This window comes from Vicia villosa, linkage group LG2 (assembly GCF_029867415.1).
Source record: "Vicia villosa cultivar HV-30 ecotype Madison, WI linkage group LG2, Vvil1.0, whole genome shotgun sequence".
NCBI classification, from domain to species: Eukaryota; Viridiplantae; Streptophyta; class Magnoliopsida; order Fabales; family Fabaceae; genus Vicia; species Vicia villosa.
Window position 1 is genome coordinate 165592350 of NC_081181.1, and position 72089 is coordinate 165664438.

The 72089-nt window shown below is 30.7% G+C and overlaps 3 protein-coding genes across 7 annotated transcripts; 1 reads left to right on the top strand and 2 right to left on the bottom strand.

Annotated features, from left to right (window-relative positions):
• Positions 1–9065: 9065 nt before the first annotated feature.
• On the bottom strand, positions 9066–11109 carry LOC131647329 (transcription factor PRE5). Its single transcript, XM_058917231.1, has 2 exons — positions 10759–11109; positions 9066–9477 (listed from the first exon to the last, which is right to left on the bottom strand). The coding sequence occupies exons 1-2, from the start codon at positions 10879–10881 to the stop codon at positions 9322–9324; spliced, it is 279 nt and encodes a 92-aa protein (XP_058773214.1). The 5' UTR covers positions 10882–11109; the 3' UTR covers positions 9066–9321.
• A 20871-nt stretch (positions 11110–31980) lies between these two features.
• On the bottom strand, positions 31981–37674 carry LOC131652839 (protein NLP1-like). Of its 5 annotated transcripts, none has more exons than XR_009298845.1 (14): positions 37312–37674; positions 37138–37223; positions 36714–36794; positions 36530–36612; positions 36348–36423; positions 36038–36156; positions 35892–35936; positions 35603–35722; positions 35407–35487; positions 35194–35305; positions 33740–34012; positions 33491–33653; positions 32980–33376; positions 31991–32867 (listed from the first exon to the last, which is right to left on the bottom strand). XR_009298845.1 is itself a non-coding variant. In XM_058922817.1 (2 exons), the coding sequence occupies exon 2, from the start codon at positions 32841–32843 to the stop codon at positions 32412–32414; it is 432 nt and encodes a 143-aa protein (XP_058778800.1). In that variant the 5' UTR covers positions 32844–32867; positions 33006–33484; the 3' UTR covers positions 31981–32411. The 5 variants fall into 5 exon arrangements, 1 of the variants encoding a protein (XP_058778800.1); XR_009298844.1 differs by having other exon boundaries at positions 31993–32867; positions 33006–33316; XR_009298843.1 differs by having other exon boundaries at positions 31994–32867; positions 33006–33376.
• Positions 37675–63503: 25829 nt separating this feature from the next.
• Positions 63504–64121, top strand: LOC131650562 (uncharacterized). The gene has a single exon (XM_058920267.1). The coding sequence runs from the start codon at positions 63504–63506 to the stop codon at positions 64119–64121; it is 618 nt and encodes a 205-aa protein (XP_058776250.1).
• The last annotated feature ends 7968 nt before the right edge of the window (positions 64122–72089 follow it).

The window sequence follows — 72089 nt, forward strand, 5'->3', positions numbered from 1 at the left end:
GTGTATTATTATTATTATTATTATTATTATTATTATTATTATTATTATTATTATTATTATTATTATTATTATTATTATTATTATAGTTTATTAATATAATTATATAATAATAATAGTAGTAAAGTGTATTATTATTTATTACCAGTAAGAAATCCGTGCTATCACACAGGTCCCGTTTGGATTCACATCCTACCAAATCATTATTTGTAAAGTTTGAATTCATTCTTCATTTGGTTAACATTGACATAGTTACAAATATATGCTAATAATATGTACCTGTCTGGATTCACATCCTACCAAACCATCATTTGTAAAGTTTGAATTCATTCTTCAATTGGTTAACATTAACATAGTAACAAATATATGCTAATAATATGCACCAACCATTAAATATTGATTCATATTTACAATAATATTTAAAACAGCAAGAAAAATATTTAAAAGATGGACATTAAAATGAATGGCTGATATCTCATAGATATATTTACATCTACCCGTGAATCCAGATCAGTTAACAAAACTCAGTTGAAACCAAATGAGTTAATTGTAAAACTACAAAAAATTTCCAAATCTAAAATTTATAACTGCTTTTCGTCAAATATCAGTTTTAAATCCTTCTTATTATATCATATTTACAATTTTAACCAACCAACAATATATACAGTTCCCCGTCAAATTTCAGTTCTAAATGAATATCTACACTCCATGGTATGTTACACACACTTTTGTTTTCAAAATATAATAAAGGCTTAAATGCACTTTTGGTCCCTGTAAGTTAGCGAGTTTTTGATTTTCGTCCTTGTAAGTTATTTTTTTTAGTTTGAGTCCCTATATTTCAGTTTCGCGTTCGTTTTAGTCCCTAAAATCAAAATTCGTAGGAAATTTTGCAAGAAAATCCGCAGGAAACCTGCAGATTTTCCTACGGATTTTGACTTTAGGGACTAAACCTCAAGCACAAAGTAAGATATAGGGACTCAAACAAAAAAAAAACTTACAGGGACGAAAATCAAAAACTCGCTAACTTACAGGGATCAAAAGTGCATTTAAGCCTATAATAAAAATATAAATAACGAAAACAAAATTGTTCGACCAAATATTGTTTTTAAAAAAAGACATATTTTTAAATCAATAGACTACTATCAATATCATATGCGTACTATATCAGTACCCGTGTGTTTGCAAAAATTGAATTTTGAAATTTAGTTTTAATTTCAAAATTTTATAATTTAAAATTATCTATTTATTTTTCTTTTATTATAAATTAAATTATATTTTAAAGTTATAAATAATTAATAATAATGATCTTTTAAAATTAACTTTTATTTTCAATTTACACTTACCATGGAAATGGAATAGAATAGACTTAATTCCAATTTCCAACCAATAAAATTTTGCTTCTATATGTACATTCCCTGCCATAATAAAACCAATATTATAAACCAAGATAATATAGTACGTATTATGTTGTATATCCAATATGCATTTCATAACTTAGTAGATTTATAAACTTATGTATTGACATCTATGACCTATCAAGTAGACGTTGATGGCTAATACTTTTATTGTTTGGTTAAGATCAGCATTGTATATACATCTATGAACTTATGTATTCACATGTATGACCTTTATTCCTTGTCTTCCAGTAATAGATAAAATCGTTTCGCCATGCGAGCACAAATGATGAATTGGTTCCTCCATGATAAATCACTTAGTGCAATTTATTTATACTTAAGATGCAAGCTTCCTCATATAAGAAAAGAATCCAACAGTATGAAAGATAAATAATCTTTTGTTATGATTGGAAAAACCAAATAGAACAACTACCTAAAATATTTATGGCATAGGCAAAACATGAAAATGTGATATAACCATATCATTTAACTGACATACTAAATGAAATACCAATTCAGATGAAAGAAACTAATGCATAGATAACAACACAAATCCATCGGTAGTGTACATATAAGAAAAGGTACCAAATTAAAGTGCCATTTGAGTCTGCAAAGTTATGACGTACCATGTCGCAGCAGAAGCTGTAGTTGCTGGTTGAAGAAGTTTTTTTCTCTACATTCAGAATCTCACCTTTTGAAAAGAACAAAGAAAATATAAGCAATCAAATTATGTGTAGCAAAATACTAAGTGAAAATTGTCAAATGATACATAAAACTACTATTCTAGAAAGGAACATTAATTTCAAATAATTGAAGAGAATCAATCATATATACCTGATTTGCTCTCTCTCAACCTTTTATTCTACTACAATTTAATATCTTCAATTTGATTCCCTCTACTTCTACTGGCATGCTCAGTTTCTATCACCTAAACTATATCTAAACTATATTTCTCATTCTTAAAATCACTAAAATATAGCTGCTAAAATTTAAAAAAGAAAATTAAAGAGAAATGATTATTCTGTAAAGATAATATTTTTAGGAATGGCCTATGCATATCAATATCAAATGGCGAAACATGTAGAGGTAACAACAAACTAAGAGAAAACTATAAGGGAATGTTTTTGCAATGACATAACATAACTGAGAGACAGATGTTGTCTAATCCCACTTGATTCACAACAACCATGAACTGTTGATGTAGCTCAATAGACCAATCAACTCACAACTTCTTCATCGTGGAACAATCATCTCTCTCATTTGCTTCGTCTTCCTCAATAGACCAAATAATGAAGAACAATCATGTAGTCCTGTTTCAGCAGAAAAAGTTTCAATTAACCACAAACATTAAAAATATTTTTCTTCGATCATATTAAGCCATGTAAACTAGCAAAATTATATTACTGCAACTACATATCTAAATAACGATATAGTCGTGCCATACTGCCACTGTATTCTTTGATTGTCAAAGAACGATATACCAACACTTTTTGCATCCTCAACAACCTGTCAAATATAAATTAATAAAAGTAACATCAATTCATGTTGAACCACAATATATACATAAATCATGGGGAAAGAGAAGTAGCATCAAATTCATCACCTAACAGTAACACCAAATAGAAAAGTAACATAATTTGTTTTCAATTGCTTTGTCTTTTGATATAAGTCTACACAAATCTCTCATGTCAATATACCCAAATTTCAATAAAATCATCACAGAATACCAACTACAGTTTAGAATATTATGGGCATATAAAACTTGGAGTGAGAATAAGACCTATGTTCTATTACTAGCAATAGTCGATGACGCTTTTCCTCCGAAATATCTTCAATCTTTTTCCTGAACATACAAATTAAAATTAAGTGAGAGAAAAATCAATTTATTCAGATTTAAGATCTTTCATTGAAACAATGGCAACATGACTAAACCTATCAAGAAGAAACGAAAAACAATTTTCTACCACAAAGCATAAAAAAAGAAAAACCTTATCACAACAACTAATAAAAAGATAACAACAACTGAAGCATACCTGTTGAGCCCCAAAATTTTCCCTCTTAATTTATTTCCTACTGGTTTAAGCTTTGCATTTATGTGCATATCACGATAGGATATTAACATAGATCATGCATCATTAACCAAATAACATGGCACTGGGATCAAGGAGTTCGAAAGCCTAGGGCTTCATATTGAGTTTGAGGTGTGCATGATAATTAAAGTTTGATTCTTCTGATGCTTCCAGCAGTGAAGCATGGGATCAAGGTTTATTTCCCTATGGTTGACCAAAGGTGATGTTTCACCTATTGTGTTTGAGCTTGAGAAAGTTTTCAATTAAGGATCATCGAATCTTTTGCGGGAGAAGCTTTTGCTTTAACCAATTTAGTGATATAATCAACATAAACTAGAATTTAAACATTAGAGTTGGACAGGGGATATGGACTGATGAAGTCAATTCTCGAATACTCTAAATGTTCAATTTCTATTATACCTTTAAGTGGCATCTCATCTCGCTTTGAAATGTTACATGTTTTTTGGCACTCTTTGTATTCTTGCACATATAACTTACAATCTTTGAAGAGTGTCGGCCACCAGAGATACCCTTAACAAGTTTGATTCCCTTTGGTTGTGTCTATTTTATGCTTAATACCAAAGATACCCTTAACAAGTTTGATTTTAAAGCACAAAAGTGTATGGTGTTAGGATACTCTGAACGCTCAAAAGACTATAGAGTGCATAACACCGAGACACGAATTATCGAAGAGTCAATTCATGTTAAGTTTGACGATAAGCTTAAACCTGAAAAGTCAAAGCTAGTGAAAAAATTTGCAGATTTGAAAATCACATACTTAGATTTTGAAGACAAATATTCTAAGGTTAAACATTATGGACATACTCCACCAGAAGCTCTTAACACCCTAGCACCTATAAAGAAACAAAGGCAAAAATCCACACATTCCGAGGAATTGATTCTGGGTGACAAAGTTGAACCTATCAGAACCAGATATTCATTTAGACAAGATGAAGAAACTCTTTTGGTTCTAGTGTCTATCATAGAACCAACATCCATAAATGAAGATTTACTAGACTCTGAATGGATTCTGGATATCCAAGAATAATTGAATCAATTCTCCACAAATGATGTATGGGATCTGATACCTAGACCAAAAGTAAAGCATGTAATTGAACCAAGTGGGTGTTCATAAACAAGCTAAATGAGTAAGGAGAAGTGGTAAGAAACAAAGCCAGATTGGTTCCAAAAGGCTATAGTTAACAAGAAAGAATTAACTATAGAGAAACCTTGCACCAGTAGCCAGGTCATAATCTATTCATCTCCTAATTTTATTTGCAATTAATCATAACATCATTTTAAATCAAATGGATGTTAAGAGTGCATTTTTGAATTGTTACATAATAGAAGAAGTTTATATTCATCAACCTCCTAGTTTTGAAAATCATAAAAACCCATATTTTGTTTATAAACCAAAAAAATCATTGTATGGTCTGAAACAGGCTCCTAGAGCATGGTATGAAAGATCAAGCAATTTTATTTTGAAAAATAATTTTACAAGAGGGATGGTTGATACAACCTTTTTCTATAAGTCATTAAAAAAATAATATCGTAGTTTTGCAAATTTAATCTGATGATATTATTTTTGGTTCTACTAATGCCACTCTTTGCATGGAATTCTTTAAGTGTATGAAGAAATAATTTGCAATGAGTCTGATTGGAGAATTAAAGTTCTTTTTGGGAATTCAAATCAATCAAAGTACAGAAGGAACATACATTCATCAGAGCAATTACACTAGATAACTTCTGAAGATGTTTGACATATCCGAGTGCAAGATAACTTAGACTCCAATGCATCTAACATGTATTCTTGAGAAGGATGAAGCAGGTAAAAAGGTAGAGCAAAAACTAAACAGATGTATGATTAGTTTTCTTCTATATTTGACTGCTTCCAGGCCTGATATTCTATTCAGTGTTTGCTTATGTGCTAGATTCCAATCCAATCTTTGAGAATTTCACTTAACAATTGTTAACCGAATCCTTATATATGCTGAAAGGTACTACTAACTTTGACTTGATGTATAGAAAATCAAAAGAACACAAGTTAGCAGGATATTATGATGCGGGCTATGTTAGAGATAAACTTGAAAGAACACAAGTTAGAAGGATGAAGCAGGTAAAAAGGTAGAGCAAAAACTAAACAGATGTATGATTAGTTTTCTTCTATATTTGACTGCTTCCAGGCCTGATATTCTATTCAGTGTTTGCTTATGTGCTAGATTCCAATCCAATCTTTGAGAATTTCACTTAACAATTGTTAACCGAATCCTTATATATGCTGAAAGGTACTACTAACTTTGACTTGATGTATAGAAAATCAAAAGAACACAAGTTAGCAGGATATTATGATGCGGGCTATGTTAGAGATAAACTTGAAAGAGAATACACCAGTGGAAGTTGTCTGTTTCTTGGTAAAAGTCTAATTTCATGGTCTAGTAAGAGACAATCTACAATAGCTCTTTCAACAGTAGAAGCTAAAAATATTGCAACCTCTGCTAATAGCATGCAAATACTCTAGATAAAAAGTAAGTTAGAAGACTACCAGATTAAGGAAGGCAACATTCCTATCTTGTGTGATAACACCTATGCTATTTGCTTATCTAAGAATCCTATTTTACACTCAAGAGAAAATCATATTGAAATTAAACATCATTTCATAAGGGACTATGCTCAGAAGGGAATTTAAAATTTATAGATACAAACCATCAATGGGATGATATCTTCACAAAACCCCTTGTTGAGACAGATTTATATTTATTTTGAAAATCTCAAAATGAAAATCTGTCTAGAATGAAAATTGGTATTGCCTTTGAATATGTAAAATGAGACTCTAGATTATTTACTCTGACACACTTAGCCTTCTCGAATTAGATGGTTATCTGAATTAGAGTGTTTCAAAATCTGGATCTTGTGAGGAACCTCTGGCTATTAGATTTATAAGGAAAATCAAAAGTCAAACAAAATTTTTTTAGACTATGAAGTATGACAGTTGTCATGTATGCATCTATTAAAATGTTTGAAGCGGCTTTTGGGGAGATCTATATCTTGGGAATAGATGAAATCATTATCTTTTTGATCTCCTAATTCATTAATTTCTTAGCGTGTAATTGTTATTTCTTGTGGGGGTTTTTCAAAAAGTTTGTCTCAACCTCATTTGTTCTTTCTCTGAACCAAGTCAAGTCCTAAATCTTTTTGAAAGACTCTTACTCTTCCTTTCTTTTCCTTTTTGAACTCTTCAACTTTTCCACCATTTCTCACATTCACGTATATCCTTCGAGCCTCACCTCTTTCGTTACTTATCTAATGTCCTTGTAATTTTTTTTATCATCAATAAAAATATTTTTCTTTTTATCTTCTATTTCAATCTTTGTGGTTTTTGTTTATTCATTTTTATTGATGATAAAGGGGGAGTAAAATGAATGATTTTGATATATATGTTTCTCTAAATAGGAATCAAACATGTGATAATTCTTATGGGAAAACTTTCTATTCAGGCAATATGATTGCAATATCTTTGCTTTGAGAGATATTTGTGCTAACTCTGATAATATCTAAGATATTATGGATTTATGTTAACCAGATAACCATGTTTTATTGCTCTTATTAAAATTTTTTGAAATGTCAAAATCTTCTAAGTCTTACTCTCGAGGGGAGCTTGAAAACCTCACTCTCAAGAAGTCATGAAAATTTTGATAATCTAATTCTCAGGGGAGGGCTTATAAACCTCACTCTGATGAAGCTGAAAATTTTTATTAGGTTTAAAACTCAGGGGGGCTTACAAGCCTAACTCTGATGTGTTAAACTATTTCTATGTATCAAAATAAAAATTGTTCATCAAAATACATGGATTTGTTATCATAAAAAAGGTGGAGATTGTTGGAACGAGTTTGGTTATGCAACTAATCCTAGAGTTTTGATGATACGAAAGTACACAATGTATAAAGAATAATTGTGTACTCTAATAACTTGTTAAGTGCGTATATTCTGATAAGCAGACTATAGACTCTGGGCTAGCAAGTTCTGGACTCTGGACCAGTGAAGTTATAGACTCTAAACAAGCAACTCTGATCTCCGAACATCAGACACACTATAAACCTTTGAAGAATACATAGATGTGTTTACAATGAAAATCTGCATGAATTATCAAGTCAACTCTTATGGAAGAATCATATCCAGAACGACTATGATATATTCAAGAATCTAAAGTCTCACATTCTAAAAAATTTGAAGATTGATTCTGAACTTTGATCAAGCTTGATCATATGTTATTCATCTATATAAAGAAGTCTTTGAAGCATGGAAAAATAACGATGTAAGAGAAATCAAGTGAGAAGCACTAAAAACAAAATTCTGAGAAACTATACAAAGAAGAAAACATTTGCTTGTAAAGCTCTATACTTTTTCATTCTTTGTCAGAAAAATTTGTTGCATTGAAACTGTGTGTATAAGCTTTCTTAGAAGCACTTGTTAAACACAAAATCTTGTAATCTTAACCTGTTGATTGATTTTCTTGGGAGACTCGGATACAGGATCCTTGAGAAGACATTGGTGATGGTCTTTGTGATTGTAATCAAAGTTTTTTATTAGTGAATTAAGTCCTTGTTGAGAAGGCAAAATCACCTTGGTAGGTGGACTGGACTAACCTAGTTGAAAGGTGAACCATAATAAAAATACTTGTGTTCCTTCATCATTGTTGTATTTGTGTTGTTTGTGTTTGGGTGCACGAAAAAGTTTTAATTTTGAAATCCAATTCAAACCCTCCATTTCTTATATTTCATTGAACCTTTAGATATTATCTATCTTTTCTATTTTTTTTCTACACAACTGGTATTTTTAGTAATGGATAAATTTGATAATTTGCATGAGAAAGTCTCAGATAAAAATAGCTATCCTAAATCCTATTTTAAAATTCAAGTTTAATTCAAACAAATTTTTTGAATCAACACTAATAATCGTATTAGATAAACATGGGGTCAATAGAATTTGTTAATCACAACGGTCTTTGAAGATGACAATTTTTTACGATTTCGATAAAAGTCATGCACTTGCAACTTGTAAATCTCTACGAAACCGGCTTGACTCAAATCATATAGAGAATTTCGTAATCTGCATACAGCATTTTCTTCCTTGCTAGGATTTGAAGAAGATAAATTCTTATAAACTTCTTCATTTAGGGTAATTTAGGTAAATCCATCTACCTCAATATTTTCCTCCAGCTTTTAATATAACAAAGGTTATTATGTGAGGTCTATTGAATTTTCTAGGTTGAAAGGGTTGATTGAGTATGATTGGAGTGATTTTAGGAAATGCTTTGATTGCATATAGTTAAATCATCTACAAAGGCAGAATCTAGAGCTTTGACTACTATTACATCTTAATTGTTTTGGCTCAAGTAACTTTTGAGAGCTTTTGACATTGTAGAATTAAAGTGTAACCTTTTAATCTATATAATTTTATTTTTAGAAACTTTATATATAACCAATGTAGAATTTGACATTTACTCAATAGAATGTTCTAGGATTATATATTAAAAATTTCATATAAACATGCATAGATTATAGCTATATTCAAAGAGTTGTTGGGATCACAGGGTTAGCAGGAGTAATTATATAACCTTAATTAATAGATTTAACAACAGATACATTTTGGCCATCTATAAACATGGCATATGGATATATATATAGCATTATAGCTATAATTCAAAGTCCTTAATTAAAATTACAAAAACTTGATATTCAAAATGCACACCTCAAACTACACTCTAGCTAGCCCACCAAATTAAAACAAACTACACTCTTATAAATATAATAATACATATATATTCTCCATTATAATTAAAATTAGAGAAAACTATATATTAATCATTGATTAATTAAGCTTCTGATAATATTAGCCTCTGGACTATCAGCATCAATTGTGACCAATAACTGAGACAATCTTTCACTCAAATCATCTACTTCTCTGTGTAGGTTTCTTATGTAGTTACATGTCTCTTGTAGGACCTTAGATGCTGATACCTGCAAAATAAAATTAGTTACTATGAGAGTCACTTTCTTTCTTCTATTTCTATATATGATGATGTCCTTTCTCACATGTTTTTATAAGGGTTTTAATATATTTTTTATTTATATTTTTCTTTCTTGGGTTCTGCATTACCTTTATTATAATTTTTTTGGAATTTTTAAAATATAAATATGGCGTACCAAAAAAGTTTCTCTTTGTTATTTTTCATTATTCATCATTGAAAGTAAAGATGCATGTACAAGTCGGTGTGATTGAGAACAGTTTGGTCCTATATCTTCCTAAGTTTGACCATGACTGGTCTGGTTGACCAGATTGTTAGATGTATAGTAGTATAATATTAAATTTTTACACCATGACTTATTTTTAATATAATTCAACCTCATCTTTGTGGCAATATAATATAAAATTTAAAACTCATAAAATTTACTAAAATTACAAAATTTTAGTTATAAATATTTTTCTTGCTTTTTTGTAATTATTAATTTATAAATATTAATAATTTGTTTATATTAATGCATGAATATAAATAAATACTACGTTACAGATTGAATTCTGAACATATTTTCTTGAATTTGAACACGTGAGTTAGGTGAAGAGAGTATTTTCACTAATAATTTATGAATGTGTTGATGTTTATAAACTAATAATTTATGAATGTGTTGATATTTATGAATGAGTTAAATTTTGTCAAAAAAATAATTTTTTAAATAAAAAATAAAAAACTATTAATTTATTGTAGTATATTTATTTAAATAAATTTTATTAATTTTAATTTTAAAAATAGTAGAGTAAAAAGCACCTTTATTATATATTTTCTAATAATTTTAAAAGTATGGGCAACCTTACCTTTAGCTGGCCCCGTCAAGAGAGTGCTGAGTATAAAACTTTTTAAGGAATATACTTTTTACAGGAGATTGAATATCTATAAGGACCTTGCAGTAAAAAAATTTGTTGTATACATTATACTTAATTATTTATATACCCTATTAATAATCCTACATTCAACAATGTCTATAAATGTGCCCTTTAAAATATGTTAAATTACAACACTCTTCTTTTTCGTAAAAAAAAATACATATTAATTGATAGTCATAAAAATATTTGATGTATTTGGCCAATATCCAAACCTAAAATTTTGTATTTCTCTATACTTAAAATGTGTGAATCTTATTTCAAAATTATTTGATAAATTAAAATCTTATTATATATGATAGTAAGAGTATGTATTATAATATAATGCGTTAAAAAAATAAATAAAAGAGGTAATGAAATACCTTGTCTGAACGCCTATGACGAATTTCAGGAACAAGTTGACGCAACTTAGAAACAAGTTCGATGATTTGGTCATCAGAAATTCTTGAAGAAGAGGATTGTTGTCTTGACCTTCTGCTAGACATAATACTATATAAGTGAGTAAATTTCTATTTATAATATAACCAATGAAGGAGAATATGTATAAACTAGAGTTAATTGGTTGGAAATTAAGAAACAGAAGGCAAATTATATAGTGGAGAAAAGGAGTTGAGTTAAAAAGGTGTAGGTATGAATTTGAAGAAATGGAGAAAGTGATAAGAGAGATATAAAGGGAGAGAAAGGGACCATAAATGAAGGAAGAGAGAGAGAATGAGAGGGATGTTGGATTTGAACAAAACAATTACATTGGAAAAATCAGTGGCGTAGGTTTGTTGCTAATTAAAATGGAGAGATATAAGCCTAAAATATTGGTCTAGCTTCTAAAATAATGTTGCTTATTATCTATGGCTTCTATACTACTCTAACTATTATTATAAAATAAGAACTTATTTAAAAAAAATTGATTTATAAATACTAACAATTTGTTTATATTAATAGACAAATAAATGTTGGTGTAATGTATTGAACCATAAATCAACGGCTTATATTTGTTAATTCAACCAACACATATCCGTTGAACTACCACATCCACTCTAAACCAATAGTTTAAATTTATGAAATAATAATCTGACCATTGGGTGTTCCACCTTCTAGTCTTTCTCGATTACAACATTCGTCTCCGTTGATTTCCGAAATTTTCAATAAACTTAATGCTATCATACCTGATAAGGCCTTAAGACTTAATAAACAACTTAGTTGTACTTTTAAGTCGAAAGAAGAAGCTGTAATTAATAGTTTGGTGGAGTTAGAAAATAGAGACAAAAAGTTGAAGTCCGCGAGGATTTATAGAAGGCGGGGTTAATGTTAGTTGGCTCTTTTAATATTCGTGGGTTGGGTAGATGGATAAAAAGGCTTAAGGTTAGCGGTTTATATCTTTCAATTCTTTGGAATTTGTGAAAATTCAAAAAAAATAAATTGTATGTTGTTTCTGCCTCTCTGGTCCATTATCAATAGGGTAATGAGTTTTGCGAATGGAGTTTCATTCACGTCGTTGGGAATAGTGGAAGCCTCCTTCTATATGGTGTAGTTTGAAGGAGTTCTCCTTGTTCTCATTTCATGGTTCGAGTTTTCTTGGGGTTTGTCATCGTTGGGGGAAATCATCGCTCTACTTATTTTGTGATGAATGTTTATTTTAATTGTGTTCTAGTGGAGAAGAGGGTTTAGTGGTCTGATTTAGTGTAGAAGAGATCGATTCATAGGGGTGATTTTATGGTGTGGTATCAGAGACTTTAATTTTGTATGCTCTAAAGAGGAAAGAATGGGAGGTTTGGGTCTCCCAAGTGGGGGGAAAGATATTGATAGTTATGGATTTGTTGGATCTTCCTCTTTTAGGAAGGAAATTTACTTGGTTCCAATCTAATAGGGGAATGACTAGTAGGTTGGATAAAATTCTAGTTTCTGAGGTTGGTGTGATCTTTGGGGCTAGATGACCCAATGGTCTCTCGAGAGAGATGTGTCTGATCATTGTCCCAATATTCTCTATTATGCTAATAATTTGTGGGGTCTAATAAAATCTTTCAGATTTAATAATCATTGGCTTAGTAATCCTAGTTTAAGTGTAGTAGTTGAGTTGAATTGGGCTTCCTCTATCTCTGTGGATTAGAAAACCTTTGTTCTTAAGGAAAAACTAAAGGCTCTGAAAGGTGATATGAAATTTTGAAATAGAGAGGTTGTAACACCCAAGGCCGAAGAGGGCAAGGAGCATTTAACATTCGAGGCCAAAAAGGACGAGGTATGGTCGTTGAATTTACATTGGAATGAGAGGGATCCCGACGCTGTGTATGGATGAAACTGCATGGTTGAAGGAAGGCTTATAAGGAATGATTGGTATTACATATACCAACAAGATACATCTTATTTTAGGTAGCCTAACATATATGAACTCCATAATGAAGGAGTCTTGACTTGAAGTAGTATTTGGATGGGTGAACTTCTGAGAAGTTTCATGGAAAGTGTGCGAGTAAGGACAAATCAAGCTGAAAGGACCCATGTTGGTTTGTGAGGTTAGTCGGTAATCCTAAAAGCAATTTGAGGCGTTACGAATAGTATCAGATCCAAACTTCTCCTAGTAAGATGTGGTTCGAGAACGAACCAAGTGGAAGCTGGAGGGCATGTAACACCCGAGACCGAAGAGGACAAGAAGCATTTAACTTTCGAGGACAAAGAGGGAGAGGAGTGGTCCTCAAATTCATATTGGAATGAGAGGGATCTCGATGTTGTGTAGGGATGAGACTGCATGGTTGAAGGAAGGTTTATAAGGATTGATTGGTACTACATATACCAACAAGATGTATCTTCTTTTAGGTAGCCTAACATATAAGAACTCTATAATTAAGGAGACTTTACTTGGAGTAGTATTTGGATGGGTGACCCTTTGAGAAGTTTCATGGAAAGTGTGTGAGTGAGGATAAAGCAAGTTAAAAGGGCCCATGTTGGTTTGTGAGGTTAGTCGGTAATCCTAAAAATAGTATGGGGAGTTACAAATGGTATCAGAGCCAAACATCTCCTAGTACGGTGTGGTTTAGGGGCAAACCAAGTGTAAGCTAGAGAGAATGTAACACCCGAGGCCAGAGGACGAGGAGCATGTAACACATGAGGCCGAAGAGGGCGAGGAGTGCTCCTCGAATTCACATCGGAATGAGAGGGATCCCGATGCTGTGTAGGGATGATCTGCATGGTTGAAGGAAGGCTTATAAGGATTTATTGATACTACATATACCAACAAGATATATCTCCGTTTTGGTAGCCTAATAGATAAGAACTCCATAGTTAGGTAGACTTGATTTGGAGTAGTAGTTGGATGGGTGATCTTCTAGGAAGTTTCCCAGAAAGCGTGTGAGTGAGGACAAAGCATAATAAAAGACCCATGTTAGTTTGGGGGAAATCGGTAATCCTTAAAGCAGTCCGGGGCATTACAAAGGTGTTTGGGAATTTGGACTTTCATGTAGAGAAGCTTAGAGATGATGTTAGTGTCTTGAACCTTATAGTCGATCAAGGATTACTTAGTCAAAAGGATATCTCGAAGAGGTCTAGAGATCTTTTTGGCTTGTGGGTCTTACTCTGGATTAAGAACTTTGTTTTTCCTTTAAGGTCTCATAATAGGTTGTCGAAGGAAAGGGATGCTAATTTTAGCTTCTTCCATGTTTGTGTTAAGAATATGAATATAAGGAATTTCATCTTAGCTCTCCAAGTTGGGGAGATTTGGGTAGAAGGTGTGAGTGAGGTTCTATAGGAAGTGTCTAGGTTCTTTACTGATCATTTCCAATAACCTCTTTTGGATATTGATCGCTTGGATGGTGTTCCTATTTAGTCTCTCTCTTTAGTTGAGTCTAATATGTTGTCCTCCCTTTTTCTTCAACTAGATATTGATCTTTTCGCCTCTCTTTGTGATGAGAATAAGTATTCGGATCCTGATGGGTTTAATTTTTCCTTTCTTATGAGGTTTTAGGATCTTCTGAAAAAGGATATGGGATTTTTTTTCATCGATTTTATTCTCATAATACTCTTCCCCCGGAGTTTCTCCTTTTATTTTGTGACTCTAGTTTTGAAAATGAAATCTCCATCCCGGTTAAAGGATTTCTGGCATATCTCTCTTATGATTTTTCTTTATAAGCTTGTTGCCAAAGTTATGTCTTCCAAATTGGCCAAGGTGATGAAGACCCTTATCTCTCCAAACCGATCTGATTTCACAAGGGGCATATGCTGATTGATGGGGGTTATAGTTGTTAATGAGGCTAAGGATCTTTCTAAGAGATCTAGGAAACATTATCTCATCTTTAAGGTTTATTTTTAAAAGGCTTATAATTCGATGAGTTGGAGTTTATTGGATTATATGATATCCAGATTTGAGTTTGATAAGAAGTGAGGCGCTTCGATGTGTGCTTATATTTTCTCTAGCAACTTGATAATTTTAGCTAGTGAGAGTCCGACCTTTGAGATCAGTATTAAGAGAGGGTTGAAGTGAGGTGATCCCTTGCTCCTTTCTTTTTTTTCTTGTAGCGGAAGGTCGTAGTGGGTTAATTTCTAGGGCTTTAGAATTGGATCTCTTTTCCAAATTCAAAGTTGGGTCCCCTGATTTAGTTGTCTCTCATCTTCAATATGCCGATGATACCCTTATTCTGACCGAAGCATCGATGAAGAACCTTTCGATGATCAAAGTTATCCTCAGGGGTTTTGAGCTAGCTTCAGGGCTTTGAGTTAACTTTTCCAAGAGTTACCCTATAGGTATTAATGTGGACCCTATTTTTTTGGAGACATCTAGTGATTTTCTCCATTTTAGGTTTGATATTCTCCCCTTCAAATATCTTGTCCTTCCTGTGGGTACAAATCCTCTATTAGAGTCCTTTTGGGAACCTCTAATTAGTTTTTTTTTTACTAGGTTGGTTTCCTGAAAGCATAAGTATGTTAGTTTTAGGGGGGAGGTTTGTCTTGCTAAACTCAGTGCTTAATTATATCTTAATTCTTTATCTTTCTTTCTTGAAAATACATATTAAGGCGTGGAAGAGAATTGTTTCTATTATGCGTAGGATCCTTTGGCGAGTTTTAAAGGTGAAGATAAAATTCCTTAAGCTAGTTGGCCGTATGTTTGCAAACCTAAGAGATTTGGTGGGTTGAAGATGTGTGATCTTCAACTGGTTAACTTAGGTTTGCTAGGTAAATAACGTTGGAAATTCTCTCAAAGACTACAAGGTTATGGAGGGATATCTTGTGTGCCAAATATGGTGTTCTTGTGAGTTTTTCCTTAAGAGGTGGTAGGTATGAGAATCTTCGTTTAGCCTCATCATGGTGGAAGAGGCTTTCTTATTATGGTCTATGTCTGGTCATTCTTCCAACTAGTTTGCGGATGGGATTATTTGGAGACTAGGTAATTAGCTAGATATTTCATTCTCAAAGGATCCTTGGGTGGCTAATATATATTCTCTCTCTCTCTCTCTCTCTCTATATATATATATATATATATATATATATATATATATATATATATATATATATATATATATATATATATATATATATATATATATATATATATATATTATTGATTATTTGGTATGTATAAAAATTTTAAAAACTTTTCTAAAAAAAGGGAAAAAAGAGGAGAGTAATATTTATTTTATTATGTTAACAAAGTATCCTTAATGTATAAAGATTTCAAATACGAGGTCCGGCCCTGCACAAGTGCAGGGTGTGCTTCAGCACTGGGCCTCAAATTTTAGAGGGCTCAATTTATTTTTATAATTAGATAAAAAATATTAAAAAATAAATAAAAATAATAAAAACATAAATTTTATATAAAAAAAATTATAATTTAAAATTTCTTGGTATTTTATTTAGTTAATATACAATTGTATTTTTTATGTATTATTTTTAATTATTAAAATTAATTTTATTCTTAAAAATAATTTAGGTCCATTTTCTTAAATTTAAACAGAGTCACTGAATTGATTGGGTCGGTCCCGTTAAATACAAAATATTATTATCAAAAACTAACATTTCAAATTCTATTTTGTTAATTACACTTTTTTTATAACTAGAAAAACTATTTTAGATCTTAAAATGTGCTCTAAAAACATTAATTAAAGTTTTACTTTACCAAACTTGACGGTAATCTAAATCTACATTAAAAAATTCTATAAGAAAAAAAATTAGAGAGGGAGAGAGATAATTTCTTCTTTTATGTATATGTTCCCAATTTAGGGTTGATTTGAAGTGTGATAAGAAGACTCTGTCATGTTTTTAAGATAACAAAGTGGTCCTTCATGTACATGTCTCTATTAACAACACCATGTGATCATTATAGGAAACTGACCCTCTACAATTAAGGATATTAATTCTATAATTTCCTCTACTAATCACATCATTCCACGTAATTAATTGCACCCTAAAACAACATCAAATTTCATGATTCATGGCTCCAATGTTTGTGCCTAGTGACTCAAAACTACACATATTGCTCAAGTTTAGTGCCGACAGTGCATGCAACAATTAGTCAACACATTAGTGTCCTTAATTAGCATAATTTTTTTTATATTAGAAGGAAGTGACTTAGATCTCAATGAAATTGATGCTTCATTATGACTTTAATGTCCTTAGTTAGTATTATATTTTGTGTTAAATCACCATCTTAATTTAGATAAGTTAAAGTGATGCTTAGTTAATTATTCTAAGACGAAGAGTTTGATTTAATAGCAAGCAAGTGAATGTGAAAAGGGGAACATTCATGACAATTTTCCGTGCTACTTATTTAATTATTGCACTTCTTTTTTGTTAGGAACACAACTACGTGGACAATGAAGGCCCAAGTTGTCTTAGAGATAGATTTGACTAATTAATTTATGCAAGTTTATATTATATTAAAATAAGAATTCACCTTAAAATAAATATTAAAATTATCATAAATATGACATACCTACATGTACAATATCATAAATGCATAAATAATTTAAGTTTCAACTTAATTATAAAACCAAACAATCTAATAGAGGGAAATCAAATTGGGTCAGGTTAATAGAAGAATTTCGAAATTATTTTTAGCAGTGTTCATAATTTTTTGTAAAATATCATAAATATTTTTTAAATATGAAGATGGACTTTTAGACGCATCTAAAAAATCACACCACAACACTTTGTTAGTCACATTTATTTTGTCATAAATTAATCTGAAAATGTATCTTTTTTCTAATGGGAGGTGAGCATGCGCGTATACTTCCATAAAAATCTACAGAAGTATACATTCGGACGCATTTTGAATCATATTATCGCGCTAGACCTTCCTCCTTTCTCGTTTTCATCAGTACTTACTCAGAATAAAAAAAATGTGAACAAACTCAATTTCATCATTTTTCAAGCTTCTTCGCAATTTCTATTACATTCCATTCAATCACAAAATATCATTCAATCTCTACTCGTCTCCATTCAATCCACGAGCTTCCACTTCTCACAATACGTAAGTTTTTCCATTTCCTTCCTTTTTTTTACATTTGTGATGCATGCATTACTTAAATAGGTTGTTTGAGGTATATAGAGTTGTAGTTAAACTCATAATACATAGTTTTTTAAGGCATGCTTTGACATTTTTTTATGTTTAGAACATATGGAAATGTTGGGTTTCTGCGATTTTTGAGTATCATGTTTTACGGAAGTGCACTTCTGAATTTTTTATGTATTTGAGTTTCTTGAGTATGGAAGTGCACTTCGTTCTTTTATGCATCTCCTTAGTTTGTTTGATTTTGCATGTATGTCATCTGAGTTTGAGATCCTTGATTATGACATAATTTTTCTTGTTTAATTATTAGAAAAATGGCTGAAAATTAAGATAGATTTAGGTGCGATAGAGTGTCTCAGCACACATTTGTTTGCAGGGAGAGAGCTAGACCCCCACGACCTCCATTGGGTGTCAGTTAATTTGTTGTAGAATCGACGTCTTTTGGAGTTCAAGTATTTGCGGCTTTGTCTTCCCACATGCATGTGTTGTCTGTTTTTTCCCAAAAGTCCCTGGAGTATATTTTAAACTGCCTGGTATTGATGTTGTTGTTCTTGATGTTGTTCCTAATTTTTTTGGAGGAGACCTCTATGACACTTTACTACTTCCTATGTATGTAAACATATGAGGTAGACCCTTGTGTGAAATGGAACGTTAAAATAAATATGTATTTTATTTTAAGCATATGTGCTATAATATTTAAACTTTCTAACGATGATGTATAAATTTTAAAATGCATCAACCATAATAGGAAGATTGTGAATCTGTACTAGTCTGAAGAGTAATGGTTTCCTGATGTTGTGCATAAATCTGGGTTGCATGATTTATGCATGTATGATTATAATGTTAGTAAACATGGTATATTATTTACTTTTACTGAGAGATGGCACTGAGCGACGTCATATTTTCATTTTTTAATTAGTGAGATGTTCATCACACTTAATGATGTGTCGTCCCTACTACATCTTCTGATCAGGGAAAGATTATTAAATCACTTCAGAATCTTTAGACCTGATGCACTGGACACGAAGATGGAATGCTTGAGAGCTGACCCAGGTGATGTCTAAAAGAATATGGATGCACTACTACAGAATACATATTTTACCATAATTGGTAGAAAGATTTTTCTACGAATGGTGGTCTGCGGTAAGGTAGCTTGTGTTTTTATGTACCCTCTTTAAAACCACAGGTAGCTACTCGTGGTAAAATAATAGTAGCGCGTAACATACCATTATGGTAGTTTAAAAAAACTGCAATAAAACATTGAAGTCAGGTGCTCGATTTCAAGCGCTTGCATTTTTTCTAGATATCAATACATATCATCATGGTTCTAGAATCCAACCGTAGTAAAAGAATTAGCGCACAACATATCACCACGATCCTTGATTACAATATTGGTGATATGTTTACCTGAGTTTATTATAACGTAAGTGGAATGTTTTTTTCACCAACTTCTCACTAAACATATAATCAGTTAATCTGATTTAGAATTTTATAATATGAGATATAAAGTTATATTATAAGAGAACGTTACACTAATCAATGTTGTACAAGCTTTTTGCAGCCTATAATTTGCATTTCGCTCTTTAATGCTTAAAGCATGTTTCAATGCTTCTAACTCTTCAACTACCACTTCCTTCACCTCTAATTTATTTTGCAAAAAAAAAATTAGAGGTGAAGGAATAGGAGGTTGAAGAACTAGAAGCATTAAACCAAGTTCTAAGTGTTAAAAAGTGAAATGCGGATAATGGGCTACAAAAATCTCGTATAACATTGATAAATGTAATTTTTTTAATATAACTTAATATCTTATATTATAATTTTTTAAAATTCAATTCAAAACGTTATATATTCGGTAAGGGGTTGGAAAAACACTCAAGCCACATATGATATAATAAACTTATTTTCGATGACATGTTGACTAAACATAATGAAGCTGTAATTTAGAATGTATATCATTAAACAAACCTTAACAAAAACATACATCAACAAAAAAAAACCTTAAACAACATACAACATACAACTTTTAATAACAAAAACAAAATCATCAACAACATACAAGTTTTATTTACAACAACATACAACTTTTATCAACAATAACATACCTTAACAACATACAACTTTTACTAACAAAAATAAAATCATCTTTAACACACCTTAAACAACATGCAACATACAACTTGTATTATCGACAACAACATACATTAACAACAACATACAACATATATCAAGAAAAATGAAATCATCAAAATATACCTTAAACAACATATAACATAAATTACCAATAACATACAAATTTTATCAACAACATACAACATATATCAACAACAAAAAATCATCAACAATATACCTTAAACAACATACAACATACAACATACAACTTTTATTAACAACCATATACAACTTTTATAAATAACAATATACTTCAACAACAACATACAACATATATAAAAAAAAATAAAATCATTAACAACATATAACTTTTATAAATGACAACATACCTTAAAAAACATATTCATATATCAACAATAACATAAAATGTGGAAACATCTCATGTACCTGAAATGTGACGAGGAAGTGAAAGAAATGACTTAGTGTAAAACCTTTCCTTGATCCATAAGAGATGAAAGAAAAATACGTGTTCAAATTTTGTGAAGAAGTGGTATGCAACCGTTCATGGAGTTAGGATAAGGCATGAGAGAGTGTTAGGGTTTTGTTTTAAGAGAGACGGTTGCGTTCTGTCCTAAATGAGCGAACTTTCGCATAAATATATGTTATACTTTTCACAACAATTGGTATAAGTGACTATGATACATGCATGTACATTTCACAAAGGTTTTTATTATATACCGTGGTGAAAGGTATTTTAGTTTTAACCAAAAAATAAAAATTGTCAGAGCTGTGATTCGAATCCTGTATTCCTTAACATATCACTTTGGTTACTAATATGGGCCGTAGTGAAACGTCTTTTAATAAATAAAAAATTTACAAACGCCTGAATAAGAGCTCTTATTTGGTTGGCTTAATGACCGAGGTAGCAACATGTTACATTAGGTGCTTTTTGTAGTAGTGATGAAACCATAGGTGTCATGCTATATTTGTATTTTTTGAAGAGTTATATAAATACCACATGGTTGCGATAGTGGAGGCCCATGGTGATGATGTACAGGTTTTACATCCTAGAGCAAGTACATTGAGGTCACACCTCATATATTTGGTTGACACGTCCATATTTTTGGACAAAAGTGCTTATTATGTCAATGTCATTTATCTTAGATACGTAATTAAATTCAAGCGTATTCATAAGTACATTTGGGGGGCTGCTTATTTGGTTTACCTGTACAAGAAGGTAGGTGAAGTTTGTCTTTACAAGACTAGACAGGTGACAACACGTTGTTTACAATAATATATTTGCACCTTTCCACTATGAATGTTTGTCTTGTGGGTCACGCCAGATTTATCCACATCCGCCTGAGTGAGTCACGTGCTAGTTCGAATTTCTATATGGTATTCCAAGAGACCCCAGCGTGTTTTCTCCTCCCACTATCGTCCACGGAGATGTTGACGTAATGTTTGATGATTTCTATAATCATCTAGTACTAGAGGAAGCACAATGTATGCTATCTCCTAACCGATGGAGTGGTGCATTCGGCTATCCAATAATTTTTTAGAGTGTCACATCCTTACATGACACCAGATGCTGAAGGAAAGCTGCTTATGTCAGCTCAACAAGAGCTATTAAAGGAGGAGTGGGTCAGGGAAGATCATGTTGTTGATCTGTTACATGCATGTCAACGTATTGTGGTTATTGGGCGAATGAGTATAGAGAGAGGAGAGTTTTCGGAAGGCACTAATGGGAGGGACATTGTAGATGTCATACTAGCCGAAGCAAGGAATGCCTTGCAGTACAGGAGGTAGAAAAGGAATCGGGGGATCAAATATACCTAGTAGTTCATTTTTACTTGTATTTTGATAATATTTGTATTATGATTTCTAATTGGTTAACAATGATGTTTGATTATGGATTTTAATTGATTTAACATATGGAATTTTAACTTAATTACATCAATGTATGATTTAATTTAATAACAATTATGTATACTTAGTATAAATGACCTAAAATATAAGGTTTCTTAAAAAATATGTCAAATTTAATAACAAACTTATTGCTTAGGATGGAAACTAACGGTCTTGAGGGTTAGTCTGAAAGTACAATTTTGATTTATTCCCTAAGTTGTGAAATAAACTTACTACCATGAATTCAAAATGTGTAAATGGACTGTTACGAAAGTGCATACAAAGACTCATTCTTCCATTAGTATAAAGATACACTTCCGAACTAATTTAAAAAAAAATAGAGTTGGTGGTTCACTTACAAAAAGATGTGGTTGTGCATACGAAAGTATATTTTCGGATTTGGAAAGAATAATTTTGGGTTTCATAAGAGTGACTCTTCAGCACTAAAGGTGTGAAGAGCAGCCTCATTGATATTTACGGTCCAAAGTTTATAAGGCGAAAATGATCATATCCAAACACTTAAAGTATGCTGATAGTGCATTTACGATTCATTAAGCAACATTATTATTATTATTATTATTATTATTATTATTATTATTATTATTATTATTATTATTATTATTATTATTATCATTAATCTCACATTAAAACCTGATTTCAATTGTCATTAAAGTCATCTCAAATTTGGGACAACTTCTAATTAGATTGGAGCCACTAATTTTAAGAGTTAAAACTTGATTAACAAGATCTTGACAAAGATTCATTTCTCAACAAAAAAAACTTAATGTTGTAGCATTTTTAATGTTAAATTCAAATTCGAAATTTTTACTCATCATAAAAGAGATCATTATCCTCTCATTCAAGTTGTATCGATTGAGTGATAGACATGGTTGATGAAGCATGCAGCGGTGGAGCCTCAAATTCTTTTAACCTAAGGATAGCCTATAGATTGACTCCTTAAACTAAATTGAGAATATCTAAAGCAAGAAATCTTGAATCAAATATTTTCACGTACGATGTTTGTCACATGTAATTATTTCCTTAATGTCATCACATGCCATCCCCATGACTCACACGACATGCCACGTGTCATGTTTTAGGACCCATGCTAGTACCTATATAATGAAGGGAAAAAGGGGTTTCCCATATCAAATAGAGATTGAGAACTTCACGTTATTATGAAACAATTCAACGTGCATATAAATTTTAATAGACCCCTCATGAAACATTATGGGGACCTCTAATGTCTCTACTCTTTTGTATGTATTTTACAAAATATGTAACATTTTTGCTAACAACCGGCATTTAGGATTTGGTCTTATAATTAGTTCACTAACCCTTGATATTGATCATGTATACTTGGCAAAATTCAATTAAGTTCAATGTCTCCCACTCTTAGCTTTATATAAACTCTAATCAAATTGGGCCATAGAGATTAAAAATGTCCATCAGTTGATATATAAAATGTAGGCAGCTCGACACTTTGGTAAGCTAAAGGACAGGGATGGATCATGGATGGATGGAAGTTAGAATTAAAAGATAAGTAGAATTGTCCATTTATCAAGTATATATATATATATATATATATATATATATATATATATATATATATATATATATATATATATATATATATATATATATATATATATATATATATATATATATATATATATATATATATATATATATATATATATATATATATATGATCAAATGACACCAAAATGTCAAATTTAATAACATGACACTTCTGATAACTCTTTATTACATATTCATGTAATAAAATACATTGTTGGAGTGAAAGCTTTTATGATATAGATCATGTCTATAAAATTTAACATCAATAAAAAATAATTTGATACGTCAATGAAAAAATCGTTAATTTTGTTCATTCTCTTTAACATATCAAATAATTATCGATTGATGTTAAATTATGGACGTGATTTCTATGATGTTAGCTTTAAATTCAGCTGTGAATTTTGTTATACAAATATAGAATAAAGAATTATCAGAGGTGTCATATTACTAAGTTTTGTTATTTGATCTGACCATATATATATATATATATATATATATATATGGGAGCATATTCAAGTGAGAGCATTTTTAAATGAGAGGATGAGAGGAATAAATATCAACCTTTAGATTCATCAAGAGAGAGAAATTAATAGTCACATTAATGAATTAACATTCTCTCTCTTGATGAATCTAAAGATTGATATTTATTCCTCTCATCTCTCATTTAAAAATGCTCTCACTTGATATGCTCCTCTATATATATATATATATATATATATATATATATATATATATATATATATATATATATATATATATATATATATATATATATATATATATATATATATATATATATATATATATATATATATACTTTAAGGTATTTTTAATCAATTTTATAATCGACTAAAATTATCTATGTTAGAATTTAAAATGATTTTTCAACCGAATAACAAAATTTTAAACCTAATGAATATGATTTAATATATTCTTTCATTCTAAAAAATGATAAATGAATTTGTTTTGGCAATTTATGTCTTACATGTGAAGCGTCCAACAAGGGGTGGTAAGGTGGGTGCCATCATTTTTTTTTTTTTTTGTTTTTTTTGTTCTACCCCGAAGCAAATAAGCTAAGGTGTGAAGCATTTGAACTACCATTGAAAAGGGCGTTAGGCACTTTGGGACAGGTGTGAGTTGAACGATGTCAATTACTTAATCAAATATTATAAACTTAGGGGCGAGTAGGGAGGTTCAAAAAAATATTAAAATTTTACCGAACCGAACTAAAGTTAATATAATTAAATTGTTATGTTTGATTACTGAACAAATCATTATGCAAAAACAGTTTTAGAATCGAATTGTAATTGAAATTTGAATCGAACTACAATTAAATCCGAACCAAATCAAAACTGAAAATGAAAAATATATATATATATATATATATATATATATATATATATATATATATATAAATATAAATTAAAAAATAGTTTAACGGCTTGGTTCTTTGATAAACGGTTCGATTTGGGAAAATTTGTCTTCTAACGGTTTGGTACGGTTCAGAATTTCAAAACGGTATACCAAACCAATAATTTTGGTTCAGTTCGGTTCTTAGTAACTTGAAACGGTTTTGTTCAGTTCAAGTGAATTTTTACTATGATTTAGTTCGGATCGGTTCTGTTTTTCTCACAAACTATACCATGAACAACCCTAGGTGTGAGTCAGACGATCTCAATTACTTAATCAAATGTTATAAACTTTTATTTCATTTATTTGTGGCTAATTTCCAGTGATCAAAAGAGAGAATTTTATGGAATCCAGACTAAGGTTTAAGTACTTTTGAGAAAAGATTCATTGGGTTGAGAAACATATTACCATTGTTAGTGAGATTTCAACGAAGGAATGATATAATGTTTTTCTCTTGTTTTCTATGAGGATTAAGAAATTGACAAATTACTCAAATTTGACGGTTACCAAAGTTTTGGCGTTTGCCCATATAAAAGTAGACAAGCATTATACTAGAAATGTAAAATGTGTCTTCATTGATTATCCATTAAACGAAGATCAAGATTCACAATAAGGTGCGATAAACCAGGGTGTGGAGCTATGTGCCTGCAGGTATAGTAATCTATAAATGATCTTAGTAGAAATTATCCTTGGTAGTTTTGATGCTGACAACACCTAATGTCGAACAGTGTTCGGTGGAGTCAATTAAGATTTATGATTAAGCAACCTCTAGTGATGGTGTTTAGCAAATAAGTTATATCAAGCCTCATCATATATAAGGAGTCAAGTCCTAAATGAAGGATTGAATTCTTGGTGAATCTAGCAATGATCTTAAAGCTTCATGGTTGTGAAAGAGAGAAAGTGTGAAAGCTCGCACGGTCTTGTGTCTGCATGATCAGTGTATTATATAAGTATGAGAAAATCTCCTAAGATTCCAAGGAAACTCTCATGCACACACTAAAATATTTTTTAAGTCTCTCTACTTTTATAAAATCACAAGAAAATGTTTTACACAAGTAACTAGTTGGTTACTAGCTTGAATAATATTTTACGAGGGTAGTTTAAGCTAGATAATTGTTTATCACATTAGGGTTAATCGATTATATAATTTGTAACGTCTCCGAATCGATTAAGAGGGCTTCTAATTGATTAGCAATGACAAATTTAAACCCTTTCATATGTAGACAATATGATTGATTAAATCTAGCTAATAATCGATTATGGACATTAAAAATCCCATGGATCATTTTCCTTTTTGAGCTATAATTTTTCATATATAATTGAGGTTTTTCCTAATTTGAAAACATGCTAGAATTTGAATTTCTACTATCCTTTTTTATTTTTTTCTCCTTCTATATTCTTTTACAAAAGTTATTTTAGCGCCTTGGGAGTGAAAAATACTTCAGAGAGATTTTGTTTGTACTGGTGATCGTACTTAAGTTTTTTTATCAACAGTGTGATTTCTGGTTTTATATATTTGGTTATTGAATTGTTCTTGGTAAAATCTATGTTTGACTATTGAGTTTGTCTTGGTAAAATCTCTATTTGGTTTGTGTGCTCAGTCTTCAAAATCTCTTTTTGATTCGAGAGATCAACTTGTGTGAAATCTCTCATCTTTATAAAAAGGTTAATGATCATATCCATAAAAATCTCAAGACATCATTTTCGTGGAACTCCATAAAAGAAATTCTTAGAGAGAGGAGTATGTCAAGTGGTAGGTCGAACATTTATAAATCCTGATGCAATCTCTCTATCCCTATCTCTTTCATTTAAGTTGATTTACTTTCTCTTCTCTTTAAATCGTTCTTTTTATTTTTCGATGTTTTATCTTTGCACTAAAATAAATTGTATTCAAAAGAAAATTTAAAATTAATCAAGATTTTTACACTTCACAATTCACCCCCCCCCCCCCCCCCCACCCTCTTGTATTAGAGTCAATTGTTCAACAAGTGGTATCAGAGCCTAACTCCTGTTCAAAAAGGTAGGAAATGACATCAAATGATTCACTTAATAAATTTCCACCCTTTAATGGAGAAGGATATGCTTTTGGAAACCTCATTGGCCCTCTTCATAGTAGTTTTTCCCCAATCGAGGCGCTACAAATAATGCTCTTGTTGCTTAAGAGATTGTTTTCTACAGGCATACCGAAAAAGGAAAATCAGGTTTTGTTATGTATATGATTGATTTTGATAAGGCATATGATAGTGTGAATTGGAATTTTTTGAAAATATCTCTAGCAGAATTTGGATTTCTAACATTAATAATTGACCTAATTATGAGTTGCATCACCTCCTTATCCCGATCTCTTAAGTGGAATAATAAGAAGCTTGATAAGTTTTCTCTTACTCATGGTCAGCGACAAGGTGACCCTATATTCCTTACTTATTCTTGCTTTGTATGGAAAATTTGGCCCTTCTCATTCAAGAAGAAATAGAATCGAATAATTGGCTCCCCATACACTTCTCTGACAATGAACTGACTATTTCTCATATCTTCTTTGCATATGATAGTTGGCTCTTTACAAGTGCTAAAACTTCAGGTAAGGCTAGTTAATGAGGTGCTTCAAGCTTTTTTAAAAGCATCTGGTATGAATATTAATGTCAATAAATCTAAATTCCTTCCCTCAAAGAATTTATCTCAATAACAGGTAATGAAATTTGAAGGTATGGTTAACTTCCAACATACCTTTAATATTGGTAAATATCTTGAATTTCCTTTGATTTCTAGTAGGGTCTCAAATGCAAATTTCTCCTTTATCATTGATAAAATTCATTTTCGTTTAGCTGGATGGAAAGGTAGGCTTCTTTGTAGGCTTGATATGAAGACTCTTGCTAAATTTGTGCTTAGTTCTATCCCTATTTATACCATGCATAATTTGTGGCTTCCATAAGGTATCGGTAGTAAGATTCATTCTTGTATAAGAAAATTTGTTTGGGAAGGAAAGTATAGTAACTAGGTTAAATGGGATACCATAACTTAACCTTCAACTAGAAGTGGTTTTGGCATCAGGAGAGCTAGACTTGTTAATGTTTCCATGTTGGATAAACATGTTTGGGAGATTCTTTGCAATCCTGATAAGTTATGGGTTTAGTTATTATCAGCTATATATAATTTTGTAGCATGCATCCTAAAGGAAAATAATTATCATGAAGCATCGTACACATGGCATTCGATTCCTAAAGCAAACAAGGCTTTCAAGTCGGGGTTTATCACCAGAGTGGAGAGATGGGAAATTTCCATTTAGTATGATAAATGACTCTTAAATGGTAGAATTTGTGACAAAATTCCTTCTATGGATGTGCACAATATGTACCTACATATCATGGATGTCTGCAATTACGATACTTGGAATTTTAACATTATCTTCACTCATCTTCCTCACGACATAAAAATGGTGATGACTATTGTCTTTAATAATGATCACTCATATGATATTATTATTTGGGAAACTTCAGTATCGGGTGCGTATTCTACTGAATCAGCTTATTCTTGATTAACATTAGAGCTCAATCCAGCTCATATTCAGACAATGACTATGTCTTAGATTTGGAACATCAAGTTACCTGAAAAATATTCATCACTTTGTTTGGATAATCATGCATAGGAAGTTACCTACCAACCATCGGTCGTCATCACAGATTAATAAATGCCTCTTGTTATAGATATGGTGTAACTAATGAAACAATCTTACACACACTTAGAGATTAAAGACCATGCAAGTTTGAAACATTTGCATTTTTCCATCTTACATTCATTTTTTATGAGGATTATATATGGAAATTAATGTGGTCGTCAATCATGGCCCTTCAAAGACAACAGTCGCTCACTTTGGAATATTCTAAGCTAAATAACCACTCTTTTACACTCTACCGACCAGGCTTTTGGTGGTTCAAATAAGATATCAGCCCCTAGACTTATGCCTTAGCACCCTAGAGAATGTGATAAAGATCAATGTAGATGGCAGTTCCATTGGTAATCTAGGGTCGCCCGACTTTGGTGGTCTTTTGAAAAACTCTTCTGGAGGTTGGATCTCAAGTTTTGCAGAAAGTTGTGGTTTCACCTATAATATTAATATCAAGCTTCAAGCCATTTCTCATAGTCTTGATAATGCTTGGAATCATGGTTTCAGAAATATGATTTGCAAGTCTGACTCTCAAACGAAACTTAAATTTATTCAAGAGGCTGTGCCTTTTACTCATCCTTATGCGCCTCTGGTGGATTATATCTAATCCCTTATTCATAAATATTGATTGTTTGTTCTTGTTCACACTTTATGCAAAGGGAATGTTAGTGCTAATTGGTTTGCTAAATTGGGAATCTCGTTTGTTCAAAAACTAAGAGTGTTTTCTATTTGTCTCTCTCATTTAGTTAACATCTGTTTAGCATATTGGATTAATAAATTGGGAGTCTCGCTTGTTCAAGAATTGAGAGTGCTTTCTATTTGACCCTCTCCTTTAGTTAATATATGTTTAGCAAACTATATGCAAATTCAATTTCCAAAAAACTTAAATTTTGGTTGTTTCCTTTTTTTTCTATTGATAAAAAAACGAACAATAGTTAAAAAGAAATATTTTTGTCCATACAACAGAAAAATCCCTTAAATAATGTTTTTTCAATATAAACCACCTATATACATTTTTGTTCTTTAAGATTAAAAAAACTTCTACTACTACAATAAAATATTATTGTAACTATAAACTAATCTATTTATAATATACTAAATCAAAGCCGCGCATTCTCATGTTAATATTTCAGCTTCATTTGTGTCACATCATCAATATTCTCATGTGGCACCTCCTAAAATCATTTTTATTTTTTCATAGGCTAAACCACAAGGTATATTAAATCAAAGGCGTGCATTCTCATGTTAACATTTCAGCTTCATTTGTGCCACATCATCAATATTCTTATGTGGCACCTCCTAAAACCATCTTAACTTCTTCAAAGGCTTAACCACAAAGTCACAAGTTCAAATTCCAATGTATACAAAAAAAAACTTTAACCTAATACTAATATACTAGCATTGATATATATATATATATATATATATATATATATATATATATATATATATATATATATATATATATATATATATATATATATATATATACTTGTAAACGTTATAAAAAATTTAATGACATTACCAAAATTTAAACTATGATATAAACAAATCGCTTTAATCTCAAAGAATTTATTACATTTTTCGAAGGTAAGTCTATTTTAGTTGAACTTGAAATACAATAGAGGATACATTGCTTTTTTTACGGTATATAGATATTCACACCTGCATTTTTTATATCATGTGGATAAATAAACTTAAGACAAACAACAAGATTTTGATTTCTCACGTATGAGGATATAGAGTTTTCCCAATTTATTTCTAATAGTGACTATGAGAGTATAAAAAACAGAGGCTCTAGTGACTAAAATAAAAAAAAATCTCATATTTCATATGATATATTATGTGGATGGCAAAAAAAAACTCATATCCGCGGGTAAAATTCATGACGGGCACGTGTGGGATAGTTTAATGGGCATCCTTGGATAAAATAAACGGATATTTAGTTACCCGTTTTCTTATTAACACGAATACGGATTTAATGATACCCATAGCCGTAGATATCTGTATCCGTTAATAATTAGCAAAATGACGTAAATCTTAAATTATTATTTTTATTGTTATTAATATTATTATTTTGTTAAATATGAAACCATTATTACTATTATGTTGAATATGGAATTATTATTATTATTATTATTATTATTATTATTATTATTATTATTATTATTATTATTATTATTTTGTTGATTCTGGTATAATTATTTGATAAAAGAAGAAATAAAACGAATGTGAATTATTTTTGTTTACAATTTTGTAAATTTAAAATTATTTTTTTGTCTCTTAAAGGATAAAAATTATTAATTTATTATATTATTTTTTAAAATATATTTATAAATAATGGTATACATGGATATCCGTAAATATTCGTAGGTATCTCAAAATCCATAGATATTCGTTTAACGGATACTTGCACAGATATGAAGCGGGTACAAATATCATATTTACTAAACAGGGCGTGTAGTAGGAAACTAGTACCCGTGACCATAAATATCCATTTCCATTCCTAGTTATAAACAATAAAATCACATAAAAAAATTATAATCTTGTAAATAACAAATTAAAATAATTTATTTTAAAAAAATAAAATAAATAGAGTAACTGGCATTTGTGATCCTTTATTAATTATATAACTAAAGTTTGATGATATAGATATGAATTAGTAAAGCTATTCAAAAGTTATTTTTAAAAAATTTAAATAATATTTAAATGTTATTTAAGACTGAAAATAAATACATATATTCAACAATTTAAAATGAAATATCTACCTCATAAACAAATACAAAAAGATATGAGAATTAATATTAAAATAAAAACTATCAATAATATCTTTAGAATTATTCAAATTTTCAAAATTTCATTAAATATTTTCCTATCAACTTACAAACATATATCTTTTCTTTCAAGAAAAATATACCTTTATATCACTAGTACAAAAATGTTAATTTACACCCGTTTTTTATTACATTTACACCCATTATCTTTAATAAAAATCGGGTGTATATCCACAGGGTGAGAAATGTCCAACGCATTTACACCCATTTATTTTAACGAAAATCGGGTGTAATTGGGCGTAATTACGTTTTTAATTACACCCTGTTTTGATAAAAATCGGGTGTAATTGGGCGTAATTACGTTTTTAATTACACCCTGTTTTAATAAAAATCGGGTGTAATTGGGCGTAATTACGTTTTAGTTATACCCTGTTTCAATAAAAATCGGGTGTTATTGAGCGTAATTATGTTTTAATTACACCCTGTTTTAATAAAAATCGGGTGTAATTGAGCGTAATTACGTTTTAATTACACTCTGTTTTAATAAAAATTGGGTGTAAATACGTTCTTAATTACACCCTATTTTAATAAAAATCGGGTGTAAATACGCCATTTATGAATGAACAATTATATTATATTTAAATCTATTTACACCCTATTTCATATATACCATTTAGTTATATTTCATTTTCAGTCATAATATTGCAAATACTATAAAATCATACACATAAAAATCATATTTTAACTAAGTCAAAATATTTTTAATATTAAGCAAAAAGTATACAAAATCATGTGCAGTCATAATATTTCAAGTACTATAAAATCATACACATAAAAATCATATTTTAAATAAGTCATAACACTTTCTTCATATATAAGTTTTCTTCTTCTTTGGTTTTGATTGGCGATAACAAACTCAATGACAGCTAGACATGTTCCACTTCCTCTTTCGAACACAGGAAGTGCTAGAAGAGAACCATATTGCTGCTGCTGTTGCTGATGTCGCGGATACTCGTGGCTTCTAAAGAATTGAACATGAACATTCATGTTTGGATTCACAAAAATCGGAACAAATGAACTGGAATCCTGCTACAGATAAAGAATTGCTGATCTCCTCCTTAGAACAGGCACCCATATGTGAATAAGAACGTTGTTGGAAGAGTTCTTTGTGTACTCTTTTAAGTAACCAACATCAACTACTAATCTCTCTTTCACCGAAGTCGATGGACCTTGACTCGCCCTCGACCCGATCCACCATCTCTTCCCAACAACAAAACCACTTTCCTGATCAACTTGATGATGATTAAAATGGTCACCTTCTCCCATTCCAATGGGAATATTATTGGCCATGTAGTGTTGTTGCTGCGTCGATGCAGTTTGCTGCATAGCCATCATATTATTCTCACTAGCTTCAATCCAGCAACCTTCTCCTAAGAGCTCCTCAATTATATCTCCTTGATCTCCTCCAACCATAGTCCCAAATACACCGCCGACGTCCACTATCCCACCACCGTATTCCATCCTAGCTAGCTTCTTTCTCAGATCCTGTAATAGTTATTATACATACATATATATGAGTGATCAAAGTATAAGAGAAGATATCATGTCATATATATACTATATATTAGAAGGTGACAGAAGATGAAGAGTCAAATACATTATTAAGTAGTTGAGAACACGTACGTAGCTAACTAAAAACTAGCCAGCAGCAAGAGAAGAAAAGTGAAGAGTAGTTTTTTGTAGCTAACAGAAGAATTATGGAGCCTCAAGTTCAACCGCGCATCCTAAATGCTCAACTTCAACCGCACAACCTGCTGCTCAACCTGAATGCTCTACTTCAACTGCTCAACCTGGATGGTCTACATCAGCAGCACAATCTGAAGCTCAGCCTGAATGCTCAACATCAACAACACGACACTATGCTCAGTCTGGATGCTCAAAAGCAACTGCGCAACCTGATGCCCAGCCTGAATGCTCAACTTCAACTGCTCAACCTGGAGGTTCAATATCAGCCGCGCAACTTGAAGCTTAACCCAGACGCTCAAGTTCAACATCTAACGATGAGATTAAACCCTTTATTTAATGATGAAAAGATTGTATAGAAAGAGTTTTTGAATAAGTGTTTGTGAGTTACATAGCTTTATTTTGTTTTGCTTTTTGGACATTACCTCTGCTCAACTATCTCCAAATTTCTATGCAACAACTTGTCCCAAAGCCCTCTCTATCATAAATTCTGCAGTGTGTAGCGCTGTTGCGAAAGAGCATCGCATGGGCGCTTCGTTGCTCCGTCTTCATTTCCATGATTGCTTTGTCAATGTACGTCCTAAATTTCTTCATGCATGAAAATGCATGTGAGTGTGACTTATGTATATTGTAGAAAAAAATATAATCTTTATTATGATGGTTTTATTACTTACAGGGATGTGATGCATCCATCATGTTGGATGACACTTCGATCTTCACCGGCGAAAAGTGGGGGAGTGCGAATGTAAAATCGCTGAGAGGTTTTGATGTGATTGGCAGTATTAAAACACAGTTGGAGACTGCTTGTCCTGGAATGCATCAACATTTTCATCAGTAGGGACAAAATCTACCCATTCTTCATTCAAATTGTTATGTTCATTTCCTGTCCCTTGATATACATGTGAAGATGCCAAATTTTCAGAATCAAGATCAACATCAAGCCGCCCCTGATCAAAAAAATCAAAACCATTGGATGTCTCCTGAGAAAATATCTAAAATATCATTGAACTAAAAATCATCCTTATAAACAAATTCTCTAGTCTATTTTAACAACAACTATGATAGCAATTTGCAAATATGTGTCAATATCAAAACAGTCTAAGAAAAAATCTATGGTGCAGTTTTGGTTTAACACCAATAGAGGGATGATACTATATGTCACCACTTGTGATATCCTCATAAGTCTTAGGTTTAAGCTCACAACAACAAACATGAGTTATCAGAAAGTAGAGGAGATCAAACTTACCACGATGGATAAAATGCGTCTAACAGAGCATGAAATGCATGAAATTAGATTATTTTATTAAGTCTAATAAATTTAAAATCATTAATATTTACTCATTAATTTGTTAATAATGTCTAAATTATTTTATTCACCTAAAAAATCTAGACTCATTATATTAATATTTACTCATTAATTTCTTAATAATGTTTAAAAGTTGAAAACAAAAGTTGCATTGCACTAACAAATCTAGACTCATTATATTAATATTTACTCATTAATTTCTTAATAATGTTTAAAAGTTGAAAACAAAAGTTGCATTGCACTGAATTGAATCGCATCAATCATGATTCAGCATAGAATGCACTTATGCATTATTTACCTTAATTTATAGAAACAAACAGAGTAGGGGAAACAGAGATAAATCATTTATCCTTAAAAGGAATCTAAGGTTTATTTTCCTTAATTCTCAAGCACATACTGTTGGTTTATTTTCCTTGTCCTGATCATAACTTAACTTGAACAAATACATACAAAAGAAGCTTCTCGTTTTATGTCAGATCCTATATATCAAAAACCATAAAAGTAACAGCTTCTAAACTGTGCAGAAACATGTACATATCCTAAACAAACAAAAAAACTACACAAAATCAAAGGAGACTTTCATTAGTGTAAGCCTAAAACTCGTATTGGATTGATAGAAGTTAGCTTAAAGGTTATTGAAGTAGAAATGCATAAATTCTGCAGGTTTTAGCTTGGATCTTTATTTTGACCAATAAAATTTACTTTTGCCTTTGCAAAAAAATCAGAACCATAACAACTTTTTTTAGCTAAAGTGACAAAAACTATGGAAAAGTCTTTGTTCTATCAAATATCAGAATATGTCAAGTATGAAAAGAACTTAACCTTCTGAATTTTGGAAGCATACTTGTCTGTTTCCTCATCCCCATACTGCGTGTAGGCAAATTCTTCAACTTTGCCAAATGATTCCAACTTTTCCCTATGATCACATCACTCACTGAACCAGCATATCGATCGTGAGCAACTAGTTTTATAACGCATACATCGCAGTTTGCAACTGATGAATAAACAAATAAATTATCGAGAGTCTGATTATACCGTTGGAATTAGATTCCTCTTTCGGATAGAAAGCAATTAGTGATTTAAACCCAGCAGATTCTCCTGTTCCTATTTTCCACTCTGATCCAAACCAGTAATACAAAAAAACAATCAATAACTAATTTAATTTAAGTCTCTAAAATAAACTTGAAGATATCTATAATTTCTTCCAAACTTGCAGTTCAATTCAATTCACCTTGAGGAATCTCTATCTTGAACTTGTTCTCATCATCGGTGTAAACACTAAATTCCTCAGACACATCTATGACGCAAGAAAGAAAAACAAAATACCATGATACTCCTTGTTCGAAACCGCCTGCAAATTTCAAGTGGAAGCTGAATGAATTTCATGGCAAACAAAAGATACTACTTCAATCAACTATACTGGATAATTGAATAAACTATATGCCAGAATGAATGTCTTTGAACATCAAAACCTTTGCTCTCTCAAATATCTGAATATGTAAATAAAAAAAGAAGTTAACCTTCTGAATTTTGGAAGCATACTTGTCTGTTTCTTCATCTCCATACTGCATGTAGTCAACAAGAAAAGAATCATTACTAATCCACATTTAGCTCTAAACTGAAACATCAAACACACACATAGACTCTATAATATATCTAACAGTACCTGTCCTGTTACTGTATACAGTCTGTTATACTAGCCATTTGTTAACATTCCAATAGCTGAATATAGATGTTTGCGACTCTCGCCAGGACTTTGCAGCGTATACTCAATGAAGTAAAATCCTGAACCATTTTTTTAGTCAAATTATAGCACTCAGAACTTCAAAATTCGCACATAATTTCAGTTTTACGAAGTATCTGTCTCATTAAGCATATATGTATTACCATATTTTCTTTCCCTTACAGTTACAGCCTTATTAAATGTAATGTAATGCAGCAGCTTTCGATGAAATTTTAAGCGTAAAAGTAAGCACCTTTAGATGATTTACAGTCTATGAGTTTAGCAGCCACACCAGGTGGTTTTTTCCAGCTTCTGTCCAATCCACTAACCTGTTATTTATTCATTTTAACGAAATAGTGGAAAAATTAAGCATCAGCTAAATTCAAAAGAGACAACCAGTATACAATAGTTTTGAATCTGATCAAGAAATAACACCAGAGTGTCAGCAAATTCTTCAACTTTGCCAAACGATTCCATCTTAGTGAAATCCGGTCCTACTCCTGTGATCACAACGCTCACTGAAGCAACATATCGATCATTAGTAACTAGTTTTATAACGCATACATTGCAGTTTGCAACTGATGAAGTAACAAATAATTTAACGAGAGTCCGATTATACCATTGGAATTAGATTGCTCTTTTGGATAGAAAGCAGTTAGTGATTTAAATCCAGCAGATTCTCCAGTTCCGTTTTGCCACTCTAATCCAAGCCAGTAAAACAAACAAAAAAGAAAAACAAATTAATTTCATCTAAAAAAGACTCTAAGATTTCCTCCTTCTTCGAAACCGAGTTTTACAAAAGTTTCATCGTTGAAGCTAGAAATACAATACTGGTATGATGTTGAAGAACTCAGAACACACCATAAAATGATCAGATAAAAAAACTAACATGTGTAATTACATACAACACAATCAATTCAATTTTCTCAAACTATCATCAGTGCCTTTGTGTTGTAGTTGTGTATGTGCTTTATAGCCATTTTCTTCCCAAACACACAAATATATCAAATTGAGAGCAAGAATTAGTGTAATTTATAGCATACCAGCATGAAACCTAGAAATAGTTGGGTGTTCAAGTACAAAGTCACAGAGATCCAAACGCCTAGACATATAAGCACCTTTTTCATGCCTGTGAACCAAACCATCCAAAAGAAAACAGTTTCAATTGAAGTAGAGAAATGAACAACATATAAAGTCGAGAACGAAAGATAACATACACGTTAAATTTGTCAATAATAGAACCATCGTTGAGAATTTCGAAGTAAAACTCATGGCAAGGAGCTTAACTCAAAGCTGGAATCTTATACGGAACCGCTCTACCTCGAGAGTTTGGGGGTTTGAGTATCTGAGGAATGGAACAACGAAGGTGGTGACTGTGGTTCAGGTAGTGTGGTGGAATGGGACGGTGGCGATGGTTCGAGAAATGATGGATTGGCGGCGGAATCGGACGGTGGTGGTGGTTCGGGTTGTGACGAGGTGATGGAATCGGAGGGTGGAGGTGGTTCGGGGATGGATTGGGAGTAGAGGGAGGTTTGAGACTTTTGGGGTTGACACGGTGAAATTAAGAGCACAAAATGGAAATTAGGGTTCAATGAAAAGATAAAGAGAAACACAAATATTAACTTATATTATTTTACAAAATTTTTTACTTCTCCTATTTACACCCGTTATTAAAAAAAAGGAGTAATAAACACTTGATTAAATTATTATTTTTTAATTTACACCCTATTTTACAAAAATAGGGTGTCTATGATTACTTGTCAATATTAAAAATGATATTTTATTTACGAATTTGCCATTGTGTGTCTTATTTACACCCATTTTTAATATAATGGGTGTAAATTTAAAAATTGTATTGTCATTTTTGCACTAGTGTATATAACTAATTTATATTATTGTCTGGATTATAATTCACAATAAATTATTATAATATACATTTAATAGCATTTAAATTTTTTTAATAATTAAATTAATTACATAATGAATGATAATTAATTGGCATAAATGCACTTTTGATCTCGGTAAGTTAGCGAGTTTTTGATTTTGTACCTTGTAAGTTTTTTTTTTAAGTCTCTATATCTTACTTTTTCCTTAAGGTTTAGTCCCTAAAATCAAAATCCGCAGAAAAATCTGCTGGTTTCCTGCGGATTTTCATTTTAGAAACTAAAACAAACGCGAAAATAAAATATAGGGACTCAAACCAAGATAAATTAACTTACATGAATAGTATATTTGATGTCAGGTATTGAATCCTGGATCAACAGTTTCCTTAACTCAACTAGCAAGTGCCAATTGAGCTACTCCACCTACCCGAATCCATTTAGAATGGGAAACGCCGAGAAGTTATTGATTAAAAACGTCCAACATGACTAGGTGGTGGGAGAACAAAAAATCTATAAAAAAAATCTTTAAAATAACTATCATTAACTAATGTATCAGCACATTGATTCGCTTGATTCGTTTTTTTTTAGGTGTGAGCAATTTGCAGCTCTTCAAGAAGAGTAATCAAGATAACAATTTGTCTTAATAAAACAATACCTTCGAAGTTGTTCGTAATACCACATCATATTGACTCCACAATCCACATTAAGCTCTACTATCAATCAGGGCCGGCCCAAGGGCCAAGCTACTTAAGTTAGGGTTTTAGGCCTCAAAAATTTAGGCTTAAAAAAGGTCTCAAATTTTTTCATTTAATTATAATAATATATAATGACACTTGGCCGGCCCTGCTATCAATTAGCCTTAATTTTACTTTTAAAGGTTATTAAATAGAACGTTGCATATTTGAATCTACACACTTTCATTCAAATGTTTATGCGCAACTATTAATTGATCTGTTTTAATAAAATAAAATTATTTTTATTTTTATTAAAGCTAAAATTGAGTATTACAATTTTTTTCAAAAATTATATTTAGTTTTCACTCTACATAAAAGTCTCAAAAAGTGCAAGGTAATATCTACAATCACTTTTCTCCACAAAAGTAATTAACTACCAGTTTTCTTGTTGGAAGTTTCCATACCAAACTACATGCAAAAAAGCACATAACTTTTAAATTATTTCCAAGTAAAATGTTTCAAACCATCTCTTTTTTATCTTTGATGGTCAAAAAGGGACTAACTACCAAACATGACACTGTAGTCTTATCTATGAACCCGACAAGAAGTTGGAAGTTAGAATTCTGTTGGAAGTCATTATGATAAAGAATCAAAGTCCAAAAGTAAATAAGGAAATTATTTAAAATCACTTTATCAACTTTTTCCCTCGTCTCCTCCTAGTAATGCATGCGTAGTTCCGTAATTCAGTTTCTTTAGTTTGAAGGCAACAATACAACTTTTTTGAGTTCAAACATGAAAAGTGTGCTTAATTCATTAGTCCCACGCTTAAGGACTTTTGATCATTTGTAAAACCTAATTATAAGGTGATTTTCTTCTTTATTAAATCGTTAACCAACATATTCAAATCATAATCAATTTTTTTCTTCTATAAATCAAGTGTCAATGATTTTAAAAATTCACGTAGACATAAGCAACATCCAATTCTATAGTAAAATATTTAATCTAGATAATTGTCAATTGAATTATATATATATTTTTTTAAGTCGTTAATTTATATAAACATAAAAAGTTATTTACAAAAATACGTAAATATAAATAAATATTGCCGTAAAAAATTAAAATTTAAATCACCTAAAAAAATAGTACATATCAAATTCCACTCGCTCAATTAAATTAGGTCAGTTTGTTTTGGTTTTTTTAAAATTATTTTTATAGTGTTATAGAGTTTTGTGTAAAAAAACTTTTCATAAAATCTTCAAATAAAAATTTGATTTGAATAATTATTCTTAAAATATTATTTTAGGTATTTCATCTTTTTTTTATTTCAAAATTTTAAAAAATCACTTAATTTTAAAGCTATTTCAAATAGATTTTCATAAAAATAATTTTTGAAATGTCATTTTTTTAAAAAATTGCAATTTTGACTATGTTTTGATCTTCAATAATGTTTGTTTATGTTATAGGATGTTAAAAGTAATATTTTAATTTAGAAAAATAAATATAAAAAATTGTAATATTTTAAAATATAATTTTGTAAAATCTATTTTTAAAAATAGTTTAAAAATCCATTTTTCAAAGCAGGAACTAACATGCCCATATCTTAAAATTTATAAAATATTTACTTTAGTGTCTCATAATATGTTTTAATACTCTAACCTAGAAAATTTAAAAATAGACAAATACTAATGGATCCAACTTTGTATGTTGTTGTAATTAAATAACTCAAATATATGTTTTTTGGTAGGATACTATTGTGATTATAGGATCATTAGCTTCTTAATAAGTTAACAGATATTCTTACAAATTTTAATATTTTTAATTCATAGGTCATTAATTAATAATTTAATTATTAATCATAAATAAGAATAATTATTTGTTAATCATTAAAAAAAAATGGGTACAGATAGTTTAAGAAACAAGTAAATAATAAATTAAATTTATTTTAAATTAATAAAATAAAATAATAATATAACGTCAAATGAAAAAGTTAAATATTGATCTGATCGTGAACTTGAAGTTTTCACTCTTATAGTCATAGAGACTGTAGGGGTGTACATGGCCCGATTTGGATTGAGTTTGGCAAAATTCAAGACCCAACCCATATTCGACATCCTGGTTTAATTGATGTAAATTAAGTAATTAATCATTTGTTACATTAATGGGCCGGTTTGGACAAACTCACTAATTTTTAGGTTGGGTTGGGTTGAGCAGTGGGTTGTCCAAATAATTTCTTTGCTTATTATCATTAAAGGACTAAATGATGAGTCATCATATTTTTTTTCATAAAAGTTACTCAAAATTTATATCTTCTTTAAAATAAATTAGATAATCTACTTTTACTATCTTTTAGCATTATATAATAATAAATGATAATATCAACTAATAAAAATTATCATAAAATACTTGCAACAAATTAAAGTTGCATGACATAAAATTGTATTAACATTAAAATAACAAAAAATGAAACATCCAAATTAGTTAATGTCATGGTTCACTAAAATAGTAAATGTTTACAAACTAAAATTACAACTTCTAAGTTAATATTCATCAAAATTATAATAATAAATATTTGATTAGTGGGTCAATGGGTCTTTTGCATTTGGGTTGGGTTTTACCCGAAACCTAATTTTTTTTAATGGGTCTTTTAGTTTTGAAACTCATATCCACCCAATTACCCGACCCAACCCACTTTTATGAATTTTTTTGGGTGAGTTTGACCAGGTTTTGTGGGTCGACCCAACCCATATACACCTCAATAGAGAGTAATAGATCAAAATTCTATTGGTGTATTATGATTTGTGGTTGATGTAAAAATTAGGGGTGACAAAACGGGCCCGACCCGTTGGGCATGCCCGTTTTACTCGCACTTTTTTGTGCGGGGCGGGCCAAGGTTTTAGGCCCTCACCCTCTAGTGTAACAGCCCCACCCCGTCCCGTTTTTTATGCGGGCTTTTGCGGGCACGAGAATTAACATAAATTTTTCATTTTTAGGCTTAAAATTGAGTGCAATGCCCGCGGGCTTAGCCCGCCCCGCCCTCACTTTTTTGCGGGGCGGACCAATATTTTAGGGCCGCACCCTTAACAATGACCGCCCCGCCCAGCCCCGCTTTTTTACGGGCTTTTGCGGGACGGGCATTCCCGTTTGCCACCCCTAGTAAGAATGTCTCAATTAGGTGGCAAGTTTAATCGTAGGCGGCGAGATTAACCGTAAATACTCTGACATTATGTCAATGACTATAAAATACTCAAATTTCAAATAGAAAGAAAATATGATATTTTTGTAAATGCAACTTGAATTTCACTAAAACTGTGTTTTTAAAAATATTAATTTTAGAGTTAAAAAAACTTATCAAGTTAAAATATTTTACAAACCAATATTTTTTTTAAACAAGAGATTGCATTAATTTTGAGTACTAGAGTACTCAATCCAAATACATGGAAAAAGAAAAAAACCAACCAAATAAAAAACTAAGGAAAGCAAACAAGGGGGTCAAGAAGCCAATTCCTCAAATCAAATCCTAAAGGCCTTTTGGATTTAGCACCAAGTCATTCCCAAGATAAACTCTTTGCAAAGACAACAATATTAGGCTATCCTTTATGGTCCCCTTTGAAAAGAAGTATAATTTCTAATCAATCAAATGGACTAAACAACATATAACAAAAGGATTGGACACCACTTTTTCTTGATCTTATGTTTCAAGAAGTTGTCAAAAGCTCTCAAATGAGACTGAAGATCCACATAAAAGACATATGACCAATACTAACCAAATCCAATGTGACGAGTCAAACATGATTGTCTATTGGGTAAAGAAGAAACAAATACTAGAGAGATTTTGTGAGACAAAGACAAAGCGGATAGACAAGATTGTACCCACCAAATAGGATCCCTCTTTTAGCCAATTCATCTCTAGTTGGAATCCTTCTCAGAAGAAGTTTCCAAGCAAAAATTAAATATTGCTTGGGACCCCAAGACCTCCAAATAAGTGAAAGACCAAAGGAAAAATTCGATTCCAATTGAGATATTGTAGAAGGAAAAGCAGACAATGTTGTGTAAACAAAAAAATCGGATGGGTCTCGCCACTAAACAAAAGAGCCTGCAAAATGAGGATTAATAGACACATTAAAGAGAATAGATTGAAGTTCTTGCCATTCTATCTTGGTTGTATTAGAGAGGTGAGAAATATCAATCCCAAGGTTCTAAATCAATAATCCTTTTAACCATTCTCTTATAGAACCAACAAAAATCCTAAGATCGGGGAACCGATTGAAAAAGAAGGAAAAAAGTCTTTGAATGGCTAGGAACCAAGCCAACTGAACCTTTAAAAGTGAATATCTATACCAGAACCAAGTTTGCAAGAAATGCTATTTGCAAACCAAAAGTGATCATGCCCCATATAAGACATTATTTCCCTCAAATCTCTCCACCATAAGGATGATTTTCTAATTATGAAAGGCCTAGAATGATCAAGCAAAATTCCCTTTATGCCTCCATATTTGAAGGCCAGAAATTGGAACCAAGGAGAGTCTTGCTCATTAACAATTTTCTAGGACGACTTACACAAGAGAGCAAGGTTGAAAGGCTTACAATGCTCAACACCCAAGCCTCCTTAAAATTTAAATTTACACATATTCGACAAAGAGACCCATTTAATCATCCTTTTGTTTTCTTACCCTTTCTAAAAAAAAGGCTCGTTGAATCTTGGATATTTCTTGGAGCACAAGCCTAGGAGCTTTGTAGAAGGAGAAAAGGTATAAAGGAATGGAGTTCAACATAACATTTAAGATCAGGATGTGGTCTCCAAAGGAAATGAACTTGCATTTCCAACTTGAAAGTAGACAGTGAAGCTTTTCAATAGTCGGGACCCAAGAGTAGCGCCTTCTAGGATTGATACCAATAGGAATTCCCAGGAAATTGAAATGGAGATGAGCGATAGAGCACGCTAAAAAGTCAGAAGCTTCCTCCAAAAAAACCAAGATCCATGTTAAAGCAAAAAATAATTCTTTTATGAAAGATAACTCTTAGCCCTGAAGTCATTTTGAAACCACAAATAATTGCTTTTATAGTCTAGATATATATTTTCCCAGCTTGATTGACCTAAGATCATAGGGTCATCAACGTATTTTTGAAGGTCCAAATGAACATTTTCCACGATAAGAAAAGGATGGAAAGCCAATTGGGACATAGAATTTTTCATTAAACTGGTGAGACTCTCTACTACAATGATGAAGAGGAACGAGGAAAGAGGTTCCCTTTGAGAGAGGCCTCTCTCCGGTTGAAAGTCCTTAGTGGGACTTTCGTTGACAAGGACAGAAAATAATCTTGAACAAATGTAGGCTTGAACCCATTTGATTCATCGAGTTTCAAAATTCATTTGTTTAAGAACAAATAACAAATAGTCCCAAGACACTGATTTGAAAGCTTTTTCGAAGTCGACTTTGAATAAGAACAATTGTTTCTCTTTTCTATGAGCAAAGTCAACCAACTCATTAACCATAAGGACCCTATCCAACATGTTGTGATTTGGGATGAAAGCAAATTGGTTGCTAGAAATGAGACTTTAGATGACATTGTTTAAACTCCCTTCCAATAATTTGAACATAATACACGCTTCTTAAAAGGAAAATTGGCCTGAAATCATTGAGATCTTGAGGATTATGATTATTTGAAATTTGGGCAAGAAAAGAAGCAGTGATTTCCTTCGAAAGATAACCTGAAAAGAGAAATTCATTAACACAGTTAAATAAATCATTTTGATAATATCCTAAGAAGCTTTGTAAGACCCCATAGTGAAGCCATTCGGGCTTGGGATTTTGTCCCTTGCAGAGTTCCAAATGACTTCTCTTACATCAAAAATAGAAAAGGGAGTTCCAAGCATTATTCTATCTTTATAGACAATTTGTTAAAACAAACTCCCTCCATCCTTGGTCTCCTAGGAGTTGAATATTGGAATTTACTTTTGTAATGGTCAAACACATGTGTGTTAATGCCACCAACATCTTCAATCAAAGTGTCTCCATATCTCAAAGATGAAATGCTATTCCACCTAAGTTTATTCTTCATAAAGGAGTGAAATAACTTAGAGTTTTGATATCCTTCTCTAAGTCATTTACATTTGGATTTTTGCTTAAGCATGAATTCCCTAAGATGCAATTGCTCCCAAACAAGATATTGAGCTATTGATCTCCTTTTATATACATCAGAGGTGAAAGTTTCAGAGTCATTTGCAATTGAGTCATCCAAATCTTTAAGGTCCAAAACTGCTTCCTCAAATCCTAAGTCTTATATCCCCAAAATTTCCATGTTCCAAGATTCCAGTCTTGTCTTAAGATGCTTAAGATTCTCTTTCAAAATGTCTCTTTTCTTGCCCTAAATATTTTTAAATTATAATCAGAATATAGAATCCTAAATATATATTCGATTGTGATCCGATTCTGATGAACTTGAAAAAAAAGCTCACATCTAAAAAATAATCAACATAGTGGAATGAGATAATAAGATTCATGTAGGCTCACAAAGAGGGATAAAACATAGTATGTCACATTTAATAATACAATTATAGAAATTGTTCTACAAAATTAAGTATCTCAGTTCATCGAGGTTTGCCTTGCAATTCTTAACATTGTTACACACATACATAGGTATAAAGCCTAATAAATTATCTTGTTCATTTTATTTCTTAATACCCTTGAGTGTTAGTGTACTTAAGGATATTTACTTGACATGAAGTGGGACATATAAGTCACAAACATACATTCTTTATATTTTCCTACCTTTATGTTCTTGTAGTTTTATAAATAACGAGTACTTGTAGTTTTAATGGTCACATTCTTTTATTTATTAATACCCTTGAATATGTACCTTAATTTTGCGTATTACATTCCCTTATAGTATTTGGGAACTTAGAACCTTCTTGTGTCAGATAATTGTCCAACAAAACAAGTGTTATAATATTATTTGTTATGTAATCTAATAACTCATCTTCGATCATTTGTCTTGATTAAGGGGTTTGCTAAGGCAGTTCCATTCATTTTTCAAGGTTTTAGAATCTTTTATGAACCAACTTCAATCATTTGTCTTGATTATATGTTTTGCTAAAGCTATTTCGTTCATTTTTTTAAGGTTTTAGAATCTTCTCTTCTGAGTCACCTATCTTTGAGAGGTTGAGGAACGTTGATATCTTAACCTTAATCCAACGATCCTTAATTTTTAGAAATTAAACTGCACTTTCTTCATTATGGGTCAACACTCTTATTGGATCGTTAAGTCTATTCATCGACCCAACCAAAAACATTAAAATAAAAATAATAATAATCATAAAATATTCAACTTAATAATATTCATAATATCAATATTATCAATTAATTCAACTGATTAATTAAATTGTACTTACAAATTAAATATGGTATCTACGTTAAATATAAAAATAAAATACTCAAAATAACATTCATAATTTTTTTTTCAAAAGAGTTAGAAGCTGTTAATAACAAAGGAGAAAATTTAGATACAATTTTTTAAGTGTGATTTTTACTATTTTCAAATGAAAATATAACAAGTGTATAATTTCTCTTGCATATATGCAATTTTCTTTTATTTTCACCCCTGATAATCAAGTACACTTGTCATATTTTCATTGAAAAATAGTAAAAACCTCACCTAAGAAATTGTATTGAAGTTTTCTCAAATAATAAATATGGCTAGTTCTCATAAAAACTAAAGATAATAACAAAAATTGAAAATTAAAAAAATTCTTTTTTAATAAAGTTTTAGCATATATTGGAAAAAAATTATGTTATTTTTAGTGTATTTTACTTTAGGGTTAAATATACAATGAACCTAGGAGGAATCACATTGGTACAATTCCTCTTGCACCATGAAGTAAAAGGAGGTTATGAAAATGAAAAAACTCAAATTCAAATTAACTCTAATATAGATCATTGATTTGTTGATCATTCAAGACCTTGTATAAATTTATTAATAAGTTAAAGTTGTTGACCTGGTGGTAAGTTGTCATTACCTAAAGAAAGCTATGGTCTTGGGTTCAAAATTTATTGGTACCATTTTTCATATTTTTTCAATATTTTATATTCAAAATAAAAAATATGTATTATACCCGGATTTTGATTTATTGATAAAAGAAATTATTAATTTTTTTTTCACGTGGACATGAAAAATCAAGCAAAATGAAGATTACAAATTATTTGGTCTATTAAGTGGTCAAAGACACTAAATCTTAATATTATAATGGAGAATTTAATTTTTTTATATGGAATAAATCAAATCTTGTTAATACTGCGAAGGCATTGTTTATTTAATCTTTTTTATATTAAAATTTTGAAAACTAAAATGAAATGAATGGCAATTTCAATAAAAAATAAAATATAAGTTTTTTTTTTTGTATAATGAGAAAAACAAAGAACTTTTGCTTTTCGGTTGACGATATTGGTTTTGATTTCGGTTGACGATATTGGTTTTGATTTCGGTTGACGATATTGGATTTGATAACATACTTTGACTGTTACACATGGATACATTCAAACTTTAATTGGTCGGCAAGTCTTAGGGGGGCAACGGATTTTATGGAAGTAAATTAACTGATTTTTAAGGAAAAAATACCACAAAAAAATCGACTTAAAGTCTTAGACATTATTTGAAGTAGCTTATCAAAAATAGCTTAAGGCTCGTCAAAAAAATTGTTACTAAACAACAGAGGTATCAAAATGGACAATCAGTCCTAAACGGACTAGCCCTGACGGGCCTGAATTTTTTAGAGTTGGATCAAAAAAATTATAATTGTAATATAAATTTGAAAATTATTACTCGAGTTCGGTCCTAAATGAATTTTGAATTATTCATCTAAATGAATTTTTTATATAAATAAATTAAAATAAAAATTCTATAATATTTATTATAAATAAAATTAAAAATTATATTATTTTATATATAATATATTTTAGTACAATATTATGTTTTATAAATTCTATAATATATTTTTAAATACAACACATGTCTAGATTGTATAAAATAATTCTTGAATATTTAACGTAAGAAAAACTATTAGAATATGAGGAAAGAATGTTAATTATATTAATGTCTAAGATTTAAAAGAGAAGTGTTGAATAGAGTATAGATAAAATTTAGTGAGGTGAAAAAAATTAATGTATTAATTTGGAGTAAGAAAATATAACTATTAATATAATTTTTTAAATTTATAACATGCATGTCTAATGTACTATCCACGACTATTACGAAATAGCACGAATGGATAGCAGATTATTTAAGGGCGAGTTAAAAAAAACCCTGAAAAATATAAACTCTAAATTTAAGGCTCAAACCCTATAATTTTCGGGGCCTAATCCGTATTGGCAAGCCCATTTTGACCACTCCACTAAACAAGTTTATTTTGATCATATAAACTTATAAATGATCTAATAAACTTATCAATTATCTTTTTTTTATTGAATAAAGTCATAGTTGTAGGAATTTAGATGGTTATAGCGGAGTTTCAAGAATCTCATTCTTTACATCTAATCTCAAGATTATCATGCATATGTCGGTATGAATCATATAAAGTATAAAAATATATACCTTTGATGTGAGAATCTACGAAAGTGTTATCTTTCAATGGAGATCTTTGAGAACGTCAAGCGACGTTCCTCTAGTGTTGGTCCACGAGCAACAACCGGATCACCGCGTATGCTAGTACAGAAGAAGAGGACAATTTTATATGGTTAAATGAAGGAGGAATGATTAAGCCCATAATGTTATATATTATGTGACTTAATCATCCCTTTAAAGATAATTTCTTTTCCAATCCATAACCTCTCTATTTCTATTCCAATCCATAACCTCTCAATTTAATCTTTATGTTACTATTTATGTGACCTCATAGGACCTAATAATATTAGTATTCGATCAAATATCTTTGTCCAATAAAACATAATTGACTTCTAGCAAATCATTATGATCACCTAATACTATTGAATATTTTATCTTCATAAATTGTCCAATTATTTTTAGATTAATACACTTGATTGCAAGACAAAAGACTTCAATAGTTTATGGTGATTAAAAATTGTTCAAAATTCTACCAAACGATTGATTTTATGGCTTGAATTTCTTAATTAAGTAGTTTGTCCATAAAAACCTCATGTTTAGGAAACTGTCTATTGCCAAAAAAATTAACTTAAGCACTTCATCTTTATAAGTCTTGTGTGTTCGCTATTGTGTACTTTTGTAACACCCCAAATCTACCCCGCAATAAAGAGGAATATCATAGTACAAAATTTCAAGCAAATAGAACATAACGATTCGGAGCATCACATTTTAAACAACAAAATCACATACATAAATCATGCTAAATTACTTAGATACATAACACTCATATAGGAGAACAATATCAAAATCATTAATCGTTGTCAGCCAATCAAGTACTTGTATCGCAGCGGAAAATCATATGTCAACAACAATACAACTTATAATATCACGGCCAAACACGGCACGATACATCTAAAAAGTCTCAGCATAATATAAGGACAAGGTTTAACAAGGATAAACACAAGAAACCAAAACATAAACAAGTAATCCAACGTTCCCCGAGTGCTACGTAACAGAGCATCGACACACACCGACTCAAGCTATAGGTACACGACTACTTCGCGTCATTACCTCTACGTTACCAACGGAGGGTAACATTCAAACAGAAAGGGTGAGATATCATTCATTATAAAGAAGCGTATGATAATATTCAAAGCGGAGAAATAATCATACATCGGTCACCACTTCTAAACATGTATCACTTACTACTATTCACATCATTCAACATCTTACCGACAAATATAACATCAATCTCAATTAAGGCATACATAGTCATCTATCACATATGCTCAACGAAACAACCATCAAACCGACACAAGATAACATTCATGTTATGCACACACAAATATTCAAATACGACTCATCATACGACTTTACTTATGCAACTCGAACAATGCAAATGCATGTGGTACCATTGGAGTAAAACTCCCGTCTCAAACAATTGCCATTGGGCCGTCTCAAACATTCGCCACTAGGGTCGTCTCAAACATTTGCCACTAGGGCCGTCTCAAACAATGCAATGAATGTGACACAATGATGCACATTCACAATCACACTTAACGACATAATCGACTCAAACAACATAATCAACGTATACGACATGATCAACTTAAATGACATTATCAATTCCGGGTATCCAATGTCAACAAAATCCAATTCAAGAAGATTCCAAGAGTTTTCAAAGTTATACTAAGCATATTCAATGGAAAGACATCAATTAGGGCTTCAGGTAGGTTCAAACGGCACTTAAAAAGGAGTTACGGTTCAAAAGTTACATCATTTCAAAGTTTAGGAAAAGTTATGCAAAACAGGGTTCGCGGCGCCAACAGGGTTCGCGGCGCCAACAGGGTTCGCGGCGCGAACTGAGTGAATCAAATATTTCCTAAGTTTCTGCCAAGCAGTTCGCGGCGCCAACAAGGGGTCGCGGCGCAAACTAAGTGAACCAAAACTTCCAAAGTTTCTGCCAAGGGGTTCGCGGCGCGCACAAGGGTTCTCGGCGCGAACTGGCGATTTTCAGAAAACCCCAAACACAGAAAACAACATACGAAACCCATCCCAAAACCCCTAAACTCAACCCAATCAAGTTGGAAAACATCAAACATCACGAACAACCACAGAATACATGGTATAAACACAAATACAACACATATTATGGGTCTTATAACATCATAACATCATCAAACATCAATTTAAACACATTTCAAATCATCAAATCAAGCATTTGTTCATAGACCCTAACATCTCTACACACAACTTCCATGGATGCAACATACAATTAAATCCCACCCAAAACATCATCATACATCCCTTTAGCATGAAAGAATCTCACCCTTACCTTAGGTTTGGATTGAAGACAACTCTAGCTTCAATGTGAGATTCCCCTCTTTCTCTTCACTCTACTCTTCTCTTCTTTCACCAAAAACCCCAAAATGAACTTCTAATTTCTATTTCCTCTTAAACCCTTTATTTAGTTAAACCCTTACTATCTTAAATTACTAATGGGCTCTAACTAACACCCCTCACTTACTAATACCAACTTAAGCCCAATAATCAACAACACTTACTATCTTATATTATTTACTAACAATTCCCAAATAAAACAACATAAAATCAATTAAGCATATAATTAACACATAATTCACAATCAATTCACATAATTCACATAAATAAATAATTAAAGAAAAACGGTCGTTACAACTTTCATGATTTCTCACTGATGCACTTCGCCTCTAGAAGCTTGTACATGAGGAATTGTGTACTGCCTGAATATTTAACTAAAGCACTTCATCCCTACAAGCCTCATGCTTATGGGCAGTTTACCGATATATTCAGAATAATATAATTCAACTTAGCACTAGTCAACCTCGACCCTCTAAACATATAGCCCACTAGAATCCTTGAGAGTACTCAAAAAAGGATGGCGAGCTCAAGCCAATCTTAAGTAGGAATGACGAAGCTCGCTGTTATGAAAAAATTCGAGCTCGTCCAACCATAAGCCTACTTTGATCCTGGGTCTTGGAAGTAGCTCAGCCTTGCTGACTCATTGATGATTCATAAAACGATTTCAATGATAGACTTTAAAACACTCAGACAAAGCAGTCAATGGCAATGATAAAATAACATTCATGTTGGAAAAATAAGACAAAAATAATAATAACCCTAATGACCATTTATCATCAGAAGAGAGAATAAACATATGCATTCACGCAGACACAAACATACACATACACATACAAGGGACAAATAAATATCTAACTCAATCATAAATCACTTATACTAAAATTTTACTAGTTCTACAACTAGTGAAATTACATATGATGTACTTTTCGCAAGTACAATACCACTAGAATTTTACTAGTTATACTAAAATTTTACTACTTCTACATATGATGAGAGGTTATGGGAAATGAACCCAACAAATGATGCAAATACCACAAGGTGAAATACGCTTATGGAGTTCCGTTTAGTTATGGAGCAAGGAATCGACCTTCCGAACATGTTAGGCCTATGAGCCCAACCCTGAAAAAGGTAAAGAATTTGAAGAGAGAAGCAAAGGAAAACTTGGATGTCATACCCTTAACACTATAACTAGAGGATTCACTAGAAGAGGGCGAGACAAGTTCGTCGCGTAAAAGATATGTTTGCCATGTAATGCATGTTGCTGATTCACATTCAAAACCTTTACCAAGATATGTTCTAGAAGTCACATTCTCACACAGACACCACCAAAATCCTATTCGATAAGGATGACCCCTTGGTCATCTGTGTGCCAGATGTTCAACTGGAACATAAAACAAGTCCTTGTAGATTCTAATAGTTTTGATGATGTTCTTTATTGGAACAACTTTGTCATAGTTAAATTGTAGTTAATCTACACACGACCTCCAACAATTTAATACATTTATGTATATTTATTCAATTAAATCAATTTTTTATAATAATTTAAAAGTATCTTAATCAATATATTCCACATAATTTAATTTAATATATATATATATAAATATATATATATATATATATATATATATATATATATATATATATATATATATATATATATATATATATATATATATATAAAATTTACTCATATACATAAATATTAATCTTTTAAATTTATATGACTGACTTGTTTTTCACAATTAAGTCCACCCTTATAAATCCCTTATAATCCGTAAAATAATAATATCATTACCCCTCTTTTCAAAAAAGATAATGATATCATTATCTTCGTTGACTCAAATTTCTAATTTTCAACTAAATAAATCTTAAGCTTGTTTTTTTCAAAAGCTAATGAATCTAAAGTCATTATGATATGATATCAACTTCCTCTGTTCCCACAAAGACTTCTTGATAGCATTTAAGTAACTCCTTAACAAACTTCCATTCATAACTCAAAAGTAAAAACTCGTTAACGAACCTAACTAAATTAGAGTCAAACGCACTTTACTTCTAATCTGTAATCGTTGATGCTTTTGCACCTACTTTATTAAGTTAAGCATTTTATCTCTTAATTCAATATTATTTTTTTTAAAATTCACCTTTTTTAATATATAGGGTCTTGCTAACGAGTGTCTCAACCCTCAGGGCATTCTTTAAACATACTAAATAAAAAAAAAATTTTTTTACAAAAGTCAAGATTTCAATTTTCCATCCATTTTTAATGCATTTAATATACGCATTTTTAAAATTATTTACAATTTTAATCACTTAAAGAGTGCCCTAACGACACTGATTAACATTTTCCTAATATATATGTTGACTCTTAAAAAACAATAGGAACAAGAAATGTCGATCTAATATATAGAAAATGACAAAATTAACCATATTTAGCTAATACACTTTCACATTTAACACAAATATATATATATATATATATATATATATATATATATATATATATATATATATATATATATATATATATATATATATATATATATATATATATATATATATATATATATAAAAATTGTATATTTTGTGGATTGCATAAGGAACAGAGGGATCATATGTTTTTTGGGTGTAAAGTTACAAGGATAGTGTGGAAAGAAATTGCTTTGTGGGTGAATTTTCAGGATTGTCCGGGAGGGAATGCGGAGTGGTGTATCCCGTCTTTTATGGAATGGTACACTTGGAGCCGGGTAAAAAGAATTAAAATTGGCAAATTGGGGGTGTTATGGTTGTCAACTTCTTAGATCATTTGGTTGACTATGAATGACTTTTGTTTTAGAAATGAAGTGTGGAACATAAACAACATAGTGTGGAACATTAAGATTTTGGTTTGGAGGTGGTCCTTTTTGGCGATATTGCCCATCCAAATGTTAGTTTTTACGATTTTACAAAAGACCCGTTGTCTTTTTTGTCGTAAGTATATTTGGTTTATAATATCGTATGACCGGTTTCGGATCGTTCTTGTGTATCAAAGTTGGAGAAAATTAACCATGTTGAGCTAATACACTTTCACATTTAACACTAAAGTATACAGAGGCATTATACAAAACAACATCATACGCTACACCATAGTTAGTGGTCATAAATACGGTGCACAGTAATATGAACAATGAATAGTGATATGAACAATGATCGTAAATAGTGTCATGTACGTGAACAGTGATTATATATAGCGTCCATGATCAGTGTGTGAACAATGTCTTTTAGTGGTAAAATAAAATTTAATAAAATACAAAAAGTTGGTTAATGAAGTGATGAAATCTGTCAATAAACATCCAAATATTAAAAATGATTTTTAATAGTAAAACAAAATTGGTTAATGAAATTAATAAGTTAGTAAATAAAGTTATGAAGTTGGTTAATAAACGCTCAGATATTAAAATAATTTTTAGTAGTAAAATAAAATTTAGGAATAAAATGTAAAAAATTGATTAATGAAATTATGAAGTTGGTTAATAAACATTCAAATATTAAAAATAATTTTTACTAGTAAAAAAAGTTAGTTTATAAAATATAAAATAATTAATATAAAAAACAAATAAAACTAAAAAAACTAAAGCATGATTTTTATATATATTTTATTATTATAATATTTCACTGTTCACTGTATTGGTGAAAAGTGAAATACGGTGTAGTGTAAGAAAATGGTGTAAGAATATAATTTCTATATACAAAATGACATGGACCAAAAACATTGTTGTAAATGCATTATATGTTGTAGCGTGACAATTTATTAATTAAATGTGATTAAATTGCGTCAATTTTTTCATTATAATATTTTTTATTATTTATATTTCGATGTGAAATAGAAAATTGATAGTAATTTGGTGAAATATGCCGCAGAAGGTCTCCAGCATGGTGGTAAAGGTCAAAGTTAGTAAAAATCAGTGAGAAAATTTTTGTAATTGTGTAATGAAAATTGTACTTTGTTGTGACGTTAAACACTTATATATGAATGACACTTAAAACTGTCTCTGATGAACGCGATACCTTGAGTGATGAACCGTTGGATGAATTCAAATTGTTTAGATGAGTCTGGTGTATGGCTCTAGTGCATGACCTCCGAGCGAGAGTGTACCTATTCGTGAGCCTGAGTCGGTAGAGCTTTGGATTGGGTTTTCGCGTTGAGCCAATCTTATTACGTCATTTAGTGAATCCGAAACAATTTTCCCTTAAGTCCTTACAATCAAAATCAAAGCCACAATTGTAGAGACCAACCTTGAGAGAGTTTTATGTTCATTGAAACAATTCTCTAAGAAAAGGGAGATACCAGTGATAAGTTGAGTAGAAGTTGATGGCCTCTGAAACATGTGAGTTAAATATTTGTGTCGTCACTGAAAAGTTTTATTGGTGAGGACCTCCATATGAACCTAGGCTTCTAGGATTGGCAAATGATACTAAAATAAGCACTTGAGTATGCTCAAGTGCCATTATAAAAATGAGGTGGATTTAAACTGTTGATCATATTTTTTATATTTCATAGATTTTGATGTTGTTGGTTGCCTATATATAGTTGTTATTCTAAGAGAGTTGGTCCCTTTCGTAAAGTTTGGTAATACTTATTCTTGGAAATAGTAAATTAGTTGGTTTCCCTATAAACGTTAAAATTATAGACGACTAAGCATTAATACCCAAGGTTCAATGGTACATTCCTTATGAGTTGTGGAATGGTAGAAAATATAATACTTTAAATTTTCATCAATTTGGGTGTACTTGACTTGTGTTAAATATGAAGAAAACCTTAAAGAATTTGATTCCAAGGCGTAAAAGTATATCTTGTTAGGATACTCTAAATACTCTAGAGCTTACAAGATATATAATATTGAAATATTGGTTGTTGAAGAGTCAATCCATGTAAAGTTTAATGAAAAAGAGATTGACTATGATATGTCAAATTTAGTCGGGAAACTTACAAATATCCATATAGTGGAAATGAAAACATCAACATCCTCTAGAAAAAATACATTTGTCAACCATGTCTCTGGTAAAGAAGACTCTATTGATGTTTAAAACACTGGGGTAGATTATACCAAGCCATTATGGTACAGGTGTTCCAGATTCCCTCTCGAGGTAAAATCCTTCAAATGCCCTACAGACTGGGGCAAGAAACTATGCAGGGGAAACTCCTCTCCTTACATTCCAAAGCTACCCAAGCGAGATCCATCGCATATAAGCATTTGTTGAGTTCAAAAGCAAGTGTTGGGTAGTCATGCTAAGCACACCCCGTAACCTTCCAAACAAAAAGCCTTGTGGCCAAACAAAACTCTTCCCAATTTCAACCATATATGACATCTCACAGAGGCTCTATTGAAACATTCATTGCATAAATCATTATCATGCATCAATCATGTCGCTTCGCTCATGCATATCATCGCATGTCATCTAGCATAGCGTGTAACCCAATCTTCATTGGTCCCCCTCAAAAGAAATAAAAGTCGAAACCTTCATTGGTCCCTCCAAAAAAATCGAAAGCCCAATATCCATTGACATCTTGCAAATCCAATCATCATTGGTAGTCCACTTTCATACCAGATAAAAGAGCCATGCTTCGCTTTGATTATTTTGACAAAGAGCACCAGGACCCTCCAAACATATTCACTACATAAATCCAAACCATTTGGCATACATCTTTCATATATTAATCATCATTACATATCATTCATCCCTAAAAAGCATAGAACACCCATCAAAATGGATCATCATGCCATACAAAATTCACGCATGCATACGAAGCATAAGCCAGATTTGGTACCTTATATGAAAGACCCGAATTAGTCCTCAGTCAAGACAATGGTACATTTCCGAAGAGAATGTTACCCCTAAAAATGTCCAAATGATATTCCCAACAGATTAAATGAAACACTTCACTCCAAAAGGCTTGATCCCCCACACCCGTCCGTGTCATAAAAGATAACAAATTACCTCTAAACACTCGTCTGTGTCATTATTTAATTCAAACACTTGTCTGTGTCAATATTTCTTTGATATCCATACATATCTTATTTCGATACTTGTCTGTGTCGTTCTTTAATTCAAACACTCGTCCGAATCAATCTTTCTTTGATACTGATACGTATATTCTTTTGATAATCGTCCATTTTTTTATTTAATTCAAACACTTGTCCATGTCAATATTTCTTTGATACCCACAAATATCTTCTTTCGACACTCTTCTGTGTCGTTCTTTAATTCAAACACTCGTCCGTGTCAATCTTTCTTTGATACCCATACATATCTTCTATCGATACTCGTCCGTTCATTCTTTAATTTAAACACTCGTCGTGTCAATCTTTCTTTTATAGTCGTATGTATCTTCTTTCGATACTTTTCCATGTCATTTCTTTAATTCAAACACTCGTCCGTGTCAATCATTCTTTGATACCCCTACATATCTTCTTTCGATATTCGTCTGTGTCAATCATTCTTTCATACCCTTACGTATCTTCTTTCGATACTCGTCCGTGTCGTTCTTTAATTCAAACACTCGCCCATGTCAATCTTTCTTTGATAACCGTATGTATCTTCTTTCGATACTCGTTTGTGTCGTTCTTTAATTCAAACACTCATCCGTGTCAATCTTTCTTTGATACTTGTACATATCTTCTTTCGATACTCGTCTGTGTCGTTCTTTAATTAAAACACTTGTCTGTGACAATATTTCTTTGATACCCATACGTATATTTTTTCCATACTCGCCAATGTCTTTCTTTAAGATATTTTGGCCATTACAATTAGTTTTATTTATAAATACATATTATACATTGCATTAAAAAGAAACATGCAATGATCAAACATAGTTTTTCTCACAATTTAACTTTTATATTTTTAATTTACGTTTATTTATGTTTTCATGAGTATAATAGGTCACAAAAAAAGTTAATTTTTTATCTAACACTCTTTCGAACAATTAAGTTCACAATTAAGACACATAATTTTATTATTGACGTAATTATTTGTAGTAAAAAGAGAATCACAATCAAGAATTATTAGTTAATATTTAAATTCGACAACAATAGTATTATCATCTTGAAAAGAAAATTAAGGTCCCAGTTGAGTATGTCTTTTCAAAATAATGCAAGTAGGTATATGCAATGAAATATGGTGTTCATATGGTCCCATGGAACGTGAAATGTAGGAATTCATGATGTATCTACTTATTAAAAATTATTCATATAAATTGCCTGGATATTTGAGTATTATTAAGAATTTTTCTGACAATGATGTAAACTTTAATTAATTTATTTATTATTCAAACTAGTAACAAATCCGTGCATACGCACGAGTTCTGGTTTGGTATGCGCATTTGTTTACATAATATATTTATTTTAAATGAAAGGTTAAAAAAAGGAAATATTTAAATTAATAATAAAATTTTTTTTGTATATAAATATTATTTAGATCAATAATAGTTTTTTTTCCGTATATCTTTTTTGAATTTTTTTTTTAGATAATAAATATCATTTTTCATATATAGAAATATTTAGATTATTAATAGATCTTCCACATATACAAATATTATTTATGTTTAGGTATCGTTTACAAAAATATCTGAATCAATTGTAAATCTTCGTATATAAAAATATTTAGATCAATAAATGTTTTTTTTCCCATATACCTTTTTTGAATACAATTTATTTTTATCATAAATACCATTTTTCACATATAAAAATATTTAGATCAATAATAAATTTTTTCCCGTATACAAATATTATTTATGTTTAGGTATCGTTTAGAAAAATATCTTGATCAATAGTAAATTTTTGTATATAAAAATATTTAAATTATTAATAGATTTTTTTCCCGTATACCATTTTTGAATCAAAATTTTTTGAATCACAAATACCATTTTTCACATATAAAAAAGATCATTAATAAATTTTTCTCATATACAAATATTATTTATGTTTAGGTATCATTTACAAAAATATCTGAATCAATTGTAAATTTTCGTATATAAAAATATTTAGATTAGTAATAATTTTTTCCCGTATACCTTTTTTAAATAAATAATTTTGGAACATAAATAGTATTTTTCATATATAAAAATATTTAGATTATTAATAGATTTTTTCCATATACAAATATTATTTATGTTTAGGTATCGTTTACATAAAAATTCTAAGATCAATAATAGTTTTTTCCCGTATACCTTTTTTGAATAAAAACTTTTTAGATCATAAATACCATTTTTCGCATATAAAAATATTTAGATCAATAATAGATTTTTTCCCGTATACAATTTTTATTTTTGTTTAGGTATCATTTACAAAAATATCTGAATCAATAGAATTTGATATTAATAGAATTTGACTATAAATAATAGTAGTATGTTACAATTGAATAAGTGATACACTTTTCCCGTAGATATATATATTTCTCCTATTTACATTGATAACATATATTTGTGAAATGACAACAATAACAAATAATTTTTCTAATATTTAATTATGAAAATATTATTATATTTATATAAACTTTATTAATGACATATATTAATATAATAATATTTTGAATCATATAAATTAAAGTATATTTTTTCAAGTATATTTTTAAGTTCATTTTAGTTGAAATAATTTTTTTAAAACTAAAATTATTATTATTTTATTAAAAATATTATATCTTAAAATAAAAATTATTTCAAATTATATTTCTTTGTTACTAATATTCAATTACTAAAGTTAATTTTTAAATATAAATTAATAATCATTTAAAATTATCATAATAATCTTTTTATTAACAAATAATTTATTGGAATATTTTGATTAATAATTTATTAGAAATAATAATAATATAGTAATAAAAAGTGAATAGTGAAAAGTAAAAAAGTGAAAAGTGAAAAAGTGAAAAAGTAAAAAGTGAGTTGGAAAGTGAAAAGTGTAAAGTGAGTTGGAAAAAATCAACAAAAGACATTTTTTGCCCCCAAATTATTAATTTAGAGTAAATTAACAAAAGGGTATTTTTGTGATTTCTAGAACAACAACTTTTCTTATATTATAGATATTGATCAGGTTCAAGAAAGGTACAACACACTGAAGTTTTTCTTTGGACAAATAAAGTACACACCAAAGATGCTAATAGCATTGGTCATTATAGGCCAATTGCTATGGCAAATTTTAAGTATAAAATCATTTTTAAAATTTTGGCTGACAAGTTAGCTTTTATTTTTTTCTCTCTTATTTTTCTTGAGTAAAAATGTTTTATTGTTGGTAGAAACATTAAAGATGGTATTTGTCTCACTTCTGAGGCCATAAACCTCTTAAGTAACAAAAGCTTCTTTGGTAATGTTGTTCTAAAAATTGACAATTCTAAAGCTTTTGATTCCCTAAGTTGGGATTTCATTCTTAAAACTATGTCTTGTTTTGGCTTTAGCAATAAACTTTGCAATTGGATTGACACCTCAAGTCTGTTACTGGTTTGAATGGTAAACATGTTGGATACTTCAATTGCTCTAATAGGGTGAGACAATGTGATCCATTATCACCCCTTCTTTTCTGCCTTGCAGAGGATGTCCTTAGTAGAGGCATTACTGACCTTGTTAACTCTAATAATTTGAATCTCATTCAAGCTAACAGAATGTGCAAGGTCCCTTCTCACACCTTATTTTCCATGACATTATGATTTTTTGCAGGGGTGATATAAAATCTCTAACTTCCATTTATAATCTCCTAAAGGAGTATGCTCTTTGTTCAAGCCAGATATGCAATGCCTCAAAATCCATTATCTATGTTGGAGGCTTATCCTCTGATAGGCACTGCAGACTGGCAGATATTATTGGATTCACTAAGGCCTCTCCTCCTTTTATCTAACTTGGAGTCCTAATTTTTATAGGTAAACTTAAAGCTATTCATTTCCTCTCCCTTGCAGGTAACATCAGGCTTAAAATGGCAACTTGGAAAGCTAATCTTCTATCAATGGTTGTAGAGTTCTTCTTGTAAAAAATGTGATCCAGAGTATGATGGTGCCCATCATCACCATTTATGACTGGCCCTCAAGCATTATAAAAAGCATTGACACTTGGACAAGGAACTTCATTTGGAGTGGCAATGTGGAGAAAACGAAGTTGGTTATTGTTGCTTGGAAGAAATGTTAATCAAAGACAATTGAGGGGGGGTCTTGGCATCATCTCTTTGAAACACTACAATGCAGCTACGAATCTTTATCTATGCTGGCCGTTCCTCAACAACAGTCAGTCCTGGTTTGCTCTTCTGGCTGCTAGGGTGAAAAGAAATAATAGAGTTATCAAATATTCCATCAAGTCTTCCTTATTGAAAGGCCTCAAGGAGATGTATGACACTATGCTGGATAATAGTGTTTGGGTCATTGGCAATGGCAGGAAAATCAACTTTTGGTTGGATAATTGGACTGGGAAACTGTAACACCCCGATAATTAGATTTAATTATTTAATTGATTATTTGATGCTTTGATGTGATTATATGGATCATTGTGACTTATAGATGATATTATGTGACGTGTGACGTTTATGTTGATGTGTGTGGGATAGTAGGATTGAGGTGTTAATTACAATAACAATATAAATAGTCTAATTGGCATTATTATTTAAATAAGATAATATGAGGAGACGTTAGTGAGGGTATATTAGGAAGTTCATAATTATTCCATGCTAGAACTAGGTTAATAGGCCTTAAATCACATAAAACTATCGATTAAAAGTAGATTTTGGGCAAAGGATTGGGTCTGGTATGATGCAAGTCGCGCAGGAATTTTCTGCAGAATCGCAGAGCCCGCTTAACGTGCTCTTAAAATAAAAAGAACCAATTTTACAGAAGAGAGCCCGCTTAGCGCGGTATAATGGGGCTTAGCGCGGTCCCTGAAAATCAAAATTATTATTTTTGAAAATTGATTTCAGAATATGGTAACTTATATTTTATTAGAATTTCGGGGAATTTTCTGGAATTTACTGTGCACGTATGGGTAGGTTTGGAGGGCATTTTGTATGCAACTTGGCTTTGTGAATTGTTGTGTTTCTACACTTGATTTTGGTGAATGTTGTTGTGATGATTGATGACGTGATGCATTGATGGTTGTGTGCTGAGTTAACCAAGATGTTGTGAAGTTGTATGTTTGAATAATGACATGCTTTTGTTGGATACATGAATGATTATGCCAGTTTGACTAGCAGTGGTTGTTTATTTTGTGATGTTGAGCATCATGCATTCATAGCATATTTGTGGGACGATAAGTCCAGTGATGTTGTAGGACATTGGTCCATTAACGACCCTTAATCCCATTGTGCAGATTGAGTGGAATTTGTTGATGTGCTCTGGTTCCAAGTGGGAATCGATCCTATGGTGGAGATCTTTGGAGAACGATGACGGAGTCATCAGTGATGAATTGGTACCACATGCATGAGTCCATTGTTGTTGCACTGCATGGTTCTGATGATGTATGATTTGATGATATTGATTATTTGTGATGTGATATGCCTAGGTGATGATTGTGATTGAATTATAAGGTGATGTTGTGAATATGTGATGATGTGCCGGTGTGGGTAAGTATGCGTACATGATGGATATGTTGTATTAGTATATGTGTGGTTGTTTATTTGTTTACAACTACTATATTTATTCCTTATGTCTTACATAATGACTATGAAATACTTACCCTTTCTGTTTGAATGTTTCCTCCACGTGGATAATGCGTAGGCAATCAGGAGTAGTCTGTTGAAGTTTGAGGATAGCTTCATGATGTCCTTTTACCGTTGCTTAGATTGAAGGGAGACTTGCTCTAATATGTAACATTGGGAATGGGGTCGTTGTGTTTTAGAACTGCTATGTTCACTTTGATTATTTGAGTTTGAATTATATCTTGATGTTGATGCTTTGAGTTATAACTCATGGACCTTGATGATTATTTGATGTTTTATGAAGATCTTTCTCAAGATGTTTAAGTTCTGAATCCCGCTGCGAGATAATAGGCTTTGATTTATGATGATGAATGAGATATAGTTTTGAAATGAACTTTCGAAAACCTGTGTTACGGAGCAGGACTATTGTTTGTGAAGTTTTTATGATGATGTGACACCCTCGTTGGTGATTTTATTTGATGTTAATTCGTATTATATTGCGAATATTCATTGTGGGCTCGAAGGGTGTTACAGAAACTCTTGCTTTAAAGTACAAAATTCAAGGAAAACTTCAGGCTAACCTCACTTCTAAGATTACTGACTGTTAGAACAATAAATCTTAGGCCCTTCATTCCAACATTCTCATTGTTATGCCCAACCTCTTAACAACTATTTCGTCCTTTTCTATTTCGAATTTGGACATTGAGGACTCTTTGACTTGGAAGAATTTGGAAAATGGGATTCTCACCATTAAACATGCCTATCATATGCTCAAGAAGTCCTCTATTGATATTAGGTGGTCTAATCTCCCTTGGGACAAAGACTTTGCTCCTACTCATTCTATGTTTGTTTGGAGGCTCATGTACAACAAAATCCCTACAGACGATAATTTGGCTTTGCATGGCTTCTTCTTCCCATCTAAATGATCCCTATGCCATGGTTCATCTGAAACTTCTGACCATCTGTTCTTTTGCTGCCAGTTTGCTACTAACATCTGGAATTGGTTTCGTGCAAAACTACAAGTTTCTTTCTCAATCAAATTGATGTCTGAATGCTTCAAAATTCTCATGAATACTTGGATCCTACAAGCCTTAGTTGTTATCAAAGCCAGAATTGTGTTCATTTCTATCAAATCTGGCAGGCCAGAAACAAATTCAGATTTGACAACAAAATCATCCATTGGAAGACTTGCATATCTAACATTGCAGCTAGAGCAAAGATGGTTGGTAACCCAACCTTTAAGAATTCTAACAATTCTCTGTCTTTTTTCTCCTTGCTCAAAGGTTTTGGCATAAATATTCACCTTCGTAAGCAAATTTTCATGGTTGAAGTCCTTTGGTGTCCTCCGGCTAGGGGGTGGATAAAATGTAACATTCACGGTGTGCCGGTTGGTTCGCCCTTGCTTGCTACTTGTGGTGGCCTCAACCGTGATGAACACGCAAACCACTTACTTAGCTTTTGTGTTTTTTTGGAGGCTGGAACTCCGGTATTTGTTGAATTCATGGCAGCAATCATAGCGATTGAAAAGGCCAAACGAATGCAGTGGTCTAAGTTATGGCTCAAAACTGATTGTATTTTGGTTGTGAAGGCTTTTTCGAATCCTAATCTGGTGCCGTGGAAAATCAAATCAAGTTGGCTTTCGTGTTGGGCTTACACTATTAACATTGGGTTCATGATCACTCATATTTTTAGAGAAGTCAATTTTTGTGCAGATTTTTTGGCCAATATCGGTTTAATGAGTAAAAGCTTCACTTGGTATAATTTTGAGCATAGAGATATTACCGCGGATTACTTGTTAGATAAGGCGGGAACCCCTATGCTTAGGCTTTGTTCATAAGAGATTTTGGCTTGGTCACCCTCTTGTGTTTCTTGTAATCCTTTTCTTTGTTTTTTAATATAATCTTTTCTTTGTTTAAAAAAAAAATACACACCAAAGTTAAACACAAAGGCCCCGCCTTAATGTAATTTGGTAGAAAGAGAGTAGCAATTGATATTATGATAGGATGATTATATATAAACATATTTTAGGGTTACATATCTTTTTCGTCCCTATAAATTATCAAAATTTGTTATTTAATTTTATATATATATAAAAAAAAGTTGTGCTATGTTGACACCATATTAAGTTACATTGTATTTACACCGTAAACTTTACAAATCATTTTAAGTTTGGCACAAAAACAAAAGCATGTAAAAAATTATTAAAACAACAAAAGGTATACCTAATCCTATTTATATAGGGTGTTGTTGTAAGTTTAGGTGTAAACTTAGCATTTCTCTAAAAAAATGAATGTTTTGTTCTCTGAAAAATTATTATGTACGGAATTTTAGTCTCTATTATTAAACCAATATTTATTTTTGAATGATTCTTTTGCAAATATGTTTAGAATGTTATAACAAATTTCTTGGAAAAAAAAAAGAAACTCAAAATTTAATTTTTAAGTTGAGATTTTTATTACTTTTATCATTTTCTTTTGAAATTTAAAAATTCATATTCAATTCTTTTCATTTTTAAAAAATTTAAAATTTGGTAAATAAATATTTTACAATATTCTAAATATGAATGAAAAAATTATTCAAAAATTTAAAAGTTAAAGGCTAATAAAACAATTTCAAAATTTTAGAAAATAGCAGAGGATCAAAATATTTTATTTTTAGGCTTAAATAATTTTCTGGTCTCTGTAAGTTAGCGAATTTTTGCGTTTAGTCCCTAAATCTTTTTGTTCAGATCCAAGTCCCTATATGTCTATTTCTTGTTGATGTTAGTCCCTAACATTAAAATTTTGTTAAAAAACGCCTACGTGGCTAACGGTGCTAAAGTGGCGAGCTTTTTATTTTCTTTTTAATTTTTGATATATTCCACATAGACAAATTTATTATTATTATTTAATCATTTGAGTGTTAGATGTTAAATGCCAAAATTTTCTAAAATTGAGGGAAAGTTTCCACCTTATAGATACATGCAAACATGTCTTTTTGCTACACCACTTGAGCTTTTTGTTTAACAATAGCAATGCAAATGCAAATGCAAATGCATATATTACATAATGCAATAATTTGGTTTGAAATAGATTTTGTTTTGTTTTGAGTATTAATTTTTGTTTAGTTCTAAAAAATAATAACATACAGTAATTTATATATTAAATAGTTTGAAACATTTTAATTATTAATTAACTATATTACCAAATAATTGAAATATTTATTAATTAATATACTAATTTAATAGTTGAAATATTATGAAATAATTATTTAATATATAATAATAATTGAAATATTTAATAGTTGAGATATTAAATAATTAAAATATTAAATAAATAGTTGAAATATATAAACTATTTAATATAAAATCTATAAATATTTTAACAATTAAATTTATAAACTATTAATATTAATTTAAACTATTTGGTTTGATTTGAAATAGCTTTTGTTTTGTTTTGAGTATTATATTTTGTTTTGTTCTAAAAAATAATAATATACAGTAATTTATATATTAAATAGTTTGAAATATTTTAATTATTAATTAACTTCATGATGAAATAAATGAAATATTTAATAATTAATATACTTATTCAATAGCTGAAATATTATGAAATAATTATTTAATATATATATATATATATATATAATTGAAATATTTAATAGTTGAGATATTAAATAGTTAAAATATTTAACAAATAGTTGAAATATATATACTATTTAATATATAAATTATAAATATTTTAACTATTAAATTTATAAACTAATAATATTTTAAACTATTTGGTTTGAAATAGAATTTGTAATGTTTGGAGTATTACTTTTTGTTTTGTTGTAAAAAATAACAATATACAGTAATTTATATATTATCTGTGTATAATCGTCGGAGGTGTTGTTTCCCTCACTTTTCATGTTTCGAATCGTGCATAACTGATCTGGTTATAATGGGCTACAACTGCGAGTATCTTTTCCAAACTCTGGTATAATGATGTTTCAGTATCATAAACAAGTATCATCTATAACAAATTTTTTATGCACTAAGAAACTGAGGTATGCTTGTATAAAGTTGTAATTTTTTTATCATAAAGTTTCAATTTTTATCTCAATTTATCACTTTATGGTTCTTAATTTTTTGTTACAGCTATAGTTTTTAGCATAACTCTAATGGGTTATGAGAAAATTTTAAGTTTGTTTAGTTTTTTTCTTTCAAAAAGGTTTATTTTTATGCATTTTAAGTGTTTGATAAAATGTCCATGTTGATGAAGTCAACAACATAACGGTGATATGATTTTAAGTGTTTCACAAAATCGATTGTTACAGATCCATGCTTTTGCTACAGAAAATGGTGAGTTTCTTACTTTCACAAGGTCTTAGATTCTTTGTTATAAGACATCATTATAAAATGTTCTTTCATTGTCTTGTGTCTCAACATGTTCTATTTGATGAAATTTGCAGCTTTGACATTCAATGGTCTTAGAGTTGTTCTAGTTGTCAAAGAAGTTGTATGAAGATCTTCTACTATGATGATGTGACAGTATGTTATTGAATATAGAACATCATATTTTAGCTGCTTAAAATTTGTTTATGTTTTAGAATGGTAAGTCCCATACCCGTATGAATTTTCAAGTAAAAGCGTTTAGTTTCTTTCCTCTTGATAACTTTATCGATTGCCCTAGAAGTATAAAATAAGTAAGAATTGGTTTATTATGTCTTGTGTCCAATCAACTTTTGATTGATTCCTCTGCAATACCTGGACTGTGTTGTATAATTTTTATTTCTTATTGTTTCACCATTACTTCCTCCTGTCCTAAATATCAGAGAAAGTTAGATGGGTAAACAATAATGGATGAATTCAAATCCATTTTTTATTCCCTTTGGTCCTTAACAAAATAGTATTTGTAAAACATGTGATGCACTTGTTAATCTTCATCGTATTGAAGCTGCTTCTGTCATAAAGATCTGTATTGGAACTGTAACACCCCAAATCTACCCAATAATTTATACGGAAAATCATAGTATAACATTCAAGAAAATAACACGCATTGAGATATTATATTTCGTCATTTAAATCATTCACGGCTTACTTACTTTCACACAGATACATAGCACATAAACATAAACGGACAACTTAATTAATCCTCAAAAATCACTTCATCAAATAAATTACTTCGCAACGGAATTCATAAAACTTCACCAAACTTTAGTCCCATCATCATAGAATCTTTTTCAATTTAACATCAACGTATAAACCAAAACATAATAAAATTCAGAAATTAAATAATTAAAGAAAACATTCGCTTGTCCCCCCCCCCCTCGAGTGTTACGTATAAGAGTGACAACCGACTCGACTCACGGCTGCTAAATCTTCACTCACTAGCATCACATGCACGTTACCAGTATAAAGGCAACGGCGAAAACAAATAAAGGGTGAGATATCAAACAATACAAACAAAATTATGATAAATATTATAATACGGTTCAAGGTATAATATATCTCAATTCACGATTTCCACCATAGACGATTTAAAAATCAAATCATAATATCTCACACGACGTCACAATAAATCAAATGAATGAGACACGACATATGCAATATGCATGTGGTACCCAGGGCTTCAGCCCCCATCGCCATTTGCCAATAAATAGAGGCATTCCAACAGGCATAAGCCTACGTCATAGTTGCCAAATCAAGATCGTCGCTAAAACATGCAATTCATGAGACACTGATGAAATGCAACAATTCACAAACATCACAGAATAACGTCGCAAAGGCATTCGCCTACATCGCCAAAATATATCAATAATTATTGATAAATACGCGTCACTTTAATTTCCTGCAAAATCACACGACTCGCAATATTTCATACTATGCGTTACGTCACAACATCGCCAAAACGTCACCAAATTACAGATACCGAATCATTTCCGGACTCGCCTAAATTATACTACTCGGTTAAATTAATTTTGGTCTATATTCGTTTTATTTCCTATCGCTGATTTACTACCAAAGTGGTACTCTGCTACTTCAAGAAAATTATTCTGTTACTGTCAATCAATTATATGCACTACTATTTCTAAAAATTCACTCTGTTACTCATTCATTCATCTGCTGAATAAATCTTACTGCAACCAATCAATTGATTCTTAGCTCTTAATTCGATCTAACAGGTTACCTATTAAAAATTAGTTATAGGGTTCAGTACTCTATGCTAAAGCCACTTCCTAAATTGATTAGAATGGAATTTGCCTAAAGTTCTAAGGGACTCCCTTCCCACCATGTACCAACCGTCCCATGTGGGACTTTCAAAGAGCAAGGGGCGCCCACCCTAGTCCCAGGGGATGCCCACCCCACCTTAGTTAAGCATGGGGGCACCCATCCTAAGCTTAAGGGCCCCCCGCCATCACATTTTATTTTTTTTTTGTTTTTTTATTTCTTTTAAATAGGGTGCCCACCTTAGAGGTAAGGGGCCCCCGTCCCTTAACAATTACCTTCTTCCAGATTCAATTATTCCATTACGGGGTCTCAGTTTTCAGTCCATAAAAAGTTTTCGATTTCAGAAAATTCCACGGTCACAGCATCACAAACTCATTCACATCACAGAGAATATACATTAATCATCATCGATTATAAATTCAATTTATTCCAATATTACGACATTACAGATTCACATAACAACATAATTCTTCAAGCAATTTCTAGACTAACAATACAGCAACATCACCACACATATTTCATGCAATTTTCAGTCAATCAATCAAACAAACACAGAGATAATAAAATTACCCAAACCCACATACAATCTATCATGTCCCCGTTTATAGAGAAAGAACCCCACCCTTACCTTTGGATCGAAGGTTGCTCTAATTCGTTCCGATCGAAATCCCCCAAAAATTGCTCTGCTATGGAAATTGCCCGTACCCTCTCTTCTCCTATTTTCCTCTTCTGCTATTTGCTCTTCTCTCCAAAATTGTGTTATGACACTGAGTCTCTAAACCTAGTTAGTATACCTCACTAATTTCAATTTGGGCCACTTACCACACGTGCACCTAATATCAATAATTAGCCCACTTAATTTAATTAATAAACTCCCCTTATTTACTCTATGTCTCATATTTTTCGGTCTAATCTTAATTATTCGGAAAATTCACAAAACGATAGATGTCACTCTAATAATATTTCTAATGCTAAAAATATTAAAATTCTCGATTAAATATCGATCCTCTATCCCGAACTAATACCGAATAAATCGTCCCAAAACACGCAAAATTCAATAAATATCCCAAATGACTAAATTAAGCAAATAATCATTTTTCTAGACGTTACAAGAACGACTATGTTATGTTCCAACTTTTATGCTCTAATTAAAATAAATTATGTGTTGTTTGTCTACAGTATAATGGAGGATTTAACTTTTAGCAGGTTTTGGTATTTTTTATAATATTGTTGAGTACTTGTGGATGAGATTCTCATGAAAATAACATTGTAGGTGATTGCCAAGAGATGACTGGAATCTAAAATAAATACAACACACTTATATTTATCATCATGTTTAATCCCCTTATGCCCTACTTATTATTGAAATATACTCTATTTGGTACGGACCAATTCATAAAATATTTTATTGGAATGTGACAGATGTTACATTGGATCCTCTTCTTTCCGTTACAAGAAAGTACGGACGGAGGACAAGTATTATTGTGGGCGATATCAACTTTCTCATCGGATCAATTCTGAATGCTGCGGTGGCTTATCTACCTATGCTTATCATGGGTCGAATTATGCTTGGTGTTGACATTGGTTTTGAAGATCAGGTAGTGAAATTTTTCCTATAACCTTTTGGATTCTTAGCAGATACAAACTTTATTATGAAACTTTTTCCTTTTTTATTCTCTCTTAGAAGTTTTCCTTTGCATCATCGTGGAATCCCGATGGAGTGACGCTTGCTACCGAAAACCAGGACAAAACCTGAAGAGGGGTAAAGTGACGTAACATAGACAGTGCACTTGAACGAACAACTTGCTTTATGTATCCTTTTGGGGTAGGTTGTTAATGTATAAATTGACACAAGAATTTAAAGTGTTTAATGAGATCTATTTAAGTTAATGAAGTTTGAAGTCCTTGTATATCCCTAAAGGTGTAAGTCGTGTGCTTTTTAGAACATTAAATACTGACCGGTAATAACTGTATAAGTTTTATTTGCCAGGACTACTGTAGAAGCATCTTATTTTTGTTTGTCTTCCATAAAAAAAATTGAATTTTAAGATGGTGTTTCTTGCTTGCTTTGAAAGTGCTTCTCTAAGGCAGCTTCATAGTTCTTGCATATACACGAAAATGCATTTTGTTTATCGTTCATATACTTCTATCTTTTGGAAACTTTTTGGGTTGAACCTTCAGAGTCATTTAAATGTGGATGTGAAGTTAGCTTGCATGTAAGCTTTAGTTGCTTCTTCATTTTATCTGCATAGTTTAAGACGAATTTTATCTGCATAGTTTAAAATGAATATGCCATTGGACAATGGGAAGGGGATGGACAGTAGGCAGAGGTTATACATAAGAACTCAATTTTCTAATTTGTAATTACCACTGGTATACTACTCTTAAGGGGGTGATTGGAAATGATAACTTAGCTTATATCTATTAGTTTCAAAAATAGATTTTATAAGACCAATAATTTAATTTAATTGTGAATGCAATTTACCAAATTTTAAGGTTTGTTTGGATGGTAGAGATTGGAGGATATGAGAGGGAGGGAAAGGTTTTTAATGAAAAGATTTCCCTTTCATTTAAATTTATTATTTCATATTTTATTTTATTGTATTTAAATAAATTATATATCAATTAAAATTGTTATCTAAAAAGTTTTCACGGGACACTATCACCGCAATACCTTTTTTATTTTAATCAAAAAAATATTATAAATATTAATAATTAGCATAAACTTATTATTTTCATGGGACACTATCACCCCAATATTTTTTTTATATAAACAACAAAATATTATAAATATTTATAGTTATTATATTTATAAATATTTATAGTTATTAGACATATTAAATTTATCATGTATGTGATTTGATAAATATTTCTTTTTCAATATTTTCAGTTATTAGTGATTTTATAATTACATGGTATATTACCAACAAACTAGTCTTATCGAATTACCTAAGATATGAATGACTATTGCATTTCCATGTTCTTTTTTTTACATAGCTACTATACTATATATAGATTCATTTCTTCTACGTTATGTTTTGTTAATTTTAAATTAACATTCCTCATTTAAATTTTTAAACTTTTTTGTTTGCGTTTGTAATACATTATTCGTCTTAAGATTTGACTTACTCGTGCGGACGCACGGGTCTTCTACTAGTTCTGATTAACAATAGCAATGCAAATGCATTTTTAACATAATGCAATAATTTAGTTTGAAATAGATTTTGTTTTGAGTATTAATTTTTGTTTTATTCTAAAAAATAATAACATATAATAATTTATATATTAAATAGTTTGATACATTTAAATTATTAATTAACTATATTATCAAATAATTGAAATATTTATTAGTTAATATACTAATTTAATAGTTAAAATATTATGAAATAATGATTTAATATATAATAATTGAAATATTTAATAGTTGAGATATTAAATAGTTAAAATATTAAATAAATAGTTGAAATGTATAAACTATTTAATATAAAATCTATAAATATTTTAACAATTAAATTTATAAACTATTAATATTATTTTAAACTATTTGTTTTGATTTGAAATATATTTTGTTTTGTTTTGAGTATTAATTTTTATTTTTTTCTAAAAAATAATAAT

Excerpts from the sequence above, each read along its gene's own strand:
- LOC131647329 (XM_058917231.1), bottom strand. The coding sequence starts at position 10,881 with ATGTCTAGCAGAAGGTCAAGACAACAATCCTCTTCTTCAAGAATTTCT. Across the intron at positions 9,478-10,758 it reads GTCATAGGCGTTCAGACAAG|GTATCAGCATCTAAGGTCCT; the intron begins GTATTTCATTAC and ends TTTATTTTGCAG.
- LOC131652839 (XM_058922817.1), bottom strand. The coding sequence starts at position 32,843 with ATGGAATACGGTGGTGGGATAGTGGACGTCGGCGGTGTATTTGGGACT.
- LOC131650562 (XM_058920267.1), top strand. The coding sequence starts at position 63,504 with ATGGTTGGTAACCCAACCTTTAAGAATTCTAACAATTCTCTGTCTTTT.